We start from the raw sequence: 69,424 nt of genomic DNA on the forward strand, positions 1-69,424 counted from the left end.
TGTTTGTTTGACGTGATTAAAAGAATGGATAACATTAAGAAATTCTAGATTACTTGATCTGGAGGGATTTGATAGAATGTTTGGATGGCATTCATATTTGTGGTATGACAAAAGTAAAGTACATAAAGATTTTCTTAACCACTATATAAGAAGGAGTTTAATGAGAGTTTGGGTACAATATAAAAATGGTTGGAACCTAAAACTCCTTTTATGGGTATCTCCGATTGAAGCTTTAGCACGTAAAGAGGTAAATATGCAATCGCAATGGGGTACTTATAGGGATCTGTTATATTTTCAAGAAAAGGACTGTAAGTTAAAAAGTTTAATTGAAGTACAAAATTTGGTTAGTGATTGGTTTCAGTACCATCAGCTAAATGAAGTTTATAAGAGGGATCTTAAAGTTGGATTTGAGGATCAGATGTCGAGATTTGAGAAGGAGCTGTGTGAAAATGATGAAAAATTAGTTTCTAAAATGTATAAGCTCTGGCTTTTGGAGGAGACAAGAGACGAAGTGGTTAAAACGACTATGGTAAAATGGGCTGAAGATGTGGGGTGCCATATAGAAATGGCATCCTGGGGAAAATGATGGAAAACTGATTTAAAGTTCACTGCATGTTATGTTCTAAAAGAAAATTATTATAAAATGTCTATAGCCCACTTTTCAACTATTCTCATCATGGGTAACAATTCACGACGATCTGGTATCGGGAAAGTTACATCAGTCGCAATAAAACATTTACATAACAAAACACAATAAATCAGTGCAGAATAGCATTTTAGCCCTAAAAGGCCTGCCTAGTCTTACCATTTTATTTAGCATATCTGTATACTGCCCGTAACTCAGGCTCTGGGCAGTTTAAAACAGCACAGATTAAATCAAAGTTAAAACATTAAATCAATGATAGTCTGGATTTTATCCAGTGATTAAGGCTAGTTTTATTGCTGTCGGCGATTCCTTTTTCTAGTCCAGAACTAGGAATTCACATCAAAGCCTCAATGCTGGTGTGGTCAGATGATTCTAACGCTCACGGAAAAATAGCTATCCTGGGATGATTGTGGTGTGACCTGAGAACTACAACCCTATGCATATTTTGCCAGGGACGTCAACTCATTCGGATTAATGAGACCTACTAGCAGGTACAGATGCAGAGTGTTGGGCTGGAAGGTGATGTGATCATGGATAGTTCTCATTGGCACCTTTCAAATAGCTTTTCCTGGAGTGCCCTCTTCAGGATTGCATGGATCTTCATCTTCGCCAATAGTCTCCTGGATCCAGGCAAGAAACTTGCAGACGTTAGTATAGATGCCAGGTTGTCCTGGCTGGGCACAAGGGAAGCCCCCCAGTGATACAATGCCCTGGAGTGTGTCATTACAGATCAGGGGGCCCCCAGAGTCGCCCTATAGGGAGAACAGAACACCTGATGAATGACCTAGATATTGTTTGTATGGGGTTGTCCAAGCCCACTTCTATAGATAAATTCATGGAGGACAGGTCTATCCATGGTTACTAGTTTGAGGGCCATAAACCCCTCCAGCTTCAGAGGCAAGATGCCTCTGAATACCACTGCCAGATGTTTATACACTGCTTTTCAACTAATGTTTACAGAGAGAAATAATAAACTAGCTGACCCCGCACAGAGCATCTATGCAGTAGTGCACAGAGCCTGTGGCATCCCCCTCTCCGCCCCACCTCTCTCTCGCTCGCCCTCTCTGCCCCACCACCTCTCTCTCTCGCCCTCTCCGCCCCACCACCTCTCTCTCTCTCGCCCTCTCCGCCCCACCACCTCTTTCTCTCTCGCCCTCTCCGCCCCACCACCTCTCTCTCTCTCGCCCTCTCGCCCACGCACACACACACATTGCTATGCATCTCCACATCCCCATGCATGCCAGCTAAGAGAATTAAGTATATACAAGATAAGATGGCTCCCTGTCCGCAGTCTAAAAAGAAACACAAGATAGACCCTAGCAACAGCCACTGGAGGGATGCTGTGCTGGGGATGGATAGGGCCAGTTGCTCTCCCCCTGCTCGATAAAGGGAATTGCCACGTTAACATGGTGCTTCTTGGCCCAGTTAGCAGGGGAGTAGCAGCAGGAGAGAGGGCATGCCCTCAGCTCTCGCCTGTGGGCTTCCCAGAGGCATCGGGTGGGCCACTGTGCGAAACAAGATGCTGGACTAGATGGGCCTTGGGCCTGATCCAGCAGGGCTATTCTGTTCTTAAGACTGCTGCCTGAGGTGAAGGGCAATATGGTGCATGCCTTTCTATGTGGGGAGGTGCTCAGCGTTCCCAAGCCATGCTGCCGAAGCCATGACACATCAGCATAAGCCAAGGAGTGGTGGCACAGACACTCCAAGCTCAAATATGCTGGCGTGAAGAAGAGGTGCAGCCCAGCAAGGCAAGGAAGGCAAATGAATAGCATGTCACCACAAAACAAGGAATGGTGGAGGACAGGGGTGTGGTGCCTAGGGTGGCCGGGTCCTTGGAGGCTGGCTTCTACCGAGTCAGACCCTTGGGCCATCTAGCTCAGTATGGTCTACACAAACTGGCAGCAGCTTCTCCGAGGTTACAGGCAAGAATCTCTGTCAGCCTTATTGGGAGATGCCAGGGAAGGAACTTGGAACCTTCTGCATGCATGCATGCATGCAAGCAAGTGCTCTTCCCAGAGCGGCCCCACATGCAGTCTCCCATCCAAATGCAAACCAGGGTGGACCCTGCTTAGCAAAGAGGACCATTCATTCTTGCTCCCACAAGGCAAACTCTCCTCCCCTTGGCATTTGCTAACCTCTGAGCTCCCCCCACGCCAGAGGGGACTGGTCATGAAAGGTAAACCTCCTTACCCGGCAGGAGTCTTTGCCTCCTCCCTCAACTCCCGCACAAACCATCCTCTCGGACACTTCCCACCATGGGTAAGGAGCCTGACAGTCTTCATTGGAAACTATCTGGACGTCCACACAATGAGGCACTTTGGGATAAGTCTCTGGAAATGCAAAAAGAAGAAGAAATAGCCAAGCAGGTCCCGGAGATGCTTGAGAGGAATTGGCTTTGCTTGGGATGGGGACACATAAATTGCTTCTCACCCAAACCTCCCCACACCCACGCATTTTTGTTTAGTTTTAAAAAGAAGCACGCTATGTGCAATGCCAGTTGCAGGTTTTGGCGGGGCAGGGAGGCTTAAGCAAGAGATGCCGGGTGAGCCCTTTTGGCCCTCCTGTAGAGAGGAAAGCCGTACAAAATGTTGTTAGAGTGGGACTTCCGACTACAAACAGACAAACATCTGCCACACAATACACCAGATATAACTGTAGTCGAGAAGAAAGAAAGACAAGTCAAAATAATTGACATAGCAATACCAGGGGATAGCGGAATAGAAGAAAAAGAAATAGAAAAAATCACCAAATACAAAGATCTACAAATTGAAATTGAAAGGCTGTGGCAGAAAAAGACCCAAATAATCCCAGTGGTAATTGGCGCCCTGGGTGCAATTCCAAAAGACCTTGAAGAGCACCTCAACACCTAAGGGGTCACAGAAATCACCATCAGCCAACTACAAAAAGCAGCTTTACTGGGAACAGCCTATATTCTGCGACGATATCTATAACAACAGCAACAACATTGACAATAAAATTCTGGCATCCCAGGTCCTTGGGAAGGACTCGATGTCTGGATAAAAGAAACCAGTCAATAACACCTGTCTGACTGTGTAAAATAATATTAATAATAATACAAAATGAGAATTGGCTCACCCTGTGAGGATAGGTTTACAGGATAGGCTGGAAGGAACAACTTGATATTATTAAGCGACGGTGCATAGTCGAACTGGACAGAGATCAAGGGTCTTGCTGGACAATAGATTGTGGGTTGTTCGCAATCTATTGTCTATTATTTAAGACTATTATTCAGACATATTATATATAAAGACACTTATAAGCCTATTATTAAGACTATTATATTCTATATTAAGACTATTGTATTATATATTAATATTAATACTGCCAACTCGTTTGGTGGCTACACAGAGACGGGCCTTCTCGGTCGCTGCCCCGAGATTGTGGAATGCGCTCCCTGCTGAGATACAATCCTCCCCATCTCTGGCAATTTTCAGAAAACATTTGAAAACCCATCTTTTCACCCAAGCTTTCTCAGCTTCCTAAATTTCTAGGAATTTCTCCTTGGAATGAAAAATCTGGCCAGCAGGTGGTGCTGTGAAAATCACACGATGTCCCTGCATGGTGGGTGTACAGAGGGTAAGATCACAGCAGTGTGTATAAGGGGAGCAGGAGAGGCTCATCGCTAGGGAGTAAGGTCACGCTTCAAAAGATCTGAACACCCCATAATTTATTGCTCTCTGGAAACATCCCAAGAAAGCAAGCTGAAAAGTTCTCAGTAAGAGAGTCCTTGTGTTTAAAATATTTTCAATCAAGTGTTTATTGTTAGCATACAAGAGTCCCTCCTTGGAAAACATGTTGTAATGGACGGCGATACAAATGGCGGTTTCGATGGTTTGTAGTAAAGATTGGCCATTCGTATTGCTGTCTATTACAATGTGTTTTCCAAGCAGGGACTGTTCATATTCCTCTTAAAACGAATTCTCTGCTCCCTCCTCCTACCTCATTGTGGCCAATGGGGTCGCAGAGGAGGCAGGGGACTCGCCCCCTTATTCACATGACCAGCCGATGACCTGACATGGCTCAACAGCATGGCTGGGCGCAAGACCACCGGAGGTCGCTGTCCTCCGGTGGGGGTGGGGGATTGGGTCCGGGCAGCATGGCTGTGGTGGCCAGGGGTGGTCCACTGGGAGGAAGAAGCATGAGGGGGAGGAGAAAGGAAGTCCAGCCCCAGAGCATTTATTCTTTCCCCACTGCAGGCAGAAAGCGTGAGCATGCCCCAGCTGCAGGGCACCAGTGCCCAGCGTGGAAAGGGTGGTGGCAGGGCGAACCCTGAGCCTTGTGGGCCCCCTGACCCTCTGCGCTGGGGGACAAATGTCCCCCCTTATCCAACGGATGCTATGTCCATGGGGGAGTCACTGATCTGCAGCTACCCTGTTCTCTTGTGGCACTAGACATGGTGGGGTCCCTAAACTGGATTCCGGTAGATGTCTCGCTTTCCGGAGCGCTAGGGCAGTCTGTAGCTCTTACCTTCTGGCGTGGTCGTGGTGCCCCATCCCATCACTCGGCAAACTGTCCCCACAGAAGCACAGCTGGTAGGCAGGGCAAGGGGGGCCACGTAGTCGGTGCAGACAACAGGGCTGTTCAGTTGCATCAGCATGATGTCCTCAGAATACGTTGAACAGTCAGTGGTGTTGAAGGTGTATTCCGAGCTCCCCTCTACGATTTTGACACATTTGACGTTCTCACTGACCCTGGTCTGTTCATGCCCTGTCGGCACTTCCGTATTGTGCACTCCAAGCCTCACCTGGAATCTTTTTTGACTGCACACAAAACAACAACAACAACACAGCAAAGACTGTTAGAGTCTCTCCAAGCAAGGACTGGATTGTCAGGCTGACCCACACCATTGCTTGGGACACTCTTTGACATGGTCACTGGCCAGTAGGTGCTGAAAATGGTGTCAGTCTTCCTCTGAAGCTGCTCAACTTTGGTGGTCCTGCAGATGTTGGCCTATACCTCCCATAATCCCTGGCCATTGGCCACCGTGGCTGGGGGATTATGGGAGCTGTCATCCAAAAACAGCGGGAGGGCCAATGTCGCGTAGCTCTGCTCTAAAGGTAAGGAATGAGGTGGCCGGGAGATAATGATCGTATCTGTTCCTGTTGAAACAGCAAGCAGTACATTGGACTAGATATTAACTATTCATTCATTTATTTATCACATTTTATCCCGCCCTATCCAGAGGCTCCAGGTGGTGCAAACAACTAGTGAATCAACACACGACAGCCAGCAGATTAGCACCACCTGGAGCTTTCTCACACAGGGGCCAGGGGCAGAGCCACCATTGAGCGAACGGGTTCAAAGAACCCGGGCTGCCGCCCCTCAGGGGCCACGCCTCCTGCCCCAGACATGCCTCCCATGTCTGACATCAGACGCGGGGCGTGGCTAACCGGTACCTGCATCTGACATCAGAGCCTGATGCAGGGGGAGGGGCTAGGGGGTTGCAGCAGGCCTCCGCTGGCCTCCCTCCGCACCTGACAGTAGCTTTACCTCAAATCTCCTCCGGAAGGGAAGGTGTGTGTTCCAACTATATAGCCAGATTCCCGCCGAGGTCAGTACAGTGTCTTTGGAAGCACCCCATACACAGATCGGGTTTTTCCTGCTGGATTTCGCCTCATCCCGGTTTATCTATGAGTTTTTAAAATGCTGTTTTTCAGCGAAGTTTCCGCTGCAAGGCGCTGACATCAGTCTTGACATTTACATAAGCCATGCCTATGGGATGCCAAAACAAAACTGCCTAGAGCCTAGCCATCGACCCTGAGGCAAAGAGTTGAACATCCAGTTTTCAGGCTTTTTGCTCTTGGGAAGGTTTGATCCACAAACCAATTGAGCAAGAAGACTTGGACAAAGGCAGATCACAGAGGGTGCTTTAATTACTAAACCCTTGGGGGAAAGGGAGGTGCTGTGTCTCACGTCTTCTAGGAAGCCATTGGCCACAAGGAAAACACAGAAACGAGCTGTGTGTGAACCTACACAAAAGAAACTCGCCGTGGTGGGGGTGGGTGGGGGCTGCTTTCCTAATGCTGTGAGTTTCATTCAAAGTGGATGGTTTCCCTTGTCCTGTATGGCAAAGCTCCTAATATTTTCCCACTCATATTTCCCCGAGCACATCTGGATGCCCGGATCAGCTCCTTAAAAAGCGGATTCCAAACATTTGCCACTCAGGCTTTTTGTAGTGCTCCAATGAATGTGTTCATACATCCAAAATTGCTCATTCACATCACTCTGCTCGGGGAAGAAGATCCTGTGAGCAGGACCTTACATACGACAGCCAGTGTGGTGTGGTGGTTCAAGTGTTGGACTAGGACCAGGAAGAGCTCTAAGTTCAAATCCCCATTCAGCTACAAAATCCATTGGGTGACTCTGGGCCAGTTGCTTCTCTCTCTGCCTAACCTACCTCACAGGGTTGGTGTGAAGATAAACAACCGTATACGCCACTCAGAGCACCTTGAAGGAAGTGCAGAAGAGAAATGTAGTAAACAAACCTCCACGGGACACACACACCCTGCTGCCTCCAACAATTTCCGCGAAGAGGGTAAGGGGGGGAAATATTTTAAAAAATAAATCCATGCACACCCCAACTGTTCATGGCTTCCCCCTCCGGGGAGCCGGCCATTTTGGAGGCTGCCACACCTGTGCAATTGGCCACTGCATGACCCAGGGCAGCATAAAGGGAGGCCGGCGGGGGAAGGGGCTGAAGAGCCAGCCAAATGGCCGATGGCATCATAAAAGGAGGCCAGAGGGGAGAGGGGGAACCTCTGCTGCTGCCTCCAACAACTCCCCTGAAGGGTGTGTGTATATATATATATACACACACACATATAATCCGCGAAAGGACCGCACAGAGGATGGTTCGATTCGACCCCGAATGGTCGAACCGAACAGGTTCGACGTCGAACACATTCGCACATCCCTACTCCAGGGACTTCCAGCGTGCCATGCATGCGCAGGTCACCCATCGCCTTAGCGCTTTATAGATATTGATTCCTCTTGTGACCTATCACAGATTTCTCCTTGGAAGCACTGAGTGGATAACTGATTATCATGTAGCCTTGCCACCTAGAAAGAGCGGTGATCCACAGGCTGCACTAGATTGCACATGTGAAAGGTCGGAAATGGGATTCAAAACAGACTCCCCCCACACTTTTCCTCACCTGGGCACCACTTTGCAGTGAGCAGCAGTGATCACCCAGTTCCGGTTGAGCAATGTCCCAGAGCAGTAGGGCCCTAGGCGGTCATAGAGTTGCCCCAGCCAGGGGTGTTCTGTCTCAAGGCATTCCTCGCCTCCGATGATGCGGGCATGGTGTGCGGATGCTGCAATACAAGCCAAGGGAACCAGGAGAGGGAAGGATGCCAAAGGCCATTGTTAGACTATTGGAATACTTGCCATTCTTTTCCTCAGACGAGCAGTTTCGTGGGCTACGTGTTTTGACTTGATGTTTTACTGCTGTGTTGTGAGCCACCCAGAGAACAATTTGTTATGGGACAGTTAACAAACCGAGTTTATCATCCTCATCAAATGCACACCTTTATGGACAAAAACAGGGATGACGTAACCCACATGGCTGCTTCAGATGCATAACGATTCCGCTGCCCAGGTGAATTCACAGATAGAACTGAAGGAGTAGAAAATGAAGCGTGCATAGAAATGCTCCTTCCTCATGATCTTTTCACCATGAAATCAGTGCACATGCACATGTCCAGTGATTTTACATGATTTCACTGGACATGTCCAGTGATTTTACAGGATTTCACTGGACATGTCTAGCGATTCTTTTTCCTGGAATTCCCATAAAGAATCGAAGGAGAAGAGAATGGAGGCATAGAAAAAAACACCATCCCATGTTTATGATCTTGTCACCATAAAAGCATGGCCCTTACCCAGAGGCGGCAGCAGTAGCAACAGAAAGATACCCAGCCCTTTGGTGAGTTCCATGGCAGCAGCAGATCTGCCTGGTTGTGTGTGCAAGCTGATGTTATAAGTGGTGGTCAAAACAAGGGCAAAAGAACTCATCTGGGCTCAGTGCCTGGACTCTCCTGTTTGGTTTCTGCCCCAAGGTCAGCGCACAGGTGTCCAGAAGGGGCCAGGTCTCACGAGTCCACCTGGCTCAACCGGGCAGCCACAACAATAGAGAACAGGGCTGAACATTTCAACCTCAAGATATGACTAATGACTACCACCTTCAGACGTAACGCAGAACTGTGGGTCCAATGGCCCTGCGGTTACACACACACACACACACACACACACACACACACACACACCATTTCCCCGTCTGCATTCAGACAAAAGGAAGAATTCGAATCCCCGCTGGTATCTATCCCGGACAATGGGAAACACCTATATTGGGCAGCAGCGATATAGGAAGATGCTGAAAGGCATCATCTCAAACTGCACGGAAGGAGGCAATGGTAAACCCCTCCTGTATTCCACCAAAGACAACCATCTGTGGGTGCTTGTGGGTGCTGTGGGTGCCAGGAGTCGGCAACACACTTTACCTTTACCTTCTCAGCAGGCTCACTGACACACGTGCCACCTTCAACGCTTGCAAGGGCCAGTTGGTGAATGGGGCCCAGGGCCATGGGGCAAGGCAGCATTTGGCCCCTTGCCTGAAGCAATGCAATACCTGGGACCAATCCTGAACTATTGAAAACAAGCAGTGACTCCAAATGCTCTCAAGGGGCATGGCATGCTCGCAGATGAGCCTTTAACAGATCCAAGATTAGGCCTCGAACAATTGATGTGAATCTCAATGCCCCCCAAGGCGGATGTCTCTCTGATCTCCCTCCACCACCGAAATCAGAACTGGTCCCCACACCCCAGCAATCTGGACCCTGGGGCGTTTCTCGACATTCTTAAAGGGCAGCCATCGTGGAAAATATTAGTCACATCTTGAGATTACAAGATAGGCATCTCCCTGTTTCCCCTTCTAGACGGCACTGATAAAACTCTTGCTAACATTAACGTCTTGCTCACTTCTCACTCCCCTGGCTGTCTGGTTGAAGGAGGACTGGTTTGATGGTGAGAACCTGGCTTCTCTTGGACACCTGTCTTCTGGCTCTTGCGTGGAAACCAGACAAAGAAGGTCCCGAGTGCAGAGCGACCTTTTTAAAAATCGTGTTTTCCTAATCGCTAAGCTTGTTCACCACTTAGAAGTATGGATTCACCAGCGGGCAGACCAGCTGCTATGCATCTCAGACTGCTGAAGATCTTGCTACTGCTGTCTTTTGGTAAGAACAGCCATGGAATAGTGATGTGATTGTGAAGGGGTCTGTGAACTGGGGAAGGAAAGGACTATAAGCATCCCTTTCCCCAAACCCCTACCTCCAGTTCCTTTTGTGGGTTCATGTGCCATTGAATTGTTGACCGCGTAGCAGCGCCATTCCTAACGAATATGCTCTCTGTTGAAATAAGAGCATCTCCTTCTCTGTTTGATTTTAGGAGGACCCTCAAGATGCACCTGTTTTCTTGGGCTTTTAATTGAAATTCATTTTAAACTGTTTAATATGTTACAGTCACTGGAGGTCCTGTGCTGGGGGCGGAAAGAGCCGGTTACTCTCCCCCTGCTCAGTAAAGAGAATCCCCACGTTAAAAGGTGCCTCTTTGCCCAGTTAGCAGGGGTCAAACAATGGCAATTGTTTTTACTCTATTTTGTTGAATTTAAACTATTTTTATTCAATTTTATATTGTGTGTTAAATTACTCTATGCTTTCCTGGAATCTATCATCAGTAGAGAGATTGCGCTGATCCCCAATCTAGGAGCACACCGCTCCTTCAAGGTAGGCTGACCCCAGTTGAAGACTGATCTAAAGTCACTGACCAGGCTTAGACACACTTCAACAGCCTAGAGTTGTCTGACTAGGGATCTGCAGGCACTCTACAGCCAGAGTCCACACACAACCCGGCTCTAGACAACAAGACATTATTCTGAAAACAACTGAATAATGACCTAACTAGGCAGATGGGGAAGAGTTTTGCAAGTAACCCTCCAGGACCTGTAAAATCAGACTGAAGCCACTTCTAAGTATATGAAATTTATTAAGAAACTAGGATTGCACACAGAATAAGGAATTTGGGGGGGGGGGGATAGGTTGAAACTGGAAGTAAAGGAAGACAAACAGGGATTCAAAAGAAAATACAAAAAAGCGTTTTACGTTAGCCTATCAGTAGGTAGGCAAGGAGAGGAGAGCTAGTCTTGTGGTAGCAAGCATGACTTGTCTCCATTGCTAAGCAGGGTCTGCCTTGGTTGCATATGAATGGGAGACTAGAAGTGTGAGCACTGGAAGAGATTCCCCTCAGGGGATGGAGCTGCTCTGGGAAGAGCAGAAGGTTCCAAGTTCCCTCCCTGGCAGCATCTCCAAGAGAGGGCTGAGAGAGATTCCTGCCTGCAACCTTGGAGAAGCCACTGCCAGTCTGTGAAGACAATCCTGAGCTAGATAGACCAATGGCCTGACTCAGTATATGGCAGTTTCCTATGTTCCAGGTCAGTAGGCATTACTCTCTCCAGCTTTTCCTCTGGAACACACATTTGCAGATGGAAAAGGGTGAACGCGGGCCAGGCCTCTGCCCTCTAGCTTGAAAGCCATTTCAGAGGGGGTGAGCCCTGCCTGTAGTACACACCTGTCTGTGGTTCTTCAAAGAGTAGCTCAAGGAGCCTTGGAGAAGCTGCTGCCAGTCTGGGAAGACAAAACTGAGCTAGATAGTATTGATAGTATTGTCTACATGGACTGGCAGCGGCTTCTTCAAGATTGCAGGTAGGAATCTCTCTCCGCCATCCTATCTGGAGATGCTAGTAGGGAGGGAGCTTGAAGCCTTCTGCTCTTCCCAGAGTGGCTCCATCCCCTAAGGGGAAGAACTTACAGTGCTCACACTTCAGGGCAGACCCTGCTTAGCTACGGGGACAAGTCATGCTTGCTACAAGACCAGCTCTCCCCTCCTCTTGGAGGCAGAATCTTTCTGTGTTTGCCTACACAGACTGGCAGTGGCTTCTCCAAGGTTGCAGGCAGGAATCTCTCTCAGCCAGATCTCAGAGATGCTGCCAGAGAGGGAACTTGGGACCTAGAAGCTCTTCCCAGAGCAGCTCCATCCGCTGAAGGGAATCTCTTCCAGTGCTCACACTTCCAGACTCCCATTCATATGCAACCAAGGCAGACCCTGCTTAATTAAGGGGACAAGTCATTCTTGCGACCACCAGACCAGCTCTCCTCTCTCGGTTTGTCTTGCAGCGTCTGCACACCGTAACCGGATCATTGGAGGGGAGGAATGCAGTTCGGACATGCATCCTTGGCTTGCACTGATGTTTGACAGAGCTGGGCCCTATTGCTCTGCAATTGTACTCAACCAGGATTGGGTGATCACAGCCGCTCACTGCTACAAAAGGTGAGTGGGGAGGGAGGGAGAGAGGGGAAAGGGCCAGCAGTCCTACTCTATGGACTTTGATGATCAAGGAGTTTCTCTGCAGACCCGAACACATACCAATCATATAGAATTGATGCAGCTAGAACACAATTTGCTTAATATAGGTGGGAGGATAAAGGTCCCAGGAATAAATGGCCAGACCATCAAAATAATATGCTATGCTACTTAAGGGGACTTGAATGGGAGACTACATGTCTGCACCCTGTAAGATATTCCCCTTCGGGGAAGAGCATCTCTGTGCTTGCAGGTCGAAGGTTCCTGGTTCCCTCCCTGGCACCACCTCCAAGATAGGGCTGAGAGAGACTCCTGCCTGCAACCTTGGATGGAGAAGCTGCTGCCAGTCTGTGTAGACAATACTGAGCTAGATGGACCAAGGGTCTGACTCAGTATATGGCAGCTTCCTATGTCCCCACATTCCTGAGCCTATGAACAGCGATTTTTCTGACCTTTAAAAAGGAAAGAACAGGGGTACAGATGCCCGATTACACACGTCAGCTGTTCTTGCTGCTACTGTTCTGTCTTTTTACAATAGCGATAGGCTTTTTGAATAGTACTAAACATGTGCACAAAGGCACACTTTTGTGGAAGTAGTGATGCAATTCTAGTTTGCTCAGTCATGAGTTAAAATGTATAACCCAGTCTAAAGCCTATTGATTGCAAGAGAGGACACAATCTGTCTCTAGGGGGAGACTGATCGTCTCAACTATCAACTCAACTCCGTCCAGGGCTTTTCTCTCCTTTAACTTTGCAACTCTCAACTTTTCCTGCTTTTAGAACATGGGAGGAAACATCACGTGTTTCCTGTTCAGCGCCTACAGGCCAGTATCCATGCCAAATATCCATCTCAAGCAACAGTGCAGTTAGCATGACGATCCAGTCCTTGCTGAAAGTGAGCCTCTATGTTTTTGCTACCTTTCTTGTAGTGAGAAGATTGAGACAAGGTTTGGAGTACATGATATAGGGGTGTCCACAGGCCATGAGCAGATCAGAGACAACGAGAATTGCTGTTTCCACACTAGAGGCCAACCAGCTTTACCTGCCGACATCATGCTAATCCAACTGAACAGCTCCATTGACTTCAACGAGTATGTGGGCCCCCTTGCCCTGCCTACCAGCTGTGCTTCTGTGGGGACAAAGTGCGAAGTAATGGGCTGGGGTTCCAACACTGCCCCACAAGGTAAGAGCCACAGGCCCAGATCGCACTAGTTTTCAGTGGGGCGAGAGATCGACGAGACGTAGGAATGCCGCAGGATTCTAGGATTCTTGCACGCCGTAATATTCTTGCATGCTTCAAGCAATGTTCTTTCTAACAGGGATTCCCAGATGTTGTTGACTCCAACTCCCAGAATCCCCAGCTGCAATGGCTTTTGCTTGGGGATTATGGGAGTGGGAGTCAACAACATCTGGAAATCCCTGTTAAGAGAGAACACTGGCTGCAAGATTCTTGCATGCCGCAAGATTCTAGGATTCCCCACTTATTTATTTATTTTTATTGATTTATTCGATTCCTATACCGCCCTTCCAAAAAATGGCTCAGGGCAGTTTACACAGAGAAATTATAGATACATAAGATGGTTCCCTGTCCCCAAAGGGCTCACAGTCTAAAAAGAAACATCAGATAGACACCAGCAACAGTCACTGGAGGTAGTGTGCTGGGGGTGGATAGGGCCAGTTACTCTCCTCCTCCTAAATAAAGAGAATCAGCCCGTTAAAAGGTGCCTCGTTGCCAAGTTAGAAAGGGTAATCACTTAGCAATGATCATGAGAACTAGCCCCATAGGGGCCCTCAAAACCTGGGAATTCCTACTGCCCGGAGTCAGATTGTTCAAGCACAGCATTCTCCAACAGCGATCCTGAATGTCCAGCCCCCCAGATGGGGCTGCAGCTCCTATAATCATGGCTGGGGATGATGGAAGTTGTAGTCCCAATGACATCTGGGGTCCCGAGTTTGAGAACTTTGGCCTCAAAGACTCCCTAAATAACCTCAGCTTCCTTTCATTTTCAGAGACTTATCCTGATGTTCCTTACTGTGCATGTGTTAAAATAACCTCGGATGAGAAATGTCAGGCTGCTTATCCAGGGAGCGTGAATGAGAACATGGTGTGTGCCGGGGACGAGGAAGAAAGCAAAGGCGCCTGCAAGGTGAGGAGGAGTGTTGGTCTGGTGGTAGGCAAGCATGAACTGCTCACTTTGCTAAGCAGGGTCTGACTTGGTTCACATTTGGATGGGTGACTACATGTGGTCACTGTCACATATTCTCCATTTCCAAGTAAGGCTGGGAAAGCTTGAAACCTTGGAGAGCTGTTTCCGGTCAGTGTAGACCAGGGTTGCTCAATTTTGGCCCTCCTGTAGATGTTGGCCTACAACTCCCACAACCCCTCGCTATTGGCCAATGTGGCTGGGGATTCTGGGAGCTGTGGTCCAAAAACAGCTGGGGGGCGGGCCTAAATTGAGCAGGCCTGGTGTAGATCAGGGATTTTCAACGTTGCGTCCCCAGATGTTTTTTGACTTCAACTCCCATAATCCCTATCCCCAGTGGCCTCTGGTTGGGGATTCTGGGAACTGAAGTCCAATAACATCTGGGGACCCAACGTTGAGAATCCTTGGTGTAGACGATATTGAGCTGGATGGACCAAGGGACTGACTCAATATTAGGCAACTCCCTAGGTTCCTGTCACCATGAAAAATAACCAGGAGGACATGCGAGATGTTCAGCTGTGATTCCTCCCTCAAGCTCATAAATTCCAGCTGAGCTACAGTGGCACCATGTCCTCTAGCTAGAAGGTGCAGGCTGAGCAATATCATGGGAACCTAGGAAACTGTCTTATACTGAGTCTTAAGAACGTAAGAACAGCCCTGCTGGATCAGGCCCAAGGCCTATCTAGCCCAGCACCCTGTTTCACAAAGTGGCCCACCAGATGCCTCTGAGGAGCCCACAGGAAAGAGGTGAAGGCATGTCCTCTCTCCTGCGGTTGCTCCCCTGCAACTGGTATTGAGAGGCATCCTGCCTCTGAGGCTGGAGGTGGGCTGTAGGCACCAGGCTAGTAGGCATTGATAGACTTGTTCTCCATAACTTTGTATAGGAGGGTAGTCCCTATGCCACTGGTACATACCCACCCACCCAGGGAAAATGGCACAAGAAGCAGCAGCAAGATGGAGGACATGGGCCAGCTGGGGGCGGGGTGGCGGCGGTGGGCTACACATCGGAGACTCTCTTGTTCCTGCTTAGTTCATTCATAAGAAATTAAGAACAGCCCTGCTGGATCAGGACCAAGGCCTATCTAGCCCAGCACCCTGTTTCACACAGTGGCCCACCAGATGCCTCTGAGGAGCCCATAGGCAAGAGGTGAGGGCACACCCTCTCTCCTGCTGTTGCTCCCCTGCAACTGGGATTGAGAGGCATCTAGCCTCTGAGGCTGGAGGTGGCCCACAGCCACCAGACTAGTAGCCACTGATAGACCTGTCCTCCATGAATTTGTCTAAGCCCCTTTTTAAGCCATCCAAGCTGAAGCCCATCACCACATGCCATGGCAAAGAATTCCATAGATTAATTATGTGCTTCATGAAAACTTACTTCCTCTTGTCAGCCCTAAATTCCCCGACTTTCAATTTCATGGGGTGACCCCTGGTTCTAGTGCTGGGAGAGAGAGGGAGTACAATTTCTCTCTGTCCACCCTCTCCACTCCATGCACAATTTTATACACTTTGATCAAGTCTCCTCTTAGTCGCCTCTTTTCCAAACAAAAGAGCTCCAGATGCTGTAGCCTTGCCTCATAAGGAAGGTGCTCCAGGCCCCTGATCACTTTGGTTGCCCTCTTCTGCACCTTTTCCAGTTTGACAATATCCTTCTTAAGATATGGTGACCATATCAGACCATTGGTCCATCCCGCTCCGTATTGTCTTACAGGCCTTCTCAACTTAGGCCCCCCAGCTGTTTAAGAACTACAGTTCCCATAATCCCCAGCCACAGTGGCCAATAGCCGGGGATTATGGGGATTGTAGGCCAATATCTGCAGGAGGGCCAAAGCTGAGCAGCCCTGGCACCGACTGGCAGCAGCTCTCCAAGGTTGCAGGCAGGCGTCTCTCCTACCTGGCGATGCTGCCAGGGATTGAAGCTGGGACCTTCTGTCTGTAAAACAGATACTCTGCTCCTGAGCTACGGCCTGATCTGCTATCTTGCAGCAAACCATGCTCATATGTAGGAACATATGAAGCTGCCATATACTGAGTCAGACCATTGGTCTATGTAGCTCAGGAATGTCTTCACAGACTGGCAGCGGCTTCTCCAAGGTTGCAGGCAGGAATCTCTCTGTGTCCTGTCTTGGAGATGCTGCCAGGGAGGGAACTTGGAACCTTCTGCTCTTCCCAGAGCGACTCCATCCCCTAAGTGGAATATCTTCCAGTGCTCACACTTCTAGTCTCCCATTCATATGCAACCAGGGTGGACCCTGCTTAGCTAAGGGGACAAGTCATGCTCGCTACCACAAGACCAGCTCACCACCCTTGAAGCTGCGGTCCTCCAGCTAGCTGGGATCACAACTCCCATCATCCCCAGCCACAATGGCCAGCAGCAAGAGATGATGGTTGTGGTATGCCGACATCGGCAGCAGGGCTGCAGTTTGAGATCCCAGCTCCAGTTAACTCATAATGTGTTCTATTCTCTCAACAGGGTGACTCTGGGGGACCCCTTATCTGTAATGGAAAACTCCAGGGCATTGTATCTTTTGGTAATGACCCTTGTACGGATCCGTCACACCCTGGTGTCTACACCAACATCTGCAAATTTCTCGACTGGATCGAGACTGTTCTTGCAGGAGATCAAGATGAGTGCTTTCCCTGTCAGGAACCCTGACAGAAACCTCTTGAGTTGTGTTGCACGGAAATCGCCCCCCTGCAAATGCCTCTTTTCAGCTCTGTCCTTTCACCAATAGTATTGATGTGAATTCGGTTCGTCCCTGGGTCTGCCTTTTAGTCAATCAAACAGACTCAGTGGGAATCATTTAGAGGCTTTTATTGCTACTGCAGTTTTACCAATAGGTAATCACTGAGCTTACGCTCTCAAACGGATTACAGTTGGTTATAGGTGCATCTTACATTTATACAAACAATCTGAATGATGCTGACACCCTAGACACAGTATACGTGACAATAAAATGGTGGTCTAAGTATCTAGTACGCATGCAAATGATTCATTGTTCATCTGGTGATTACTCCTTATTTGGTTAAATCCTGATTTCTTAATTGTCAGCAAAGAACAGTGAGAACCTTGTGAGAACCAAGCTTCATAGATAGAATTTAGTGGAGAGAGATAATGATGTTGATCATGAGAGGCAGTGATGTCCCTGAGCTGGGCTGGGGTTACTTTAAGTTAGAATGAGGTTTTCTGGGCAAACATGGAGTTTCTTTGGTTTTCTAAACACATCAATTCCCCCCTGAAAAACTGGATCATCCTGAACCTTTGGGTTATATCGGTTTGTAAAGGTACAGCTGTATGTATGGGTCTTACATTATGGCGAGGTTTAAAGGTTCTCATAAACATTTGGATTAAAGCTGGAATGCATTATAAGCAGCAACATGTGATTATCAATATAAAGAAAATACATGCTATAACTAGAATTCTCTTCTTTGTCCATAAATCAATAGGCTCTCCATATTAGTTAAATGAAAGTTCTAACTGTTTGGAAATATTAATAATAGCTCTTTCTAACACATAAACTCCTGATCTTGGAAATATAGTTCTGTGTTTTGTGTGGCTAAAGGATTTGGGACATATGTGGTTTTGGGATGACTTAAGCATTTGTGATGCATTAAGCATAGATTTTACAGAAATAGTAGGTGCTGATTGGGCTGTACATATGGCAATAAAACTAGATACATTGCATACAACATCCTAGAGCTACAAACATAATTAGTATAATTCTATAAATCAACACACATATCCTTAAGCACACATATCTGGCATGATTTGATATAGATAAAAAGTTTTACACATAACAGCAAGGTGTACATATAAAGATCATACAAGTTATAGCAAGCAACATTGTCTTAACCCATCTTTATCCCAAATAAAGTATCAATAACAGTCTTGTATTGTGGAACCAGGTGCTTCTGGTGATTAATGAATTATCAGCTTGTGGAAAATGTTAGCAATGACAAGTCATGTACAATCACATTGATTAAATACAGGTTTCTATAAAATTAGCAGGTAAAGCTTGGGCTAGCTTAATGTCTTAGAGCACAAAAGGACCTTGTGAGAACCAAGCTTCATAGATAGAATTTAGTGGAGAGAGATAATGATGTTGATCATGAGAGGCAGTGATGTCCCTGAGCTGGCCTGGGGTTACTTTAAGTTAGAATGAGGTTTTCTGGGCAAACATGGAGTTTCATTGGTTTTCTAAACACATCAATATGAATTTTCCTTTGGAAGTAAGTCTCACTGAATTGTATGGGATGAAGTCCCTAGTAAATGTGCATGATGAGACTGCAGTCCTAAAGTCACATAACCAGAGGTCAAGAAATGTAGGCTCATTTCACCAGCCGGAGAAAATATTTTACCCATCAGATGGTTCCTCGATCTCTGTTGGTACGTTACTCGTCAGAATCCCCACTCCACTCGTCAGGCATCACTTTTCACTCGCCACCGGCAAGTAGGCTAGTGGATTTCCTGAGCCCTACACATAGCGGCAATCCCAGGATAGTGCATATTCCCCCTACCCCTGCTGAATACTAGCACCTTGAATCAACTGATGACGCAGTGATTGTGGCTCTGATGTGCATGTGTAACTCTGAAAGATAGCAACTGACAAAAAGAAATAAACAAACACAGCTGCCAGCATTGATAACTGAGTCAGTCTTGTCATTGAAGGATCCGTCTCGATTTCTGAAGTGATGGAATCAATAGGGCAATAGAGCCCCACTTACACTGCCGGTCAGTGTAAACAATACTGAGCTGGGAACATATACTGAGCAACATAGGAACATATACTGAGTCAGGCCATCTGGCTCAATATTGTCTTCACAGACTGGCAGCAGCTTCTCTAAGGCTGCAGGCAGGAGTCTCTCTCCACCCTATCTTGGAGATGCTGCCAGGGAGGGAACTCAGACGCTCTTCCCAGAACAGCCCCATCCCCTAAGGGGAATATCTTGCTGTGCTCACATGTAGTCCCCCATTCAAATGCAAACCAGGGCAGAACAAGCTTAGCAAAGGGGATAATCCATGCTTGCTACCTACCAAGCCAGAGGCTGCCAGTTCGAATCCCCACTGGTATGTCTCCCAGAATATGGGAAACATCTATATCAGGCAGCAGCAATATAGGAAGATGCTGAAAGGCATCATCTCATATTGTGCGGGCGGAGGCAATGGTAAACCCTTTCTGGAGTCTACCAAAGACAACCTCAGGGCTCTGTGGTCGCCAGGAGTTGACATCGACTCAACGACACATTTTACCTTTACCACAAGACCAGCTCTCCTCCCCTAGCTGGACCAATGGTCTGACTCAGTATAAGGCAGCTTCTTGGGGGAAAGGGCCACGGTAAAGCATCTGATTTGTGTACAGAAGATCTCAGTTTCAGTCTCTGGCATCTCAAGCTAGGGCTTGGAAAAGTCTCCTGAGTCCTGCCTGAATCTGTGGAATTGCTGCCAGCCAGGGTAGACAATACTGAGCTAGATGGAAAAACAGCCTGACTCAGTAGACAGCAGCTTCCTATGTTCCTATCAAGGCAAGTGCGAGTCATTCCTGAAGGACCATGTTATGTCAATGATCACTAAACACTGGACAGATGTTAACCAGCAAGGTCTAGTATCATCACCCACCACCATAAACGTGGATGTGCATAAACCCTCCCTGGAGTCCTTCTGCCCTTAGGTGCCTTCAGAACTTTCCAACAAGATCATACACTAGTGTTTAATTCCTAAAATGAGAGGTGCTAGGACGCAGACACCCAGCAGTCATTTCCCCCACTTTTCTGGATACCCTAACTACTACTACTACTACTACTACTACTACTACTACTACTATTAAAAATATTTATACCCCGCTCCTCCAGTGCACTACTGCTCGGGGTGGCTCACAACAATAAGGCACAGATACAATAAAAGGAATAAAATTAACTAATTTTTTTTGTCAGATAAAAAACCACAATTATTAGGTTCAAATTAAAACTTGAAATTATAAAACGGGAAAGAACTCTTAAATTTAAGTGTTTGGTCCTTGCTGTGGTGAATCAGTGGTGAAGCAAAAGGCACTCTGGACATGCTCAAAGGCCTGGTTTTTATTACTCCTTCAGGATTTTACGTCTGAGCCCTGGCTGGCAGTGAAAGCATTTTGGCTTAAGCCCTGCTGAGTCTTTCAAAACAAACCCAGTTAGGCATCTCCCACTGATTCCCCTTCCACGGTAACTCAAAAGTGAACCCCACTGAGTTCATGGGACTCATAATGTTGATGATTCTAAGCAGCAATGCGTGTGCAGAATTACAATCTACAAGGACCAGCAGCCGATCCGACTTTTACTCAGAAGTAATACGAATTTGACAAATATTTATATACCGCTTTTCAACAAAAGTTCCCAAAGCGGTTGACATCGATATAAATACATAAATCAAATGGTTCCCTGTCCCTAAAGGGCTCCCAGTCTAAAAAAGAAATACAAGATAGACACCAGCAACAGCCACTGGAGGGATGCTGTGCTGGAGACGGATAGGGCCAGTTGCTCTCCCCCTGCTCAGTAAAGAGAATCACCACTTTAAAAAGGTGCCTCTTTGCTCAGTTAGCAGGGGACATGGATAGAAGACTCAGGACATCTCTATGTGACTTACGCCCGAGTCCCAAATTAGTGGGAGCCCAACCCTATGGATTTTTACTTGGAAGGATTGCAGGCTAAACTTACAGTACTGATAAGAGACCAAAATTTAGAATGCTTTAAAGAAGATTGGAAAACATTCTTATTATATTTAAAGAACTATTTTCCTAATATTGATTTTACAACAGGGTTTGAAATCTAGTAATATTAGCAGGTTGGGTAGATCAAAATCGTGTTTGTAAGGTTTAGATCTACAGTGAGGGAAATAAGTATTTGATCCCCAGCTGATTTTGTCCATTTGCCCTCTGACACAGAAATGACCAGGCTATAATTGGAATGGTAGGTTTATTGTAGCTGTGAGAGACAGAATAACAACAAACAAACCCTCAAAAGCCCAGGGCCCAAAAGTAAGCGATGGATTTGCATTGTAGTGAGGGAAATAAGTATTCGATCCCCTATCAACCAGCAAGATTTCAGGCTCCCAGGTGTCTTTTCACCATATGCAGGTAACGAGCTGAGATGAGGAACACCCTCTGTAAGGGAGTGCTCCTAATCCCAGCTTGTTACAGTACCTGTATAAAAGACACCTGTCCATAGAAGCAAGCAACCACTCAGCTTCCAAACTCACCACCATGCTCAAGACCAAAGAGCTGTCGAAGGATGTCAGGGACAAGGTTGTAGACCTGCACAAGGCTGCACTGGGCTACAAGACTATCGCCAAGCAGCTTGGTGAGAAGGTGACTACAGTTGGCACGATAACTCACAAATGGAAGAAACACAAAACAACTGTCAATCTCCCTGGGGGGGTGGGGGCTGCTTTCCTAATGCTGTGAGTTTCATTCAAAGTGGATGGTTTCCCTTGTCCTGTATGGGAAAGCTCCTAATATTTTCCCACTCATATTTTCCCAAGCAGATCTGGATGCCCAGATCAGCTCCTTAAAAAGCGGATTCCAAACCGTTGCCACTCAGGCTTTTTGTAGTGCTCCAATGAATGTGTTCATACATCCAAAATAGCTCATTCACATCAGTCTGCTCGGGGAAGAAGATCCTGTGAGCAGGACCTTACACACGACAGCCAATGTGGTGTGGTGGTTCAAGTGTTGGACTAGGACCAGGAAGAGCTCTAAGTACAAATCCCCATTCAGCTACAAAATCCATTGGGTGACTCTGGGCCAGTTGCTTCTCTCTCCGCCTAACCTATCTCACAGGGTTGGTGTGAAGATAAACAACCGTATACACCACTCGGAGCGCCTTGAAGGAAGAGCAGAATAGAAATGTAGTAAACAAACCTCCACGGGACACACACACCCTGCTGTCTCCAACAACTTCCACGTTCGCACTTCCCTACTCCGGGCACTTCCAGCATGCCATGCATGCGCAGGTCACCCATCGCCTTAGCGCTTTATAGATATTGATTCCTCTTGTGACCTGTCACAGATTTGTCCTTGGAAGCACTGAGTGGATAACTGATTATCATGTAGCCTTGCCACGTGGAAAGAGCCAGTTCCGGTTGAGCAATGTCCCGGAGCAGTAGGGCCCTAGGCGGTCATAGAGTTGCCCTAGCCAGGGGTGTTCTGTCTCAAGGCATTCCTCGCCTCCAATGATGCGGGCATGGTGTGCGGACGCTGCAATACAAGCCAAGGAAACCAGGAGAGGGAAGGATGCCAAAGGCCATTGTTAGACTATTGGAATACTTGCCATTCTTTTCCTGAGACGAGCAGTTTCACAGGCTATGTGTTTTGACTTGATGTTTTATTGCTGTGTTTGTGAGCCGCCCAGAGAACAATTTGTTGTGGGACAGTTAACAAACCGAGTTTATCATCCTCATCAAATTCACACCTTTATGGACAAAAACAGGGATGGCGTAACCCACATGGCTGCTTCAGATGCATAACGATTCCGCTGCCCAGGTGAATTCACAGATAGAATTGAAGGAGTAGAAAATGAAGTGTGCATAGAAACGCTCCTTCCTCATGATCTTTTCACTATGAAATCAGTGCACGTGCACATGTCCAGTGATTTTACAGGATTTCGCTGGACATGTCCAGTGATTTTACAGGATTTCACAGGACATGTCTAGTGATTCTTTTCACTGGAATTCCCATAAAGAATTGAAGGAGAAGAGAATGGAGGCATAGAAAACCCCCATCCCATGATTATGATCTTGTCACCATAAAAGCATAGCTCTTACCCAGAGGTAAGACAGAAAGATAGCCAGCCCTTTGGTGAGTTCCATGGCAGCAGCAGATCTGCCTGGTGGTGTGTGCAAGCTGATGTTATAAGTGGTGGTCACAACAAGGGCAAAAGAACTCATCTGGGCTCAGTGCCTGGACTCTTCTGTTTGGTTTCCGCCCCAAGGTCAGCGCACAGGTGTCCAGAAGGGGCCGGGTCTCAGAGTCCACCTGGCTCAACCGGGCAGCCACAACAATAGAGAACAGGGCTGAACATTTCAACCTCAAGATATGACTAATGACTACCACCTTCAGACGTAACGCAGAACTGTGGGTCCAATGGCCCTGCGGTTCCACACACAGAAACATAAAAACCCCATTCTCCTCTCTGCATTCGGACAATAGAAAGAATTCGAATCCCCACTGGTATGTATCCCAGACTGTGGCAGCAGCGATATAGGAAGATGCTGAAAGGCATCATCTCAAACTGCACAGAAGGAGCCAATGGTAAACCCCTCCTGTATTCCACCAAAGACAACCATCTGGTGCTGTTGGTGCCAGGAGTCGATACCGAATCGGCAGCACACTTTACCTTTACCTTCTCAGCAGGCTCACTGACACACGTGCCCCCTTCAACGCTTGCAAGGGCCAGTTGGTGAATGGGGCCCTGGGCCATGGGGAAAGGCAGCATTTGGCCCCTTGCCTGAAGCAATGCAATACCTGGGACCAGTCCTGAACTATTGAAAACAAGCAGTGACTCCAAATGCTCTCAAGGGGCATGGCATGCTCACAGATTAGCCTTTACCAGATCCAAGATTAGGCCTCGGGACACTTGATGTGAATCTCAATCCCCCCAAGGCCGATATCTCTCTGATCTCCCTCCACCACCGAAATCAGAACTGGTCCCCACGCCCCAGCAATCTGGACCCTGGGGCGGTTCTCGACATTCTTAAAGGGCAGCCATTGTGGAGAAAATTAGTCACATCTGGAGATTACGAGATAGGCATCTCCCTGTTTCCCCTTCTAGACGGCACTGATAAAACTCTTGCTAACATTAACGTCTTGCTCACTTCTCACTCCTCTGGCTGTCTGGTTGAAGGAGGACTGGTTTGATGGTGAGCCTGGCTTCTCTTGGACACCTGTCTTCTGGCTCTTGCGTGGAAACCAGACAAAGAAGGTCCCGAGTGCAGAGCGACCTTTTTTAAAATCGTGTTTTCCTAATCGCTAAGCTTGTTCACCACTTAGAAGCGTGGATTCACCAGCGGGCAGACCAGCTGCTATGCATCTCAGATTGCTGAAGATCTTGCTACTGCTGTCTTTTGGTAAGAACAGCCATGGAATAGTGATGTGATTGTGAACTGGGGAAGGAAAGGACTATATGCATCCCTTTCCCCAAACCCCTACCTCCAGTTCCTGTTGTGGGTTCATGTGCCATTGAATTGTTGACCGCGTAGCAGCGGCATTCCTAACGAATATGCTCTCTGTTGAAATAAGAGCATCTCCTTCTCTGTTTGATTTTAGGAGGACCCTCAAGATGCACCTGTTTTCTTGGGCTTTTAATTGAAATTAATTTTAAACTGTTTAATTTTTTTTAATTATTTTATGAACAACAAACAACAACAAAAATATATATACTGCTTTTCAAAAAAAAGTCTCCAAAGTGGTTCACATAGAGAATCAATCAATCAATCAATCAATCAAATGGCTCCCTGTCCCCAAAGGGCTCAAAACCTAAAAATAAAGTAAGGGCGGGGAAGTATCTAAGATAGACACCAGCAACAGTCACTGGAGGTCCTGTGCTGGGGGTGGATAGAGCCGGTTACTCTCCCCCTGCTCAATAAAGAGAATCCCCACGTTAAAAGGTGCCTCTTTGCCCAGTTAGCAGGGGTCAAACAATGGCAATTGTTTTTACTCTATTTTGTTGAATTTAAACTATTTTTCTTCTATTTTATATTGTGTGTTAAATTACTCTGTGCTTTCCTGGAATCTATCATCAGTAGAGAGATTGCGCTGATCCCAAATCTAGGAGCACACCGCTCCTTCAAGGTAGGCTGACCCCAGTTGAAGACTGATCTAAAGGCACTGACCAGGCTTAGACACACTTCAACAGCCTAGAGTTGTCTGATTAGGGATTTGCAGGCAATGTACAGCCAGAGTCCACACAAAACCCGGCTCTAGACAACAAGACATTATTCTGAAAACAACTGAATAATGACCTAAATAGGCACATGGGGAAGAGTTTTGCAAGTAACCCCCCAGAACCTGTTAAATCAGACTGAAGCCACTTCTAAGTATATGAAATGTATTAAGAATCAAGGATTTCACACAGAATGAGGAATTGGCGGGGGATAGGTTGAAACTGGAAGTAAAGGAAGACAAACAGGAATTCAAAAGAAAATACAAAAAAGCATTTACTACCTGACTAGCACTGAGTTTTACGTTAGCCTATCAGTAGGCAGGCAAGGAGAGGAGAGCTGGTCTTGTGGTAGCAAGCATGACTTGTCCCCTTAGCCAAGCAGGGTCTGCCCTGGTTGTGTATGAATGGGAGACTTGATGTGTGAGCACTGGAAGAGATTCCCCTCAGGGGATGGAGCCGTTCTGGGAAGAGCAGAAGCTCCCAAGTTCCCTCCCTGGCTTCTCCAAGATAGGGCTGAGAGAGATTCCTCCCTGCAAGCTTGGAGAAGCCACTGCCAGTCTGTGAAGACAATCCTGAGCTAGATAGACCAATGGTCTGACTCAGTATATGCCAGTTTCCTGTGCTCCAGGTCAGTAGGCATTACTCTCTCCAGCTTTTCCTCTGGAACACACATTTGCAGATGGAAAAGGGTGAACGCGGGCCAGGCCTCTGCCCTCTAGCTTGAAAGCCATTTCATTGGGGGTGAGCCCTGCCTGTAGTACACACCTGTCTGTGGTTCTTCAAAGAGTAGCTCAAAGAGCCTTGGAGAAGCCGCTGCCAGTCTGGGAAGACAAAACTGAGCTAGATAGTATTGATAGTATTGTCTACATGGACTGGCAGCGGCTTCTTCAAGATTGCAGGTAGGAATCTCTCTCAGCCCCACTATCTGGAGATCCTAGTAGGGAGGGAGCTTGAAGCCTTCTGCTGCTATTATTATTATTATTATTATTATTATTATTATTATTATTATTATTATTATTATTATTATTACATTTATATCCCGCTCTTCCTCCAAGGAGGAAGTACTACATACTTGAGTTTCTCTTTCACAACAACCCTGTGAAGTAGGTTAGGCTGAGAGAGAAGTGACTGGCCCAGAGTCAGCCAGCAAGTATCATGGCTGAATGGGGATTTGAACTTGGGTCTCCCAGGTCCTAGTCCAGCACTCTAACCCCTTCTGGGCAGACCCTGCTTAGCTATGGGGACAAGTCATGCTGGCTACAAGACCAGCTCTTCCCTCCTCTTGCGGGCAGAATCTTTCTGTGTTTGCCTACACAGGCTGGCAGTGGCTTCTCCAAGGTTGCAGGCAGGAATCTCTCTCAGCCCGATCTCGGAGATGCTGCCAGGGAGGGAACTTGGGACCTAGAAGCTCTTCCCAGAGCAGCTCCATCCGCTGAAGGGAATCTCTTCCAGTGCTCACACTTCCAGACTCCCATTCATATGCAACCAGGGTGGACCCTGCTTAGCAATGGGGACAAGTCATGCATGCGAACACCAGACCAGCTCTCCTCTCTCGGTTCGTCTTGCAGCGTCTGCACACCGCAACCGGATCATTGGAGGGGAGGAATGCAGTGTGGACGAGCATCCTTGGATGGCACTGATGTTGGACATAATTGGGCCCTATTGCTCTGCAGTGTTGCTCAACCAGGATTGGGTGATCACCGCCGCTCACTGCTACAAAAGGTGAGTGGGGAGGGAGGGAGGAGAAAGGGCCAGCAGTCCTGCTCTATGGCCTTTGATGATCAAGGAGTTTCTCTGCAGACCCGAACACATACAAATCATATAGAATTGATGCAGCTAGAACACAATTTGCTTAATATGGGTGGGTGGATAAAGGTCCCAGGAATAAATGGCCAGACCTCAAAATAATATGCTATGCTACTTAAGGGGACTTGAATGGGAGACTACATGTCTGCACCCTGTAAGATATTCCCCTTCGGGGAAGAGCATCTCTGTGCTTGCAGGTCGAAGGTTCCTGGTTCCCTCCCTGGCACCACCTCCAAGATAGGGCTGAGAGAGACTCCTGCCTGCAACCTTGGATGGAGAAGCCGCTGCCAGTCTGTGTAGACAATACTGAGCTAGATGGACCAAGGGTCTGACTCAGTATATGGCAGCTTCCTATGTCCCCACATTCCTGAGCCTATGAACAGCGATTTTTCTGACCTTTAAAAAGGAAAGAACAGGGGTACAGATGCCCGATTACACACGTCAGCTGTTCTTGCTGCTACTGTTCTGTCTTTTTACAATCGCGAAAGGCTTTTTGAATAGTACTAAACATGTGCACAAAGGCACACTTTTGTGGAAGTAGTGATGCAATTCTAGTTTGCTCAGTCATGAGTTAAAATGTATAACCCAGTCTAATGCCTACTGGTTGCAAGAGAGGACACAATCTTTCCCTAGGGGGAGACTGATTGTCTCAGCTATCAACTCAACTCCGTCCAGGGCTTTTCTCTCCTTTAACTTTGCAACTCTCAACTTTTCCTGCTTTTAAAACATGGGAGGAAACATCACGTGTTTCCTGTTCAGCACCTACAGGCCAGTATCCATGCCAAATATCCATCTCAAGCAACAGTGCAGTCAGCATGACGATCCAGTCCTTGCTGAAAGTGAGCCTCTATGTTTTTGCTACCTTTCTTGTAGTGAGATGGAGATAAGGCTTGGAGAACATGATATAAGGGTGTCCACAGGGCGCGAGCAGATCAGGAAGTACAAGAATGGCTGCTTCCACACTAGAAGCCAAACAGCTTTACCTGCCGACATCATGCTAATCCAACTGAACAGCTCCGTTGAATTCAACGAGTATGTGGGCCCCCTTGCCCTGCCTACCAGCTGTGCTTCTGTGGGGACAAAGTGCGAAGTAATGGGATGGGGCACCAAGACCACGACGGAAGGTAAGAGCCACAGGCACAGATTGCACTAGTTCTCCATGGGGCCAGAGATCAACGAGACGTAGGAATGCCGCAAGATTCTAGGATTCTTGCATGCCGCAAAATCCTTGTATGCTGCAAGCAGTGTTCCTCTAACAGGGATTCCCAGATGTTGTTGACTCCAACTCCCAGAATCCGCAGCTACAATGGCTTTTGCTTGGGGATAATGGGAGTGGGAGTCAACAACATCTGGAAATCCCTGTTAAGAGAGAACACTGGCTGCAAGATTCTTGCATGCCGCAAGATTCTAGGATTCCCCACTTATTTATTTATTTTTATTGATTTATTCGATTCCTATACCGCCCTTCCAAAAAATGGCTCAGGGCAGTTTACACAGAGAAATTATAGATACATAAGATGGTTCCCTGTCCCCAAAGGGCTCACAGTCTAAAAAGAAACATCAGATAGACACCAGCAACAGTCACTGGAGGTAGTGTGCTGGGGGGGGACAGGGCCAGTTACTCTCCTCTTCCTAAATAAAGAGACTCAGCCCGTTAAAAAGTTAGCAGGGGTAATCACTTAGCGATGATCAGGAGAACTAGCCCCATGAGGGCCCTCAAAATCTGGGAATTCCTACTGCCCGCAGTCAGATTGTTCAAGCACAACGTTCTCCAACAGCGATCCTGAATGTCCAGCCCCCCAGATGGGGCTGCAGCTCCTATAATCATGGCTGGGGATGATGGAAGTTGTAGTCCCAATGACATCTGGAGTCCCGAGTTTGAGAACTTTGGCCTCAAAGACTCCCCAAATAACCTCAGCTTCCTTTCATTTTCAGTTACTTATTCTGATGTTCCTTACTGTGCTTCTGTTAAAATAACCTCGGATGAGGAATGTCAGGCTGCTTATCCAGGGAGCGTGAATGAGAACATGGTGTGTGCCGGGGACGAGGAAGAAAGCAAAGGCGCCTGCAAGGTGAGGAGGAGTGTTGGTCTGGTGGTAGGCAAGCATGAACTGCTCACTTTGCTAAGCAGGGTCTGACTTGGTTCACATTTGGATGGGTGACTACATGTGGTCACTGTCACATATTCTCCATTTAAAAGTAAGGCTGGGAAAGCTTGAAACCTTGGAGAGCTGTTGCCGGTCAGTGAAGACCAGGGTTGCTCAATTTTGGCCCTCCTGTAGATGTTGGCCTACAACTCCCACAACCCCTCGCTATTGGCCAATGTGGCTGTGGATTCTGGGAGCTGTGGTCCAAAAACAGCTGGGGGGCGGGCCTAAATTGAGCAGGCCTGGTGTAGATCAGGGATTCTCAATGTTGGGTCGCCAGACGTTTTTTGACTTCAACTCCCATAATCCCCAGCCCCAGTGGCCTCTGATTGGGGATGCTGGGAACTGAAGTCCAATGACATCTGGGGACCCAACGTTGAGAATCCTTGGTGTAGACGATATTGAGCTGGATGGACCAAGGGTCTGACTCAATATAAGGCAACTCCCTAGGTTCCTGTCACCATGAAAAATAACCAGGACATGCGAGATGTTCAGCTGTGATTCCTCCCTCAAGCTCATAAATTCCAGCTGAGCTACAGTGGCACCATGTCCTCTAGCTAGAAGGTGCAGGCTGAGCAATATCATGGGAACCTAGGAAACTGTCTTATACTGAGTCTTAAGAACGTAAGAACAGCCCTGCTGGATCAGGCCCAAGGCCTATCTAGCCCAGCACCCTGTTTCACAAAGTGGCCCACCAGATGCCTCTGAGGAGCCCACAGGCAAGAGGTGAAGGCATGCCCTCTCTCCTGCGGTTGCTCCCCTGCAACTGGGATTGAAAGGCATCTAGCCTCTGAGGCTGGAGGTGGCCCATAGCCACCAGACTAGTAGATACACTGATAGACCTGTCCTCCATGAATTTGTCTAAGCCCATTTTTAAGCCATCCAAGCTGAAGCCCATAACCACATGCCATGGCAAAGAATTCCATAGATTAATTATGCGCTGCATGAATAAGTACTTCCTCTTGTCAGTCCTAAATTCCCTGACTTTCAGTTTCATGGGGTGACCCCTGGTTCTAGTGTTGTAAGAGAGGGAGAACAATTTCTCTCTGTCCACCCTCTCCACTCCATGCACAATTTTATACACTTTGATCAAGTCTCCTCTTAGTCGCCTCTTTTCCAGACAAAAGAGCTCCAGATGCTGTAGCCTTGCCTCATAAGGAAGGTGCTCCAGGCCCCTGATCACCTTGGTTGCCCTCTTCTGCACCTTTTCCAGTTCGACAATATCCTTCTTAAGATATGGTGACCATATCAGACCATTGGTCCATCCCGCTCCGTATTGTCTTACAGGCCTTCTCAACTTAGGCCCCCCAGCTGTTTATGAACTACAGTTCCCATAATCCCCAGCCACAGTGGCCAATAGCCAGGGATTATGGGGATTGTAGGCCAATATCTGCAGGAGGGCCGAAGCTGAGCAGCCCTGGCACCGACTGGCAGCAGCTCTCCAAGGTTGCAGGCAGGAGTCTCTCCTACCTGGCGATGCTGCCAGGGATTGAAGCTGGGACCTTCTGTCTGTAAAACAGATACTCTGCTCCTGAGCTACGGCCTGATCTGCTATCTTGCAGCAAACCATGCTCATATGTAGGAACATAGGAAGCTGCCATATACTGAGTCAGACCATTGGTCTATCTAGCTCAGGATTGTCTTCACAGACTGGCAGTGGCTTCTCCAAGGTTGCAGGCAGGAATCTCTCTGTGCCCTATCTTGGAGATACTGTCAGGGAGGGAACTCGGAACCTTCTGCTCTTCCCAAGGCGGCTCCATCCCCTGAGGGGGATATCTTCCAGTGCTCACACTTCTAGTCTCCCATTCATATGCAACCAGGGCGGACCCTGCTTAGCTAAGGGGACAAGTCCTGCTTGCTACCACAAGACCAGCCCTCCTCTGTAGTTGCCCAACCAAATGCAAACCAGGACTCTGCATAACAAAGGGGAGAATTCGCGCTCGCTACGACAAGATCAGCTCACCACCCATTAAGCTGCGGTCCTCCACCTAGCTGGGATCACAACTCCCATCATCCCCAGCCACAATGGCCAGCAGCCAGAGATGATGGTTGTGGTATGCCGACATCGGCAGCAGGGCTGCAGTTTGAGATCCCAGCTCCAGATAACTCATCATGTGTTCTATTCTCTCAACAGGGTGACTCTGGGGGACCCCTTATCTGTAATGGAAAACTCCAGGGCATTGTATCTTTTGGGAAAAAACCTTGTACGAATCCGTCATACCCTGCTGTCTACACCAACATCTGCAAATATCTCAACTGGATCGAGGCTGTTCTTGCAGGAGATCAATCTCAGTGCTTTCCCTGACAGAAACCTTTTGAGGGATTTTTTGCACGTAAATCGCCCCCCTGCAAATGCCTCTTTTCAGCTCTGCCCTTTCACCAATAGTATGAATTTTCATTTGGAAGTCAGTCTCACTGAATTGTATGGGATGAAGTCCCTGGTAAATGTGCATGATGAGACTGCAGTCACATAACCAGGGGTCAAGAAACGTAGGCTCATTTCACCAGCCGGAGAAAATATTTTACCCATCAGATGGTTCCTCGATCTCTGTTGGTACGTTACTCGTCAGAATCCCCCCTCCACTCGTCAGGCATCACTTTTCACTCACCACCGGCAAGTAGGCTAGTGGATTTCCTGAGCCCTACACATAGCGGCAATCCCAGGATAGTGCATATTCCCCCTACCCCTGCTGAATACTAGCACCTTGAATCAACTGATGACCCAGTGATTGTGGCTCTGATGTGCATGTGTAACTCTGAAAGATAGCAACTGACAAAAAGAAATAAACAAACACAGCTGCCAGCATTGATAACTGAGTCAGTCTTGTCACTGAAGGATCCGTCTCGATTTCTGAAGTGATGGAATCAATAGGGCAATAGAGCCCCACTTACACTGCCGGTCAGTGTAAACAATACTGAGCTAGGAACATATACTGAGCAACATAGGAACATATACTGAGTCAGGCCATCTGGCTCAGTATTGTCTTCACAGACTGGCAGCAGCTTCTCTAAGGCTGCAGGCAGGAGTCTCTCTCCACCCTATCTTGGAGATGCTGCCAGGGAGGGAACTCAGACGCTCTTCCCAGAACAGCCCCACCCCCTAAGGGGAATATATTGCTGTGCTCACATGTAGTCCCCCATTCAAATGCAAACCAGGGCAGAACAAGCTTAGCAAAAGGGATAATCCATGCTTGCTACCTACCAAGCCAGAGGCTGCCAGTTCGAATCCCCACTGGTATGTCTCCCAGAATATGGGAAACACCTAACTGTATATCAGGCAGCAGCAACATAGGAAGATGCTGAAAGGCATCATCTCATATTGTGCGGGCGGCGGCAATGGTAAACCCTTTCTGGAGTCTACCAAGGACAACTTCAGGGCTCTGTGGTCGCCAGGAGTTGACATCGACTCAACGACACATTTTACCTTTACCACAAGACCAGCTCTCCTCCCCTAGCTGGACCAATGGTCTGACTCAGTATAAGGCAGCTTCCTGGGGAAAAGGGCCACGGTAAAGCATCTGATTTGTGTACAGAAGATCTCAGTTTCAGTCTCTGGCATCTCAAGCTAGGGCTTGGAAAAGTCTCCTGAGTTCTGCCTGAATCCATGGAGTTGCTGCCAGCCAGGGTAGACAATACTGAGCTAGATGGGAAAACAGCCTGACTCAGTAGACAGCAGCTTCCTATGTTCCTATCAAGGCAAGTGCGAGTCATTCCTGAAGGACCATGTTATGTCAATGATCACTAAACACTGGACAGATGTTAACCAGCAAGGTCTAGTATCATCACCCACCACCATAAACGTGGATGTACATAAACCCTCCCTGGAGTCCTTCTGCCCTTAGGTAAGCCTTCAAAACTTTCCAACAAGATCATACACCAGTGTTTAATTCCTAAAATGAGAGGTGCTAGGACGCAGACACCCAGCAGTCATTTCCCCTCCTTTTCTGGATACCCTAACTACTACTACTACTACTACTACTAGTACTATTATTATTATTATTATTATTATTATTAAAAATATTTATACCCCGCTCCTCCAATGCACTACTGCTCGGGGTGGCTCACAACAATAAGGCACAGACACAATAAAAGGAATAAAATTAACTAAATTTAAAAATAAAAATAAAAATTAACTAAACACCAAAAAAACTGGCATTAATGTATAAAAATGTTTCAAACAAATGTTGGAAATGTGGACACTCTGAAGGAACCTTTTTTCATATGTGGTGGACTTGTAGGAAGGCTAAGGCCTTTTGGGACATGAGATATAATGAGTTAAAGAAAATATTCAAAATGGCATTTCCTAAGAAGCCAGAATCCTTCCTGCTGGGAATAACACAAGGAGTGTTTTCTACAACGGATGTAACATTCTTTATGTACGCGACCACGGCGGCCAGAATAATATATGCACAGAAATGGAAGAGCAACGAACTGCCTTCAAAAGAAGATTGGCTGATAAAAATTTTGGAATATGCAGAGATGGCAAAACTTACAGTACTGATAAGAGACCAAAATTTAGAATGCTTTAAAGAAGATTGGAAACCATTCTTATTATATTTAAAGAACTATTTTTCTAATATTGATTTTACCACAGGGTTTGAAATCTAGTAATATTAGCAGGTTGGGTAGATCAAAATTGTGTTTGTAAGGTTTAGATCTATGTTTTGAATTATTATTATAGCAAGGGTTAATTCTATAGTTGGTGATTCACGAGGAGGTGTGAGCGGGAAGTCCATATTTGTTTAATGTGTTGTGAATGTAAAGCTATTGTTAAAATTAATAAAAATTTAATTTTTTAAAAAAGGAAACCAATCACTACAAATATTAATGAAAGTATGGGGCAGAGGGCTGGAGTCTGAAGGAAAGGAGAGGGGTCAGAGGGGGTGATGTCTGTTCAAGTGGTCAGTTGCATTGAGCTGCTGCTGCTGCTCCTCCTCCTCATCATCATCTTCATCATCATCATCAGGGTTTTCATTTAGGGCACGACTGGGACCCTCTTCCAGATGCTGGGCTACAACTCCCTAAAACTCCCATAATCCCTGACTATTGGCTACTATTGGCTGGGGATGATGGGAGTTGTAGTCTGGCAAAAGGGCCAAAGTTGGGCAGCCCTGGTTTAAGGGCTGCTTTGAGGGATGGGATGGGAAGGAAAAAGAATCATGTTTACACCCCCCCCCCCCCCGCCGGTTTATATTAGAGGCTTCAGATACAAGCTGAGTGTTTTTTCTCCTTGTGGAAACTAAGTTTTTAAATCTCTCCAGTGTTCTGACATGATGTAGCTTCCGCTTTTGACTTGTATCCGAGGGCTGGCTTTGAAGCCCTGCTTTATATTTGCGTAAACTTCTGGTGCGTGTATCCGTGGATGAGCCCATGGAATAAAGGGTCTTTGCCCAACAAGAACCTAGCATTCTGTGTCTTCTCTGTGGTGTTGTTGTTGTGTTACATTTATATCCCGCTCTTCCTCCAAGGCGCCCAGAGCACTGTGAGGGTAAACATAACCATGTACAACAACCCTGTGAGGTAGGGTCCTAGGTAGTCACTGTGCCAAGTTTGGTCCTGACAGCTCAAATGTATAGGAGACGGACCGACAAACATTCAACTTTAGGTATATAGAGCAGGCTTCCCCAACCTGCAGCCCTCCAGATGTTGCTGAACTACAATTCCCATCACCCCCAGCTGCAATTTATTGTGACTGGGATGATGGGAATTGTAGTTCAGCAACATCTGGAGGGCCACAGCTTGGGGAAGCCTGATATGGATAATATGTCTATAGCCCACTTTTCAGCTATTCTCATCATGGGTAACAATTCACGACGATCTCGTATCAGGAAAGTTACATCACTTGCAATAAAACATTTACATAACAAAACACAATAAATCAGCTGCAGAATAGCATTTTAGTCCTAAAAGGCCTGCCTAGTCTTACCATTTTATTTAGCATATCTGTATACTGCCTGTAACTCAGGCTCTGGGCAGTTTAAAACAGCACAGATTAAATCAAAGTTAAAACATTAAATCAATGATAGTCTGGATTTTATCCAGTGATTAAGGCGAGTTTTATTGCTGCCGGCGATTCCTTTTTCTAGTCCAGAACTAGGAATTCACATCAAAGCCTCAATGCTGGTGTGGTCAGAAGATTCTAGCGCTCATGGAAAAATAGCTATCCTGGGATGATTGTTGTGTGACCTGAGAACTACAACCCTATGCATATTTTGCCAGGGACGTCAACTCATACGGATTAATGAGACCTACTAGCAGGTAAGATGCAGAGTGTTGGGCTGGAAGGTGATGTGATCATGGATAGTTCCCATTGGCACCTTTCAAATAGCTTTTCCTGGAGTGCGCTCTTCAGGATGGCATGGATCTACATCTTCGACTTGCAGACGTTGGTATAGATGCCAGGTTGTCCTGGCTGGGCACAAGGGAAGCCCCCCAGTGATACAATGCCCTGGAGTGTGTCATTACAGATCAGGGGGCCCCCAGATTCGCCCTATAAGGAGAACAGAACACCTGATGAATGACCTAGATATTGTTCATATGGGGTGGTCCAAGCCCACCTCTATGGATAAATTCATGGAGGACAGGTCTATCCATGGTTATTAGAGGAGAGCTGGTCTTGTGGTCGCAAGCATGACTTGTCCACATAGCTAAGCAGGGTCTGCCCTGATTGCATCTGAATGGGAGACTGGATGTGTGAGCACTGCAAGAGATTCCCTTCAGCGGATGGAGCCGCTCTCGGAAGAGCATCTAGGTTCCACATACCCTCCCTGGCAGCATCTCCAAGATAGGGCTGAGAGAGATTCCTGCCTGCAACCTTGGAGAAGCCACTGCCAGTCTGCAGATAATAATGAGCTAGATGGACCTATGGTCTGACTCAGTATATGGCGATGTCTTACGATGTCTTTGGAAGCACAACATACAGAGATCAGGTTTTTCCTGCTGGATTTCACCTCATCCCGGTTTATCTCCGAGTTTTTAAAATGCTGTTTTTCAGCGAAGTTTCCTGGGGAATCCACTGCAAGGCGCTGACATCCGTCTTGACATTTACATAAGCCACGCCTATGGGATGCAAAAACAAAACTGCCTAGAGCAGGGATTCTCAATCTTGGGTCCTCAGGTGTTATTGGACTTCAACTCCCATAATCCCCGGTCTCAGTGGCCTTTGGTTGGGGATTATGGGAGTTGAAGTCCAATAACATCTGGGGACCCAACTTTGAGAATCACAGGCCTAGAGCCTAGCCATCGACCCTGAGGCAAAGAGTTGAACATCCAGTTTTCAGGCTTTTTGCTCTTGGGAAGGTTTGATCCACAAACCAATTGAGCAAGAAGACTTGGACAAAGGCAGATCACAGAAGGTGCTTTAATTACTAGACCCTTGGGGGAAAGGGAGGTGCTGTGTCTCACGTCTTCTAGGAAGCCATTGGCCACAAGGAAAACACGGAAGCGAGCTGTGTGTGAACCTACACAAAAGAAAACTCGCCGTGGCGGGGGTGGGTGGGGGCTGCTTTCCTAATGCTGTGAGTTTCATTCAAAGTGGATGGTTTCCCTTGTCCTGTATGGCAAAGCTCCTAATATTTTCCCACTCATATTTCCCCGAGCACATCTGGATGCCTGGATCAGCTCCTTAAAAAGCGGATTCCAAACATTTGCCACTCAGGCTTTTTGTAGTGCTCCAACGAATGTGTTCATACATCCAAAATTGCTCATTCACATCACTCTGCTCGGGGAAGAAGATCCTGTGAGCAGGACCTTACATACGACAGCCAATGTGGTGTAGTGTTTCGAGTGTTGGACTAGGACCAGGAAGAGCTCTAAGTTCAAATCCCCATTCAGCTACAAAATCCATTGGGTGACTCTGGGCCAGTTGCTTCTCTCTCCGCCTAACCTACCTCACAGGGTTGGTGTGAAGATAAACAACCGTATACGCCACTCGGAGCGCCTTGAAGGAAGAGCAGAATAGAAATGTAGTAAACAAACCTCCATGGAACACACACACCCTGCTGTCTCCAACAACTTCCACGTTCGCACTTCCCTATTCCGGGAACTTCCAGCATGCCATGCATGCGCAGGTCACCCATCACCTTAGCGCTTTATAGATATTGATTCCTCTTGTGACCTATCACAGATTTCTCCTTGGAAGCACTGAGTGGATAACTGATGATCATGTAGCCTTGCCACCTGGAAAGAGCAGTGCTCCACAGGCTGAACCAGATTGCTCATGTGAAAAGTCGGAAATGGGATTCAAAACAGACTCCCCCCACACTTTTCCTCACCTGGGCACCACTTTGCAGTGAGCAGCGGTGATCACCCAGTTGCGGTTGAGCAATGTCCCGGAGCAGTAGGGCCCTAGGTGGTCATAGAGTTGCCCCAGCCAGGGGTGTTCCGTCTCAAGGCATTCCTCGCCTCCGATGATGCGGTCATGGTGTGCGGACGCTGCAATACAAGCCAAGGGAACCAGGAGAGGGAAGGATGCCAAAGGCCATTGTTAGACTATTGGAATACTTGCCATTCTTTTCCTCAGACGAGCAGTTTCACGGGCTACGTGTTTTGACTTGATGTTTTACTGCTGTGTTGTGAGCCACCCAGAGAACAATTTGTTATGGGACAGTTAAAAAACCGAGTTTATCATCCTCATCAAATTCACACCTTTATGGACAAAAACAGGGATGGCGTAACCCACATGGCTGCTTCAGATGCATAACGATTCCGCTGCCCAGGTGAATTCACAGATAGAATTGAAGGAGTAGAAAATGAAGTGTGCATAGAAACGCTCCTTCCTCATGATCTTTTCACCATGAAATCAGTGCTCATGCACATGTCCAGTGATTTTACAGGATTTCGCTGGACATGTCCAGTGATTTTACAGGATTTCGCTGGACATGTCTAGTGATTCTTTTCACTGGAATTCCCATAAAAAATCGAAGGAGAAGAGACTGGAGGCATAGAAACCCCCCATCCCGTCTCAAGGTTTTCCTCGCCTCATAAGAACATAAGAACAGCCCTGCTGGATCAGGCCCAAGGCCCATCTAGTCCAGCATCCTGTTTCACACAGTGGCCCACCAGATGCCGCTGGAAGCCACAGACAGGAGTTGAGGGCGTGCCCTCTCTCCTGCCATTACTCCCCTGCAACTGGTACTCAGAGTCACCCTGCCCTCGATGCTGGAGGTGGCCCACAGCCCTCCGACTAGTAGCCATTGATAGACCTCTCCTCCATGAAGTCATCCAAACCCCTCTTCAAGCCATCCAGGTTGTTGGCTGTCACCACATCCTGTGGCAGAGAGTTCCACAAGTGGATCACACGTTGTGTGAAAAAGTACCTCCGTTTGTTGGTCCTAGACCTCCTGGCAATCAATTTCATGGAGTGACCCCTGGTTCTAGTGTTGTGTGAGAGGGAAAATAATCTCTCTCTCTCCACTTTCTCTACACCATGCATGATTTTATAGACCTCTATCATGTCTCCCCACAGTTGTCTTTTTTCTAAACTAAAAAGCCCCAGGTTTTGTAATCTTGCCTCATAAGAAAGGTGCTCTAGGCCCCTGATCATCTTGGTTGCCCTCTTCTGTACCTTCTCCAGTTCAACAATGTCCTTTTTAAGATGTGGTGACCAGAATTGTACACAGTACTCCAAGTGTGGCCGCACCATAGTTTTGTATAAGGGCATTATAATGTTAGCTGTTTTATTTTCAATCCCCTTTCTAATGATCCCTAGCGTGGAATTTGCCTTTTTCACAGCTGCCGCACATTGAGTCGACACTTTCAACAAGCTGTCCACCACAACCCCAAGATCCCTCTCCTGGTCCATCACCGACAGCTCGGATCCCATCAGCATATACTTGAAGTTGGGGTTTTTCATCCCAATGTGCATCACTTTACACTTGCTAACATTGAACTGCATTTGCCATTTTGCCGCCCACTCCCCCAGTTTGGAGAGATCCTTTTGGAGCTGCTCACAATCCGATTTCACTACCTGGAAGAGTTTGGTATCATCTGCAAATTTGGCCACATCGCTGCTTACCCCTGCTTCTAGATCATTTATGAATAAATTAAAAAGCACCGGTCCCAGTACAGATCCCTAGGGGACCCCACTTCTTACTTCCCTCCATTGTGAAAACTCTCCATTTATACCTACCCTCTGTTTCCTGTCTTTCAACCAGTTAGCAATCCACACATGTACTTGTCCCTTTATCCCACAACAGCTAAGTTTCCTCAGGAGTCTTTGATGAGGAACTTTGTCAAAAGCTTTTTGGAAGTCCAGGTAGACTATGTCAACTGGATCGCCTTGATCCACACACTCGTTGAAACTCTCAAAGAAGTCCAAAAGGTTGGTGAGGCAAGATTTACCTTTGCGGAAGCCATGCTGGATCACTCCCAGCAGGGCCTGTTCTTCTAGGTGCTTTACAATTTTATTCTTGAGGATGCTTTCCATCAATTTGCCTGGAACGGACGTTAGGCTAACCGGCCTGTAATTTCCTGGATCACCCCTGGATCCCTTTTTGAAAATCTGTGTTACATTTGCTACTCTCCAGTCCTCTGGTACAGGGCCCGATTTCAGGGATAAGTTAAATATTTTGGCAAGGAGGTCGGCAATTTCACATTTGAGTTCTTTGAGGACTCTTGGATGGATGCCATCCGGCCCTGGTGATTTGTTAGCTTTCAGTTTTTCCAGACAGTTTAGAACATCATCCCTTGTCACTTCTATCTGATTCTAGCCTCCATCCCTAAAAAGCCTGATTCAGGAGCAGGTATATGCTCGGTATCCTCTGCCGTGAAGACGGACGCAAAGAACTCATCATTGAGCTTCTCTGCAACCTCCATATCCTCCATAATAATCCCTTTCACTCCCTCATTGTCTAATGGTCCAACTGCCTCCCTGGCAGGTTTCCTGCTTCTGATGTACTTAAAGAAGTTTTTGTTATTCCCCTTGATACTTTTGGCTAAATGTTCCTCAAACTCTCTTTTTGCCTCCCTTATTGTCACCTTGCATTTCTTTTTCCAGAGTTTGTGTTCCTTTCTGTTCTCATCATTTGGACAGGCCTTCCAATTTCAGAAGGAAGTCTTCTTCCCTTTTATGGCTTCCTTGATGGTGCCCATTAGCCATGCTGGCATCCTCCTGGACTTAGTGGTACCTTTCCTCCTTTTGGGTATATAATCTAACTGGGCTTCTAGTGTTGTGGTTTTGAGTAAACTCCATGCACTCAGGAGCGAAGTGACTCTCCTGATTTCCCCCCTCAGCTTTCATTTCATCATACTCCTCATTTTGGAGAAGTTTCCTCTTCTAAAATTCAAAATATCTGTGTTAGACATCCTTGGTGATTCTCTTCCTGCATGTATGCTGAAATTGATGGCACTGTGGTCACTGTTCCCTAAAGGGTCGATAACACTGACATCACGCACCTCCGATGATGCGGTCACGGTGTGCAGACGCTGCAATACAAGCCAAGAAAACCAGGAGAGGGAAGGATGCCAAAGGCCATTGTTAGACTATTGGAATACTTGCCATTCTTTTCCTCAGACGAGCAGTTTCACGGGCTATGTGTTTTGACTTGATGTTTTACTGCTGTGTTGTGAGCCACCCAGAGAACAATTTGTTATGGGACAGTTAACAAACCAAATTTATCATCCTCATCAAATTCACACCTTTATGGACAAAAACAGGGATGGCGTAACCCACATGGCTGCTTCAGATGCATAACGATTCCGCTGCCCAGGTGAATTCACAGATAGAATTGAAGGAGTAGAAAATGAAGTGTGCATAGAAACGCTCCTTCCTCATGATCTTTTCACCATGAAATCAGTGCTCATGCACATGTCCAGTGATTTTACAGGATTTCGCTGGACATGTCCAGTGATTTTACAGGATTTCGCTGGACATGTCCAGTGATTTTACAGGATTTCGCTGGACATGTCTAGTGATTCTTTTCACTGGAATTCGCATAAAGAATTGAAGGAGAAGAGAATGGAGGCATAGAAACCCCCCATCCCATTTTTATGATCTTGTCACCATAACAGCATGGCTCTTACCCAGAGGTAAGACAGAAAGATTGCCAGCCCTTTTGTGAGTTCCATGGCAGCAGCAGATCTGCCTGGTGGTGTGTGCAAGCTGATGTTATAAGTGGTGGTCACAACAAGGGCAAAAGAACTCATCTGGGCTCAGTGCCTGGACTCTTCTGTTTGGTTTCCGCCCCAAGGTCAGCGCACAGGTGTCCAGAAGGGGCCGGGTCTCACGAGTCCACCTGGCTCAACCGGGCAGCCACAACAATAGAGAACAGGGCTGAACATTTCAACCTCAAGATATGACTAATGACTACCACCTTCAGACGTAACGCAGAACTGTGGGTCCAATGGCCCTGCGGTTACACACACACACACACACACCCCATTCTCCCGTCTGCATTCGGACAAAAGGAAGAATTCGAATCCCCGCTGGTATGTATCCCAGACTATGGGAAACACCTATATTGGGCCGCAGCGATATAGGAAGATGCTGAAAGGCATCATCTCAAACTGCACGGGAGGAGCCAATGGTAAATCCCTCCTGTATTCCACCAAAGACAACCATCTGGTGCTGTTGGTGCCAGGAGTCGATACTGACTCAGCAGCACACTTTACCTTTACCTTCTCAGCAAATTCACTGACACACGTGCCACCTTCAACGCTTGCAAGGGCCAGTTGGTGAATGGGGCCCAGGGCCATGGGGCAAGGCAGCATTCGGCAGCTTGCCTGAAGCAATGCAATACCTGGGACCAGTCCTGAACTATTGAAAACAAGCAGTGACTCCAAATGCTCTCAAGGGGCATGGCATGCTCACAGATTAGGCTTTAACAGATCCAAGATTAGGCCTCGGGACACTTGATGTGAATCTCAATCCCCCCAAGGCCGATATCTCTCTGATCTCCCTCCACCACCGAAATCCCCACGCCCCAGCAATCTGGACCCTGGGACGTTTCTCGACATTCTTAAAGGGCAGCCATCGTGGAAAAAATTAGTCACATCTGGAGATTACAAGATAGGCATCTCCCTGTTTCCCCTTCTAGACGGCACTGATAAAACTCTTGCTAACATTAACGTCTTGCTCACTTCTCACTCCTCTGGCTGTCTGGTTGAAGGAGGACTGGTTTGATGGTGAGCCTGGCTTCTCTTGGACACCTGTCTTCTGGCTCTTGCGTGGAAAGCAGACAAAGAAGGTCCCGAGTGCAGAGCGACCTTTTTAAAAATCGTGTTTTCCTAATCGCTAAGCTGGTTCACCACTTAGAAGTGTGGATTCACCAGCGGGCAGACCAGCTGCTATGCATCTCAGATTGCTGAAGATCTTGCTACTGCTGTCTTTTGGTAAGAACAGCCATGGAATAGTGATGTGATTGTGAACTGGGGAAGGAAAGGACTATATGCATCCCTTTCCCCAAACCCCTACCTCCAGTTCCTGTTGTGGGTTCATGTGCCATTGAATTGTTGACCGCGTAGCAGCGGCATTCCTAACGAATATGCTCTCTGTTGAAATAAGAGCATCTCCTTCTCTGTTTGATTTTAGGAGGACCCTCAAGATGCACCTGTTTTCTTGGGCTTTTAATTGAAATTATTTTTAAACTGTTTAATATGTTACAGTCACTGGAGGTCCTGTGCTGGGGGTGGATAGAGCCGGTTACTCTCCCCCTGCTCAATAAAGAGAATCCCCACGTTAAAAGGTGCCTCTTTGCCCAGTTAGCAGGGGTCAAACAATGGCAATTGTTTTTACTCTATTTTGTTGAATTTAAACTATTTTTATTCTACTTTATATTGTGTGTTAATTTCCTCTATGCTTTCCTGGAATCTATCATCAGTAGAGAGATTGCGCTGATCCCAAATCTAGGAGCACACCGCTCCTTCAAGGTAGGCTGACCCCAGTTGAAGACTGATCTAAAGGCACTGACCAGGCTTAGACACACTTCAACAGCCTAGAGTTGTCTGACTAGGGATTTGCAGGCACTCTACAGCCAGAGTCCACACAAAACCCGGCTCTAGACAACAAGACATTATTCTGAAAACAACTGAATAATGACCTAACCAGGCACATGGGGAAGAGTTTTGCAAGTAACCCCCCAGAACCTGTTAAATCAGACTGAAGCCACTTCTAAGTATATGAAATGTATTAAGAAACAAGGATTGCGCACAGAATAAGGAATTGGCGGGGGGAGGGGGATAGGTTGAAACTGGAAGTAAAGGAAGACAAACAGGAATTCAAAAGAAAATACAAAAAAGCATTTACTAACTGACTAGCACTGAGTTTTATGTAAGCCTATCTGTAGGCAGGCAAGGAGAGGAGAGCTGGTCTTGTGGTAGCAAGCATGACTTGTCCCCATTGCTAAGCCGGGTCTGCCTTGGTTGCATATTAATGGAGACTAGAAGTGTGAGCACTGGAAGAGATTCCCCTTAGGGGATGGAGCCGCTCTGGGAAGAGCAGAAGGTTTCAAGCTCCCTCCCTGGCAGCATCTCCAAGAGAGGGCTGAGAAAGATTCCTGCCCGCAACCTCGGAGAAGCCGCTGCCAGTCTGTGAAGACAATTCTGAGCTAGATAGACCAATGGCCTGACTCAGTATATGGCAGTTTCCTGTGTTCCAGGTCAGTAGGCATTACTCTCTCCAGCCTCTCCTCTGGAACACACATTTGCAGATGGAAAAGGGTGAATGCGGGCCAGGCCTCTGCCCTCTAGCTTGAAAGCCATTTCATTGGGGGTGAGCCCTGCCTGTAGTACACACCTGTCTGTGGTTCTTCAAGGAGTAGCTCAAAGAGCCTTGGAGAAGCTGCTGCCAGTCTGGGAAGACAAAACTGAGCTAGATAGTATTGATAGTATTGTCTACACAGACTGGCAGTGGCTTCTCCAAGGTTGCAGGCAGGAATCTCTCTCAGCCCGATCTCGGAGATGCTGCCAGGGAGGGAACTTGGAACCTAGATGCTCTTCCCAGAGTGGCTCCATCCCCTAAGGGGAAGAACTTACAGTGCTCACACTTCCAGACTCCCATTCATATGCAACCAGGGTGGACCCTGCTTAGCAATGGGGACAAGTCATGCTAGCTACCACCAGACCAGCTCTCCTCTCTCGGTTTGTCTTGCAGCGTCTGCACACCGCAACCGGATCATTGGAGGGGAGGAATGCAGTGAGGACGAGCATCCTTGGCTGGCACTGCTGTCTGACAGAGTTGGGCCCTATTGCTCTGCAGTTGTGCTCAACCAGGACTGGGTGATCACAGCCGCTCACTGCTACACAAGGTGAGTGGGGAGGGAGGGGCGAAGGGAGGGGAAAGGGCCAGCAGTCCTGCTCTATGGCCTTTGATGATCAAGGAGTTTCTCTGCAGACCCGAACACATACAAATCATATAGAATTGATGCAGCTAGAACACAATTTGCTTAATATAGGTGAGAGGATAAAGGTCCCAGGAATAAATGGCCAGACCATCAAAATAATATGCTATGCTACTTAAGGGGACTTGAATGGGAGACTACATGTCTGCACCCTGTAAGATATTCCCCTTCGGGGAAGAGCATCTCTGTGCTTGCAGGTCGAAGGTTCCTGGTTCCCTCCCTAGCAGCACCTCCAAGATAGGGCTGAGAGAGACTCCTGCCTGCAACCTTGGATGGAGAAGCTGCTGCCAGTCTGTGTAGACAATACTGAGCTAGATGGACCAAGGGTCTGACTCAGTATATGGCAGCTTCCTATGTCCCCACATTCCTGAGCCTATGAACAGCGATTTTTCTGACCTTTAAAAAGGAAAGAACAGGGGTACAGATGCCCGATTACACACGTCAGCTGTTCTTGCTGCTACTGTTCTGTCTTTTTACAATCGCGATAGGCTTTTTGAATAGTACTAAACATGTGCACAAAGGCACACTTTTGTGGAAGTAGTGATGCAATTCTAGTTTGCTCAGTCATGAGTTAAAATGTATAACCCAGTCTAATGCCTACTGGTTGCAAGAGAGGACACAATCTGTCCCTAGGGGGAGACTGATCGTCTCAACTATCAACTCAACTCCGTCCAGGGCTTTTCTCTCCTTTAACTTTGCAACTTTCAACTTTTCCTGCTTTTAAAACATGGGAGGAAACATCACGTGTTTCCTGTTCAGCACCTACAGGCCAGTATCCATGCCAAATATCCATCTCAAGCAACAGTGCAGTCAGCATGACGATCCAGTCCTTGCTGAAAGTGAGCCTCTATGTTTTTGCTACCTTTCTTGTAGTGAGATCGAGATAAGGCTTGGAGTACATGATAAATGGGTATCCACAGGGCGTGAGCAGATCAGGAACAGCAAGAATGGCTGCTTCAACACTAGAAGCCAGTGCTTTCCCAGAGCTTTATCAGCTTTACCAGTGCTAATCCAACTGAACAGCTCCATTGACTTCAATGAGTATGTGGCCCCCATTGACCTGCCTACTGACTGTGCTTCTGTGGGGACAGAGTGCGAAGTAATGGGCTGGGGCACCACGAGCACGCTGGAAGGTAAGAGCCACAGGCCCAGATCGCACTAGTTCTGAGTGGGGCGAGAGATCGACGAGACGTAGGAATGCCGCAAGATTCTAGGATTCTTGCATGCCGCAAAATCCTTGTATGCTGCAAGCAGTGTTCCTCTAACAGGGATTCCCAGATGTTGTTGACGCCAACTCCCAGAATCCCCAGCTGCAATGGCTTTTGCTTGGGGATAATGGGAGTGGGAGTCAACAACATCTGGAAATCCGTTAAGAGGGAACACCGGCTGCAAGATTCTTGCACGCCGCAAGATTCTAGGATTCCCCACTTATTTATTTATTTTTATTGATTTATTCGATTCCTATACCGCCTTTCCAAAAAATGGCTCAGGGCAGTTTACACAGAGAAATTATAGATACATAAGATGGTTCCCTGTCCCCAAAGGGCTCACAGTCTAAAAAGAAACATCAGATAGACACCAGCAACAGTCACTGGAGGTAGTGTGCTGGGGGGGGACAGGGCCAGTTACTCTCCTCTTCCTAAATAAAGAGAATCAGCCCGTTAAAAGGTGCCTCGTTGCCAAGTTAGCAGGGGTAATCACTTAGCGATGATCAGGAGAACTAGCCCCATGAGGGCCCTCAAAATCTGGGAATTCCTACTGCCCGCAGTCAGATTGTTCAAGCACAACGTTCTCCAACAGCGATCCTGAATGTCCAGCCCCCCAGATGGGGCTGCAGCTCCTATAATCATGGCTGGGGATAATGGAAGTTGTAGTCCCAATGACATCTGGAGTCCCGAGTTTGAGAACTTTGGCCTCAAAGACTCCCCAAATAACCTCAGCTTCCTTTCATTTCCAGAGAATTTTCCTGATGTTCCTTACTGTGCTTCTGTTAAAATAACCTCGGACGAGGAATGTCAGGCTGCTTATCCAGGGTGCGTGAATGAGAACATGGTGTGTGCCGGGGACGAGGAAGAAAGCAAAGGCGCCTGCAAGGTGAGGAGGAGTGTTGGTCTGGTGGTAGGCAAGCATGAACTGCTCACTTTGCTAAGCAGGGTCTGACTTGGTTCAATTTGGATGGGTGACTACATGTGGTCACTGTCACATATTCTCCATTTCCAAGTAAGGCTGGGAAAGCTTGAAACCTTGGAGAGCTGTTGCCGGTCAGTGAAGACCAGGGTTGCTCAATTTTGGCCCTCCTGTAGATGTTGGCCTACAACTCCCACAATCCCTGGCTATTGGCCAATGTGGCTGGGGATTCTGGGAGCTGTGGTCCAAAAACAGCTGGGGGGTGGGCCTAAATTGAGCAGGCCTGGTGTAGATGATATTGTGCTGGATGGACCAAGGGTCTGACTCAATATAAGGCAACTCCCTAGGTTCCTGTCACCATGAAAAATAACCAGGACATGTGAGATGTTCAGCTGTGATTCCTCCCTCAAGCTCATAAATTCCAGCTGAGCCTCAGTGGCACCATGTCCTCTAGCTAGAAGGTGCAGGCTGAACAATATAGTGGGAACCTAGGAAACTGTCTTATACTGAGTCATAAGAACATAAGAATAGTTCAGCTGGATCAGGCCCAAGGCACATCTAATCCAGCATCCTGCTTCACACAGTGGCCCACAAAATGCCTCTGAGGAGCCCACAGGCAAGAGGTGAATGCATGCCCTCTCTCCTGCGGTTGCTCCCCTGCAACTGGGATTGAGAGGCATCATTCCTCTGAGGCTGGAGGTGGCCCACAGCCACCAGACTAATAGCCACTGATAGACCTGTCCTCCATGAATTTGTCTAAGCCCCTTTTTAAGCCATCCAAGCTGAAGCCCATCACCACATGCCATGGCAAAGAATTCCATAGATTAATTGTGCGCTGCATGAAAAAGTACTTCCTCTTGTCAGCTCTAAATTCCCCAACCTTGAGTTTCATGGGGTGACCCCTGGTTCCATTGTTGTAAGAGAGGGAGAACAATTTCTCTCTGTCCACCCTCTCCACTCCATACACAATTTTATACACTTTGATCAAGTCTCCTCTTAGTCGCCTCTTTTCCAAACAAAAGAGCTCCAGATGCTGTAGCCTTGCCTCATAAGGAAGGTGCTCCAGGCCCCTGATCACCTTGGTTGCCCTCTTCTGCACCTTGTCCAGTTCGACAATATCCTTCTTAAGATACGGTGACCATATCAGACCACTGGTCCATCCCGCTCAGTATTGTCTTACAGGCCTGCTCAACTTAGGCCCCCCAGCTGTTTATGAACTACAGTTCCCATAATCCCCAGCCACAGTGGCCAATAGCCAGGGATTATGGGGATTGTAGGCCAATATCTGCAGGAGGGCCAAAGCTGAGCAGCCCTGGCACCGACTGGCAGCAGCTCTCCAAGGTTGCAGGCAGGAGTCTCTCCTACATGGCGATGCTGCCAGGGATTGAAGCTGGGACCTTCTCTCTGTAAAACAGATACTCTGCTCCTGAGCTACGGCCTGATCTGCTATCTTGCAGCAAACCATGCTCATATGTAGGAACATAGGAAGCTGCCATATACTGAGTCAGACCATTGGTCTATCTAGCTCAGGATTGTCTTCACAGACTGGCAGTGGCTTCTCCAAGGTTGCAGGCAGGAATCTCTCTGTGCCCTATCTTGGAGATACTGTCAGGGAGGGAACTCGGAACCTTCTGCTCTTCCCAAGGCGGCTCCATCCCCTGAGGGGGATATCTTCCAGTGCTCACACTTCTAGTCTCCCATTCATATGCAACCAGGGCGGACCCTGCTTAGCTAAGGGGACAAGTCCTGCTTGCTACCACAAGACCAGCTCTCCTCTGTAGTTGCCCAACCAAATGCAAACCAGGACTCTGCACAACAAAGGGGAGAATTCGCGCTCGCTACCACAAGATCAGCTCACCAACCATGAAGCTGCGGTCCTCCAGCTAGCTGGGATCACAACTCCCATCATCCCCAGCCACACGGCCCAGCAGCCAGAGATGATGGTTGTGGTAGGCTGACATCGGCAGCAGGGCTGCAGTTTGAGATCCCAGCTCCAGATAACTCATCATGTGTTCTGTTCTCTCAACAGGGTGACTCTGGGGGACCCCTTATCTGTAATGGAATCCTCCAGGGCACTGTAGCTTTTGGGCCTAAACATTGTACGAATCCGTCATACCCTGCTGTCTACACCAACATCTGCAAATATCTCAACTGGATCGAGGCTGTTCTTGCAGGAGATCAATCTCAGTGCTTTCCCGGTGTATAAACCCTGACAGAAACCTCGAGTTACTCGTCAGAATTCCCCCCTCCACTCGTCAGGCATCACTTTTCACTCGCCACCGGCAAGTAGGCTAGTGGATTTCCTGAGCCCTACACATAGCGGCAATCCCAGGATAGTGCATATTCCCCCTACTCCTGCTGAATACTAGCACCTTGAATCAACTGATGACCCAGTGATTGTGGCTCTGATGTGCATGTGTAACTCTGAAAGATAGCAACTGACAAAAAGAAATAAACAAACACAGCTGCCAGCATTGATAACTGAGTCAGTCTTGTCACTGAAGGATCCGTCTCGATTTCTGAAGTTATGGAATCAATAGGGCAATAGAGCCCCACTTACACTGCCGGTCAGTGTAAACAATACTGAGCTAGGAACATATACTGAACAACGTAGGAACATATACTGAGTCAGGCCATCTGGCTCAGTATTGTCTTCACAGACTGGCAGCAGCTTCTCTAAGGCTGCAGGCAGGAGTCTCTCTCCACCCTATCTTGGAGATGCTGCCAGGGAGGGAACTCAGACGCTCTTCCCAGAACAGCCCCATCCCCTAAGGGGAATATCTTGCTGTGCTCACATGTAGTCCCCCATTCAAATACAAACCAGGGCAGAACAAGCTTAGCAAAGGGGATAATCCATGCTTGCTACCTACCAAGCCAGAGGCTGCCAGTTCGAATCCCCACTGGTATGTCTCCCAGAATATGGGAAACATCTATATCAGGCAGCAGCAATATAGGAAGATGCTGAAAGGCATCACCTCATATTGTGCGGGCGGAGGCAATGGTAAACCCTTTCTGGAGTCTACCAAAGACAACCTCAGGGCTCTGTGGTCGCCAGGAGTTGACATCGACTCAACGGCACATTTTACCTTTACTACAAGACCAGCTCTCCTCCCCTAGCTGGACCAATGGTCTGACTCAGTATAAGGCAGCTTCCTGGGGAAAAGGGCCACGGAAAAGCATCTGATTTGTGTACAGAAGATCTCAGTTTCAGTCTCTGGCATCTCAAGCTAGGGCTTGGAAAAGTCTCCTGAGTCCTGCCTGAATCCGTGGAGTTGCTGCCAGCCAGGGTAGACAATACTGAGCTAGATGGGAAAACAGCCTGACTCAGTAGACAGCAGCTTCCTATGTTCCTATCAAGGCAAGTGCGAGTCATTCCTGAAGGACCATGTTTTGTCAATGATCACTAAACACTGGACAGATGTTAACCAGCAAGGTCTAGTATCATCACCCACCACCATAAACGTGGATGTGCATAAACCCTCCCTGGAGTCCTTCTGCCCTTAGGTGCCTTCAGAACTTTCCAACAAGATCATACACCAGTGTTTAATTCCTAAAATGAGAAGTGCTAGGACGCAGACACCCAGCAGTCATTTCCCCCCCTTTTCTGGATACCCTAACTACTACTACTACTACTACTACTATTATTAAAAATATTTATACCCCGCTCCTCCAGTGCACTACTGCTCGGGGTGGCTCACAACAATAAGGCACAGATACAATAAAATAAATAAAATTAACTAATTTTTTTTGTCAGATAAAAAACCACAATTATTAGGTTCAAATTAAAACTGGAAATTATAAAAAGGGAAAGAACTCTTAAATTTAAGTGTTTGGTCCTTGCTGTGGTGAATCAGTGGTGAAGCAAAAGGCACTCTGGACATGCTCAAAGGCCTGGTTTTTATTACTACTTCAGGATTTTACGTCTGAGCCCTGGCTGGCAGTGAAAGCATTTTGGCTTAAGCCCTGCTGACAGGGGCATAACTATAATAGGGCAAGTGGAGACAGTTGTCTGGGGGCCCACTGCCTGGGGGGGGTGCAGAGGCAAGTTACATGACTGACTCCCGCAGCTGTGCACCCGACCGGGCTTCTTCCGAAATTGATGTGAGTGTTAAGACCTGGAGCTACCAGAAGAGCATGTCTTTCTCTAGTACCATTAAATGACTTGCATTGTCCACAATTTACTTCATGAGCTGAGCTTCAGTGGTGGTGGTGGTGGGGCATTTTAAAATCTTGTCTCTGGGCCCACTACAATCTGCTACACCCCTGCCGGCTGAGTCTTTCAAAACAAACCCAGTTAGGCATCTCCCACTGATTCCCCTTCCACGGTAACTCAAAAGTGAAGCCCACTGAGTTCATGGGACTCATAATGTTGATGATTCTAAGCAGCAATGCGTGTGCAGAATTACAATCTACAAGGACCAGCAGCCGATCCTACTTTTACTCAGAAGTAATACGAATTTGACAAATATTTATATACCGCTTTTCAACAAAAGTTCCCAAAGCGGTTGACATCGATATAAATACATAAATCAAATGGTTCCCTGTCCCTAAAGGGCTCCCAGTCTAAAAAAGAAATACAAGATAGACACCAGCAACAGCCACTGGAGGGATGCTGTGCTGGGGACGGATAGGGCCAGTTGCTCTCCCCCTGCTCAGTAAAGAGAATCACCACTTTTAAAAGGTGCCTCTTTGCTCAATTAGCAGGGGACATGGATAGAAGGCCCAGGACATCTCTATGTGACTTACGCCCGAGTCCCAAATTAGTGGGAGCCCAACCCTATGGATTTTTACTTGGAAGGATTGCAGCAGAGCAGCCTGATCCTTTGCGTTGGTTACTCAGAAAGACAAGCCAACTGTTTTCAATGGGGCTTGCCCCCAGGGAAACCAGCATAGGATTGCAGCCACGAAACCCAATCCATTGCATGCTGAGTTAGATGTACGTCCCACTTTGTTCAATCAGGTGCTTGCTGCCACGAAAAGGAGCATAAGACTGCAGCTGTGCAGCCCTATTAGGGTTGCCAACTGTCCCTCATTTCATGGCACGTCCCTTCTTTCAGGGATGGAATGTTGGTCCCAATAGGTATAACTTGGATATGTTCTAAATAATAACAATACTGGCATTATTCAACAACATATAATTCAATTACATATACATCAATGATACTCAAGCTCTTGATTAGCACTGCATACACCTCCTGGCCCCTGCCAGCCAGCTGCCACCCCCCCCCCCAACTTGTGTCCCTCATTCTGGCAATGAAATGTTGGCAACCCTAAGCCCTATGCACGGTAACGCAGAAGTACACCTGGTCAAAAATACTTACTCACTATAATCCAGGGGTGCACCACTCGAATGGTCCGGTGGGCTGGAAGCAACCGTGACCTGGTGTGTAGGGCCTGTCAAGTTTCAGCCCATTTGTTATTGCATGGAAATCAATCATTACAAATATCAATGAAAGTATGGGGCAGAGCCCGGCTGGAGTCTGAAGGAAAGGAGAGGGGTCAGAAGGGGTGATGTCAGTGGGCTCTGACATCTGTTCAAGTGGTCAGTTGCATTGAGCTGCTGCTGCTGCTGCTGATCATCATCATCATCATCATCTGGACAGGCCGAGATCTTTATGGCTCCTGCTGTTGCTACGGGATATTCCTACCTGTGGGCCAGCAAAAAAGGTCCTGGGATGGATCTGACCCCCAGACCTTGTGTTGTGTGCAGGCCTGCTATAATCGCTTTTTCAAACAGCGACTTTACTTTGGGAAGGTGAGTATGCCATTCACATATGGGCCAGATTTACCCTGAAGTCCGTGCAATATTTCAGAGAGCACATCATGGCACATACAATTCGGGTTTCCCCCTCCCCGTATTGGAACCTAGCCCGACTTTTGTCCGGGATTTCAAAAAATTAAATCCTCTTTTTGCATCGGAGTGTCCGTTACGTCCAGAACTCGTAGAAAAGCCTCGTGGTAAGCCAGTTCCTCTGGGGGGCAACTTGTGATCGGGCCTTCTCAGCAACCGCCCTGGGTCGTGGTGGGACATGCTCGGCTTGAGGGGTTTGTCGTCATCTCTGGAAGCCTTCTAAAGAGCTATAAAGACCCACCTCCTCAGCTTGGCTTTTAATCATATTTAAGGGGCTGCAATGGTTTCTAAATGAGTTTTATGTTAAATGAATGGTTTTATTTTATATTAGTAGGTGGGATGCTTTTATTTATTTATTTTAATTGCGAGCCACCCTGGGCCGCTTTTTGCAGGGCAGCCTGTAAATCAAATAAATCCATTAATAAAAACAATAATGTGCGCCCAGGATCGCCACCCCGCACTTGGCGTGAATCCTCCCAAACTGCTTCCCAAAAAACCTCATAAGCGCTCGCACGAAAAGACGCTCCGTTCTATTGCCCCGCCCGCAAGGGGAGGGGGCGTGGCAGGGCACTGAGCGGACAGTCCTGCCAGTCATTCCTCTGTGCCCGCCCCTTCCGGTTCCGCGCTATCCCCTGGTTCTCTCTGGTTCCGTTTTATCCGCGGTGACGGCGGCTCTCTGGTTGAAAGTCACTTTGAGGAAAGAAGAAGCTCGGGTGTCTTCGTTGCCGGTGAGGTGGGGGGTGAGCCGCGTCTGGGAGGGGAGGCCGCCCCCTCGCCCTTCTCAAAGCATGGCTGCTGGGTCTCTTCGAGCCGGGTCCTCCCTTCCCTTCCTCTGGCGCTGAGCCCGTCCTCGGCCCCCGAAGTGGCTTGGCCAGCCGGGGCCCAGGCTTCTGGCGCTAAGGAAGTCCTGGGTTCAAATACTGCGTCTGGGGAGAGTCATGAGGGGAGCGACTGTCCTTAGGAGCCGAGGAAGCTGCCATATACTGAGTCAGACCCTTGGTCCATCAGCTCAGTCTTGTCGACCCAGGCTGGCAGCGGCTTCTCCCAGGCTGCAGGCAGGAGTCTCTCTCAGCCCTATCTTGGAGATGCTGCCAGGAAAGGAACTTGGAATCTTCTGCATACAAGCATGCAGAGGCTCTTCCAAGAGCGGCTCCATCCCCTAAGGGGAGTATCTTCCAGTGCTCACATGTGTTCTCCCATTCAAATGCAACCAGGGCAGACCCTGCTTAGCAAAGGGCACAATTTATGCTTGCGCCTACAAGACCAGCTCTCCTTCTCCATCTTCAGCATAAGTTACACACAAGTAGGAAGCTGTCTTTTGCTGAGTCAGACCACTGACCTATCTAGCTCAGAGTTGGCTGAGGAGAGCCGTCAGCAGCTCTCAGACTGGGGTCTTTCTACCAGCCCTACCTGGAGGTACCATGGATTGAACTGGGTACCCTGCACATGGAAAGCAGATGCTCTACTACTAAGAACATAAGAACAGCCCTGTTGGATCAGGCCCATGGCCCATCTAGTCCAGCATCCTGTTTCACTCAGTGGCCCACCAGATGCCGCTGGAAGCCACAGGCAGGAGTTGAGGGCATGCCCTCTCTACTGCTGTTAATCCCCTGCAACTGGTACTCAGATGCATCCTGCCTTTGAGGCCAGAGGTGGCCCACAGCCCTCCAACTAGTAGCCGTTGATAGACCTCTCCTCCATGAAGTGATCCAAACCCCTCTTAAAGCCATCCAGGTTGTTGGCTGTCACCACATCTTGTGGCAGAGAATTCCACAAGTTGATCATACATTGTGTGAAAAACTACTTCCGTTTGTTGGTCCTAAATTTCCCGGCAGTCAATTTCATGGGATGACCCCTGGTTCTAGTGTTATGTGAGAGGGAGAAGAATTTCTCTCTATTTTCTCCACACCATGCATGCTTTTATAGATCTCTATCATGTCTCCCCGCAGTCGTCTTTTTTCTAAAATAAAAAGCCCCAGGTGTTGTAGCCTTGCCTCATAAGAAAGGTGCTCTAGGCCCCTGATCATCTTGGTTGCCCTCTTCTGCATCTTTCCCAGTTCTACTGATCTGTGGATGGTTCTGATGAGTATAGGAAGCTGCCTCCTGCTGAGTCAGGCTATTGGTCCATCTAGCTTAGGATAGTCTACACTGACTGGCAGCAGCTCTGCGGGGGCTTCAAGTAGAGGTCTTTCCCAGTCCTACCTGGAGATACTGCCAAGGATTGAACCTGGAACTCTGTGCCTCAGTGTTCCCTCTGTCAGGGATTCCCAAATGTTGTTGACTGTACAACAGGTCTGAGTTAGCTTAGAGAACACCTTCTTCTGCACGATCCCCATTAAAGTCATCTGAGGAGGTCTGTCTCCAGTTACCACTAGCAGGTCTGGTGGTGACTCAGAGGCGGGTCTTCTCTGTAGCTGCTCCTGGACTGTGGAATGCATTCCCAGCAGGAATCTGTAATCTGAATTCTTTATTGGCCTTCAGGAGAGCCCTTAAAACCTATCTGTTTGGCCTGGCCTTCCAGGGTTTTTAAATTGTAAATGTTTGGTCTGGTTTTCCAGGGTTTTTAAAAACTGTTTTAAGTGTTTTAGTTGTTTGTTTTAATAGTTTCTGATTTTAACTGTTAATATATTATTATTAATATTTATAATAATAATAATAATAATTTATTATAGTTGTGTTTATTTTAATGTAAACCACTCTGAGCTACTTTTGGAAGGGCGATATAGAAATTAAATAAATACATATGTACATACATACATACATACATACATCTCCCATAATCTCTAAGCAAAAGCCACTGCAGCTGGGGATTCTGGGAGTTGTAGTCAACAACATATGGGAATTCCTGTTAGAGAGAATACTGCTATACCTCCAAGTCTGTAACATGAGAAAAATTATCGCTAAGGGCTTGCAAGCAATGCTCCAGTGCCTGAGGGTGGACCATGCTGCTGTCCACTTCTTGGGAAGAAGCTTGGGGATATAAATGCCACAGGGAAATGCAATCCCTTAGCAAGGGGTGCAGTTTCGGAGGGTTAATGCTCTGACAGTCTTGGGCATCTTCACAGTAATGTTTTTCATGTATGCTTTCAGAGAAGAGAAAATGGCAGAAAGTATCAAGACTAAGCTGGAAAACTATAAAACGGCCCCATTTGACAGCCGGTTTCCCAACCAAAACCAAACCCGCAACTGCTGGCAGAATTACCTTGGTGAGTGTTGGTATTAATGTGAGAACTAATGTGTCGAATTGAATCTTTGCGTTAGGGATGAGAAATGGGACTGTTCATCGTTAACATCGTATTATAAGTAGGCCTTGCAAGCAGTGTTCCCTGTGATGGGGATTCTCAGATGTTGTTGACTACAACTCCCATAACCCCCAGCCAAAGGCCACTGCAGCCAGAGACGATATTTGAAACCTCTATCTCTTTGCAGATTTCCATCGCTGTGAGAAAGCCATGGCAACCAAGGGTGAAGATCCTTATGTCTGCCAGTGGTACAAGAGGGTATACAAGTCCCTTTGCCCTGTTTCTTGGGTAGGTACATAACACTCTGTTGGGTGAAAGAAGTGTGTGTCATGGGCAGGCGGTTAAGGGTGAAGGAAGGCCTGATCAGAGAGATGGGAGGTTGCTTAGCAGACTCTAGAATTCTACATAGTTTCCCCATCTTCTGGCTTTGATGGGAGGGGAGATAATCCGGACCCCTGTAACAGGGGTTCCCAGATGTGGACTACAACTCCTATTATCCCCAGCCAAAGGCCATTGTAACTAAGGATGACGGGGAGTTGTAATCAACAAAGCTTGGGGATCTCTGTTATAGGAGAAACTGTCCTGGACCCAGAATTGTGTTGTGTGAAGCCCAATTCAGTCCTTTCTCTGCCTTCAGAAATGCTTCCCATGGGCCAGACGGCTTATGTGTGCACCATGAAAACTCACCTTTGTTCAAAATGATGAAAAGAATGACATACGTAAACTTGCTAAATCTTCCTAGGATATTGCCTTATCATAGTTTGGGTGGTTTTGATGTGAATTCAGTTTTGACAAAGCAGCAGAGTGTTGATAACTGAGGAGCAATAAAAGAACGCAACTGGAACCTATGAGGTTTGATCAGATAACCAGGTAGGGAGCAGAATCCGGGAAACCTTCTGCAGGCACACTCTACATGGCTTCTTCTCTCTCTGCGAGGACTAGAACTCTCATTTTACCTTTTTTTAAAAAAGTGAAAGTCACATAATTCTCTGTGCAAAAGATTCTAGCTGCTTTGCATCAAAATGATCCGTGCAGGTAGGACTGATCAGACGTCTGTTGGTCTTTTCCAGGTTACCGCCTGGGATGAACGTATAGAAGAGGGGACCTTTCCTGGTAAGATCTGATAATCTCACGTCTGCCGACTGCGCTTCTTCTCAGGACACTGTTGTGCTGCTGAGTTGCCTCTGCGTGGTGACTCTGAAGGATCATCTGAAGTATCTCATCTCTCCAGTTCTTATCCACTTGAGCGTCCAGCATCATTCAACAGTGCAGAGTCTTGGATGTTGCCATTTCTAATTAAAGGGATGAAACCTGAGGCTACGTCTGTTGTGTTCCACTCAGTTAATAATGAGTGGTTGTGAATCTCGGGGCCTTTTTGTCTATGGCAATGCATTTCCAATGGCTAGGGTGCATTTTAAGTGTGCACAACTCCCCTTTCCACTGCACCTCTCCTGCACCTGACATGAGACACTGCCCTCCACTTCTGTCAGCCTCACCTGCTGCTACCTCTGCATGAAGAGTTTTCTAACGGTTGGGTTGGAAGGAGAGGTGGCTGCACCACGGTGAGCCATCTCTTGCAGCTGGCCAGTTCCCACTTACCGCTTATGATCCACAAATTCTGAAGGCTGCTTAGTTATCTTGAAGCACGGTGAGCAGATGTCAGAATCGGAGAACACATTTCCTCATATTTTTGCAGGGGTGGGAGGATGGGAAATAGGATCTATCCTTGGAATTCGTATTCTGGTGTAAATGGTGTTGATGTGCAAATTGCAGCTTGTACACAGTGCAAGAGCAAGATCTGAGAAAGGTCAGAAATGGCCCAAAGAAGCTTTAGAGCATGTATGGTGTCACATACTTAAACCTTTAATCCTATAGTTTTATATTCACTCACTCAGGAACAGGGCTGCTCAATTTTGGCCCTTGTGCAGATGTTGGCCTACAACTCCCATAATCCTTGGCTATTGGCCACTCTGGCTGGGAATTATGGGAGGAGTTGTCCAAAAACAGCTGGGGGACCCTAAGTTGAGCAGGCCTCACTTACTTTGGTGGCTCTTTTCTTCCAGGTAAACACACACAGGGTTCCCTGCATAAGTAGTATGAAGAAGCTAACAATATACTGTCTTCTGAAGGATCAAGCTTTTCCTCTGGTCATATTGCAAAACTTGTCAAGTGTTCTGTGCATGAGGAAAGCCAGTTGCTAGAGATGTATACTAAATGAGATTAACAATGGGCAGGTTCAGACATAATGCTTAAAGCCTGGTTTAGTGTTGCTAGCATGAGCCACAGGTTCGTGACCCCTTCCTCCTTTCCACACAAGGTGAGGAAACTTGCTGCTTCCATTCCTGGTTTGAAACTATGTTTTTGCTATAACACAAACCTAGTAAATGGTAGTTTTAATGGTTTGTGATCAAGCTAGGGTATTCTGGCTTGTTTACAAATTGATCTCCAGTTGGGAATTGACGGAGTGTGACTCTGTTGGTCCTTTGGGATCTCTTGGTGGCTTTCAATACTATCAGCCATAGTATTCTTCAGGAGCATCTGAGGAGGTTGGGGTGGGAGGCACTGCTTTGTGGTGGTTCTGTTCCTACCTCTTGGGCAGATTCCAGATGGTGTCCCTTGGAGACTGTTGTTCCTCAAAATCTGAACTGTTGTCTGGTGTCCTTCAGGGCTCCATATTGTCTCCGATGTTTAACATCTGCATGAAACTGCTGGGATTGATCATCAGGAGATTTGGTGCAGGGTGTTATCAGTATGTTGATGACACCCAAATCTATTTCTCCATGTCAACATTGTCGAGAGAAGGTATAATCTCCCTGAATGCCTGCCCATCATGATTTATTTAAAGCACAAAAGGAAGCAGTAAGTTTCCTCCTCTTGGGCTCAATCCTGAGGCTTGTGCTATTAATGTTTGAATATTGCTTGGGGTTGCATCTGAACACAGCCTGTGTCAAGTTATGCTTATTAAAATGAAATTAAACCACTGGTCTGAAAAATGAGCCACATTGGTCCTGTTGATCTTGTCCTTTTAGTATTAAAATTTCTAATTCAGCTCGGGCTTTAGGGCAGTGATTATGCGGGTCAAAATCTAAAAACCATTTACCCAACTAGTAAACACCCTTTTTCTTGTATTGGCATGTAGCGCAATTAAGTGTCCATAGCGGTAGGAAAAGGCTAGAGTCACCTACTATACCAGCCACTTTGGGGGTTATCATACTTTTGTATTGACTTTTGCTCTAAAACTGAGCTTCCTTCCAGATTCTCCATCCTAACTGACAATACAAACTAGCAGGGATCGTCACCACAGAGACGCTGAAGGATAGAGAGGCGACACTCCTCGTCCACAGAGGGGAACTACAAATGGCAGCAATCAGCGACTAAGCCAGACTCACCACAGAGGCTGAAGGGTAGAAGGGCTCAAACGAGTATGTAGCGGGAGGAGGGATGTGTGCCGGAAGTTCTCATCTCGTGACGCAACGGATTATGTGCCGGAAGTAGCTCTGGGACGCTCTGCGACTCTCCGAGGAGGGAACGGAGCTAAGCTATGGCGGCTCCCGCGATTCCTCCGCCGCCGCCGCCCGGCGGGCCCCCCGGGGTGCCGGGCGGGGGGCCTGGGAAAGGGCCGGCGGCTGTCGCGGGAGGCGCGAAGAGCGGGGAGGAGCGGCTGAAGGAGATGGAAGCCGAAATGGCACTGTGAGTGGGGGGGGGGGGGAGGCGGGGGGAGTCCTCGTCAGTGTTCCCTGTCAAAAGGGGCTCCTAGATATTGTGGACTACAACTCCCAGAACCCCCAGCTGCAACGGTTTTTACTTGGGGACTATGGGAGTTGGAGTCCACAACATCTGGGAACCCCTCTTAGAGGGAGCACTGGTCCTCGGTTGTGGGGGCGGGGAAGGGAGCCTCGGGTAGGCAGGGTGATGAGGCTGGGGTGGATCGAAGTGTTGCTGCTCTTCACGTGCTGCTCCTCAGCAACCTCAAGAAGCCACTGAAGTGGCTTCACAGCAGAGTGGATGGCGAGTTGGTTTCCTGGACTGAAGGGGGGCCCCTCCAAAGAGAGCCATCAGTGACCTTGGGAGGGCCGCACACCACTTTGGCCCTCCATCTGTCTTGGGACTCCCCGCTCCCATTTACCCCAGCCGTAGTGGCCACTCGTTCGGTATGATGCTGGAGGGGACATAGGCAGGTGCCTTATACCAAGTCAGGCCCTTGGTCCATCTAGTTCAGTACTGTCTGCACAGACTGGCAGCGGCTTCTCCAAGGATTCAGGCAGGAGTCTCTCCCAGTTTATCTTGGAGATGCTGCCAGGGAGAGAACATGGAACCTGCAAGTGTGCAGGTGCTCTTCCCAGAGCAGCCTCATGCCCTGACGGGAATATCGTACAGTGCTCACACACATAAGTCTCCCATTCCAATGCAAACTAGGGTTTACCCTGCTTCTCAAGGGGAACAATTCATGCTTGCTACCACAAGACCAGCTCTCTTCCCATGGGGCACCATGCTGTGTTGCTTCCCTCCTGCTAACTATAAGAGCCACCACTTTCAAAGGTGCCGGTGCCTGATGATGATGATGATATTATTATTATATTTATTTATTTATTATTTGTTATCTGTAGTTGCTCCTAGGCCTTCTCTGTAATTACTCCTGGGCTCTGGAATGCACTCCTTATAGCCGTTCGTGATTCAACATTTTTACCCACCTTTAAATGAGCCCTTAAGACACATCTTTTTAGCCTGGCTTTTAGTAATGTTCTAAATCATTTTATATTGCTGTTTTGATGGTGGTATTTTACTTTTATTGTATTTGGTGAACCGCCTAGACTAGAGCCTTGGGAGTCAGGCAGTATATAAATTAAATAAATATGAAATATTGTACATACTGCTTTTCAACAAAACATTCTCAATGGAGTTTATGCAGGAAAAGGAACAGGATGATTCCCTGTCCCAAAAGGCTTTCAAACTAAACAGCAGCACAAGGGAGACACCAGCAACATCCAGTGGTGTGCTGGAATAGGATAAAGCAGGGATTCTCAACCTTGAGTCCCCAGATGTTGTTGGACTTCAACTCCCATAATCCACAGCCACAGTAGCCTTTGGTTTGGGATTATGGGAGTTGAAGTCCAATAACTTCTGGGGACCCTCCAGTAACTTCTGGGGACCCAAGGTTGAGAATCTCTGGGATAAAGGATAGTTGCCCTCCCCTATAAATGGAAGAGAGCCACCACTTTCAAAGGTGTCTCTTTGCCCAGTTAGCAAGGGTTGAGAGGGTTCTGGGGAACTGGAAACCTAGGGAGAGGCTGTCTGGTCTACTGTCAGTTTTGCTCAGTTCTGACAGCTTGTAGCACCGAGCTAGAGGAGTGAGCTGAGGTGCCCCCCAGTTTAAATCCTGCTTTAGTAAAGTACTCAAAATATGGTCGTGAGTGAGCTACCATCTCCAATAGGGGGCTGCTAACATTGTTATTTCTTGCTCTAAAATGCAGAAGTCTTCAACCACCGTAATTCAAAGTTATAAAGGCTGATACAATGAAATCAGAGAGCCAAGCAATTAGAAGTGGTTGCTGTTGAAATGGGTGCTTATCAGTATATAAAGCAGAGTTTCTTAACCTTGGGGCTGCAAATGTTGTTGGACTACAACTCCCATCATCCCCAGATATGGCCTTTGTGGCTGAGGATGATGGGAGCTGTAGTCCAAAAACATCCCAAGGTTAAGAAACCCTGATATAAAGCATTTGAATTCTAAAGAGCACAGTATTGATGTGATGAATCATTTTTGCAGGTTTGAGCAGGAAGTGCTTGGTGCACCTGTCTCTTTGCCTCCTGTTGCCCCCGTGGTGGAAGCTGTCCCAGTGGCCCTCGCAGTGCCAGCTGCCGTGCCCCCTGTCCCTGTCATCCGACCCATCATTGCCACCAACACTTATCAACAGGTGAGGAGTTGATTTGAAGCCAACTCACCAACTGAAGACCAGCGGTCTAGCAATGGCATTGGCTGCACTGGCTGCCAATATGTTTCCAGGCAAAATACAAAATGCTGGTTATTACATTTAAAACCCTCAATGGCCTTGGCCTGGGTTACCTTAGAGAGTGCCACCTTCTGTATGATCCCCATTGGATGTTAGGGTCATCTGAGGAGGTGTTACCTCCGGTACGTCTGGTGGCAACACAGAACTGGGCCTTCTCTGTAGCTGCTCCTGGGCTTCTTTGCTTAGTTAGCAGGGGTGTGCAGAATGAGTTTTATATCTGTGTGCGGAATGAGTTTTGTTACGAGTGGCAGTATCAAGGCAGTGTCTGTGCATGTGCATTCAGAAGGGGGCCTTCTTGATTCAACCTGAGCAGGATCTAAAGTTAGCTGAGCGGACATCAAAAAACTTGTGGGCGCATGCACCTGTGCACACCTTAGAGGGAACACTGTTTTGCACATCTACTGAAGGCCCCCTAGCCTGCTGTTCTCTTTGCATGTGGCCACTCTAGAGGGACATAAAGCATCAAACAATTAGGCTTGGCTTAAAGGTGTGCCCTGGATCTGAAAAGGTTAAAGATGACTGTTCTAGATCTCTAGTGTTTGCTCCCACAGTTCTATTAATAGCCCAAGATGACATATTTTCTTTTCTGCCCCATGTGTTCATCCATGGCATGGCCACCAGAAATTAGGCTGGTAGTCACAAAGAAAGGCCCCAGTTTCCTAAAATTTGCTCTCTGGGGAGATCTGGCAAGCTCTTCTGCTCTTGGTGTTAGACTTCTCTTTTTAGCAAAACCTTTGGAGCAGGAATGTTTCTCGCTGTTGAATTACTGTGATGAAACACAGTATTTAATGTTTGCCTTAGTGTTCCAACATTCATTTTGTTGTTTCATTGTATTCTTTTTTCTGTTATAAGCTGCTGTGTGGGTCTGAAGTAAAGGTGTGGTAAACATGGAGGTCATTCACACAATCGAAAACTGTGTTCCAGCCACGTTTGGGAGCTGTGGGTGCTCCCAATTTTCGGTTGTGTGGAAGCAAGGTAGGAGAAGAACCTGGGGAGTGTTTCCTTCTACCTGGCTTCCACACAGCAAGAAAATTGGGAGCACCCACAGCTCCCAAACTAGGGTAGAACACAGTTTTTGATTGTGTGAATGACCTCATTGTGTTGCTGAATGAATATTGCTCCAGTTCTCACAAGTCACAGTTTGTGGTTTTTGTTTCCACATTTGTATTATGATAGATATCAATGAATACTGCTCTTCTTGCAAAGTGTTCTTCTCTCCGTTTTCAGCTTTACAATCCAAGCTTTAGCAGGGATGAGAAGGATGAATATATGAAGGCTAAACTTCTGTGCTTGCCCATCTGCCCCACTGTGCCAGTGTCTATGGATGCTGAAGTCTCTCCTCCCCCCACCCCTTGCCTTCCAGGTCCAGCAGAGTCTGGAAGCCCGAGCAGCGGCAGCAGCGACTGTGGTGGCCCCTATCGTGGCTCCTCCAGTGCCCTTTGTGGGCCCAGGTATGGATGCTTTTGTGACCCTGAGCTGTGTCCTTTCGCTCCCAGAGCACTTTGCTAAGCAATATGTCATGCCCACACCTTCTTTAGTCTGTTTCAGAGGCAGGGGCAGCTAGAGAGTCTTCTAGCTTCAAAAAGAAGAGGACAAGGTAGACATGTTTGTTCCCGTCCAACTTCGACCCGCCCTGTGAGGTCCTCTCAGGTGGGCCCAGGGGAGATACGTGGGGCCCGGGCTCTCTGTTGCAGCCCCCTCATGGAACACCTTGCTTCCTGAGATTCGTAATGCCCCCTCCCTTCTGTCCTTTAAGAAGCTTCTGAAAATGTATCTATTCTGCCAGGGTGTGTGTTTGTGTGTTTGCTGTCTGCTGGTCTGCCTTGTCTTCTACGTTTGAAATGTTTTGTTCTTCCTTGATTGTAATTTATTGCATGCTGTTCCTAGAGAATTGACTGAAGAGCAGCTAAGGAGTATTAGAAATATTGCTGAGGGTTGTTCATCTGAGGAATGCATTGCTTTTCCAGATTATTGTGGGGACGGGCTCCGTATGGCAGCGTGCCATTTTTTCTCTTGTTGAAATTTACCTTAAAAACATACATACATCCACTTGGCATGGAGCCGAGCTGAAGGGGGTTTCAGTGTAATTTTCTGTGTTGCATCTTCTCTTCCAGCTGTCCCCCCACAACGACCTCCCATCCTCCGACCCACCTTTGTGCCTCACGTCCTGCAGAGATCTGGTAAGCTCTCTTTGTTTTACTTGTCTGCCACAAGGGTCCAGTGTAACCGCCTTGATCTGACTCCACCATAAAGAGAGAGGATTCTCTGGATATAGGTCTTCCATAGAGATGGGGCCTGGGCTCAGGCACAGAGCAGACGTTTTGCATGGCCAAGGTTCAATCTGTGGCATCTCCAATAAAAAGGGATCTCGGATCGCAGGGCTGAGAACATCCTGAAGACCATGAAGAGTGAGTGTTAGGCGAGATCAAGCCTGCTCAACTTAACCTGCACCCCCCCAACTGTTTTTAGACTACAATTCCCACAATCCCCAGCCACAGTGGCCAGTAGCCAGGGATTATGGGAGTTGCAGGCCAACGTCTGCAGGAGGGTCGAAGCTGAGCAGCCCTGGGCTAGATAAACCAGAATTGGCAAGGTAGAGAGATTCTTCCCCATTTCCTTCTTAAATTCTAGGCAAGTATGAGTCCCAGCCTTTAAGTGCATCCATCAGTGGAAACTGTGGAGGAGAGCTGATCTTATGGTAGCTCGCGTGAATTTTCCCGGTTGCCAAGCAACATCTGTTCTGGTTTGCATTTGGATGGATGACTACATGTGACCTCTGTCTGCTGTAAGATATTCTGGTTGTGAGGCTATAGCTCAGTGGCAGAGCATCTACTTTGCATGCAGAAGGTGCCAAGTTCCCTCCCTGGCAGCATCTCCAAGATAGGGCCGAGAGAGACTCCTGCCTGCAACCTTGGAGCAGCCGCTGTCAGTCTGTGAAGACAATCCTGAGCTAGATGGACCAATGATCTGACTCAGTAGAAGGCAGAGTCAGACCATCAACAGAACCCTAAATCAACTTTTATTTTCTGAATAGAAGCCTCTTTGATTAAATGTCTAACCTGTCCAGCCCAAGAGCAATCATCAAAACAACACAATATTTCCCAGTACTATCATTGCTAGAGGTGCCGGATAATGCAGCCTCCTGCTGAAACATCTGTCTCTTTCCAGGTGGCCCCCGACCCCTGCCGATGCGCCCTCCTCATCACCAGCCCATGGGGCCCCCCATGTCAGGTCCCCAGGGCCCGCCCATGCTGATGGGACCACCCATGCAGAGAGCCCCTGGGCCGCCCCTGGGGGGCATAGGGCCCATGAGGCCCGGTCCTGGTCCTCCGGTGAGTGCCCTTTTGGGGAGGGCAGGGTGGTGTTTGCTGGGCAGCGTGGTCCCCGTAGGACTGGCCTTGTGGCTGCTGCCAGGTTGAGGGAGGTGCGCTAGGCTGGAGACATGGAGAGCTGACCAGTCCAGACAGGAGGTGGGCCTGGCCAAGCCCATTGTGATTCTCTCTCTGCTGCTCGGCTAGGTTGGCCCAGGGCTCCCCGTCGGCCCTCTGGCTCCACTGGTACCCGTTCCTCGGCCTGTGGTGGCGCCTCCAAAGGTGAATCCCACCGTCATCCAGGCAGCTCCGACTGTGTATTCCTCTCCGCCTGTGAAGAAGCAAGAGGTGAGTGTGCTGAAACCTTAGCGAGGGGTGTTCCAGCTGTTGAAGCTGCACCAGTGTCCGGTGGGTGACTCTTTTCCATAAGAATGGCCCTGCTGGATCAGGCCCAAGCCTATTTGGCCAGCATCCCGTTCCCCACAGTGGCCCACCAGAGGAAATCTTGGAGAAGCTGCTGCCAGTCTGTGAAGACAATACTGAGCTAGATGGACCAATGGTCTGACTCAGTATATGGCAGCTTCCTATGTTCCTATGCCTCTGAGAAGCCCACAGGCAAGACGTGAGGACATGCCCTCTCTGCTGCTTTTACTCCCCAGCAACTGATATTGAGAGGCATCTTGCTTCTGGGCCTGAAGATGGCCCACGGCCACCAGACTAGCAGCTATTGTTAGACCTGCTCTCCGTGAATTTGTCTAAACCCCTTTTAAAGCCATCCAAGCTGGTGGCCATCGCCACATCTTGTTCAACCCCAGGACATGGAAGAAGGTAGAATCTCTGCCCCGAAATCCCTGAAGTGGGGCATTCCTTAGGTCAACGCCGAAGAGTTGCCTCTGCCAAGTGCCACACCTGGGTGCTGCAATATCTTCCTCTCTCCTGCAGGAGGAGCACCGAGAGCCCCCGCCGCCTGTGGTGGAAGAGAAGGAGCCCGCTGGGCTGGAGGAGCCGGTGATTGGCCCCAGCATGCCGGAGGTGGAACCTGCCCCGGTAGTGGACGTGCGAGGGCTTCCTCCGCTCCGTGGGCACGAGCTGGCGCCAGCGAGAGGGAAGCGCTCCCGGGGAGGGGATTCTGGATTTGTTCCCGTGGAGGTAATGAGAGAAGGACAGAAGACCCGCTTCTCTCCTAAGCCCTTCCTGAGGGTAGGGAGGGGGCTGGTGGCAGCCACAAATAGTGGCCGTCTAGTGAGCGAAGCCTAAATTTGTAGATCCTTGACTTTAATGCTCAGTTCAGTTTAGTTCATTGCGATCTTTGATCAAATACACAATCCAGATCAAATAAATCTACCCTGAAGGTAGATATCAATATAAATACATACATGCATATACATATGTAGAAACATAGAAGATTGAGATGATAAAATATAGGATAAAACAAAATTAAAAATTAAAAGGAGGGACGATTAAAACTGATGGTTGCTGACACACCATGAGTGAATTTTAATTGCAACCTTAACAGAATTTGGCTACTGAGTGCGAGGTATGTGTGTTTATCAGAAAGAAATAAGTTTATATAAAATTCACCTGAATTGTTGGGGTGTCTAAAAATGAGAGGAGCAATGTATTTGGAACACAGCTCATAATAGAAAGAACAATACAGAAGCACATGGCTTTAATGATTAACCCTTGACTTTAATGACTTAGACACCTTTTAAAGTGGTGATTCTCTTATATTTAGCAGCGGTGGTTGGGGTGGGCAACCTCTCTGCTAAAGGAGAAGAGAGCTGGTCTGGTGGTAGCAAGCATGACTCGTCCCCTTAGCTAAGCAGGGTCTGCCCTGGTTGCATAAGAATGGGAGACTAGAAGTGTGAGCACTGTAAGATATTCCCTTCAGGGGACAGAGCCTCTCTGGGAAGAGCATCTGGGTTCCAAGTTCCTTCCCTGGCAGCATCTCCAAGATAGGGCTGAGAGAGACTCCTGCCTGCAACCTTGGATGGAGAAGCTGCTGCCAGTCTGTGAAGACAATACTGAGCTAGACAGACTAATGGTCTGACTCAGTATATGGCAGCTTCCTATATTCCTAACTGGCCTTATCCATCCCCGGCAAAGCATCCCTCCAGTGACTGTTGCTGGTATCTGCCTTGTGTTTCTTTTTAGACTGTGAGCCCTTTAGGGACAGGGGACCATCTTATTTATGTATTATCTTTCTATGTAAACTGCTTTGAGAACTTTGGCTGGAGGGATAAATGTTTGTAATTTGTAGTCCGTAAGGCAAGTGTGAGCAGGAGAGAGTCTGGGTTTACCGTTGTTACTTATAGAGCTCACCTGGCAAAGGCAGGACATAACCTCTTGGCGTGATGTGCCCACTACGCTCTGCCCCCCAGACTGTAGTGGAGAGCACACCTGAGGACAAGAAGAAAACGAAGCAGGAGAAGCTGAAGCGCTGCATCCGCACTGCCGCTGGCACCTGCTGGGAAGACGCCAGCCTGCTCGAATGGGACCCTGGTGAGCCTGCGGAGCGGAGGGGTCGAGGTTGGGCCGGGTATCGGTAAGGACCTCCATTGCAGGAGAAAGCTGAGGCTATTCCTTTAGCCCTGGGGTTGGTCCACGTGAATACATGGGTGGACCCGTAGCTCAGTGGAAGGGCATCTGCAGGCTTGTATGCAAAAGGCCCCAGGATCAATCCCTGACATCTCCAGAAAGGGTGTTTTTTTTTAAATCCAAGATGACCAGTTCCTTCTCCTCCTCCATATCTTGTCCTTCTCTCCCCTTGTTCTTCCCAGATGACTTTAGGATCTTCTGTGGGGATCTGGGCAACGAGGTGAACGATGACATCCTTGCCCGCGCCTTCAGCCGCTATCCCTCCTTCCTGAAGGCCAAAGTCATCCGGGACAAGCGCACTGGCAAGACCAAAGGCTATGGCTTTGTCAGCTTCAAGGACCCCAACGACTATGTCCGTGCCATGCGGGAGATGAATGGTGAGGCCCAGTTCATGTTGGGGACCCAGGTGGTATTATCGGGGACCTAGGATTCTAAGGGTTGGGGTTATTTGTTCTCCTTGGGAGGCAGGCCTCGGGTCCCCCATTCCATGCCCAGTGGATGTTCCATGTCCTGTTCAAGCATTCTCTGACTGCTCTAGATTTTCCATAGGTGCATAGGGTGTGTGTGTGTGTGTTTAAAACACACAACAGTTTACATGTGTCCCCTGGGCACTTTCCCCCCACTAACTTGTTTTTCTTTTTATTTCAACTGTAATCACAGCATAAACGACAGCAAAATATAACCAAGGGTAAGCTGTCTCAAGCACAGAGACTGTCGAAACATATTCTCAGGGATACTTCACGGGTATTCCATTTTAGAGAACTGCTGTTTGGTGTCTGTGGTTGCCCAGTTTCCACGTTATTGTTGTCCATGAGACGGTGTGACCTGGGGTAGTTTGCACAGGCAAAAATACAGGCCCCAGCCTTGGTGGTTAACAGTGATCGGCTTACCTTCAGTTGCAAGGTCTATGGCTCCTCTCAAGAGGAGATTGTCCCATTAGCTAAGCAGGGCCTGGCCTGGTTGCATTTGAATGGGAGACTACGTGCATGAGCACTGTAAGATGTTCCCCTCAGGGGATGGAGCTGCTCTGGGAAGAGATCAAGGTTCCAGGTTCCCTCCCTGGCTTCTCCAAGATCCTGCCTGCAACCTTGGAGAAGCCGCTGCCAATCTGTGCAGACAATACTGAACTAGATAGACCAATGGTCTGACTCAGAATACGGCAGCTTCCTATGTTCCTAAGTACCTTCACGCTGCCCCCGCCATTGAGTCCAGCTAGTGAGGGAAAATGGGCTCTCTCCAGCCTCGGATTGAGCTGACTCGAATGGCACCACCTTACCGAATCGCTCCCCTTTCTCCTTGTGGCAGGGAAGTACGTTGGCAGCCGGCCCATCAAGCTGCGCAAAAGCATGTGGAAGGACCGCAACATCGACGTGGTGCGCAAGAAGCATAAGGAGAAGAAGAAGCTGGGGCTGAGGTAGCCAGGCAGAGGCGGCAGCATCTGCTATGGGCAGGCCCAGGGAAGCAAGGAAGGAGCCATCCTGCATCTCTACACAGGCCTGCCTCCTGGTGGGGGAGATGCGGAGCACAGGAACACTCTGCCAGCAGGAGCTCTCGGGCGCTCGACAGCTCCTCCCAGCAGCCGCCTCACCAGAGACATTCTGTCCACAGAGATAGTTGTGTGCAGGTGGATGGACCTGGACCCCTCTCCAAGCTCTCTACAGATGGCTTCGTGGACTCGTTGCTAAGGAGACCACAACCCACAGTCCCTGCTGCGGGGGGGGCGGGGGGGGGAGTCGGCGTGTACCAGTTTTCATCGGCGAAAGCATTCTAAGCCAATAAATTTCTGTTTGGATTGTCCCTCTTT

The 69,424-nt window shown here is 47.9% G+C and overlaps 6 protein-coding genes across 6 annotated transcripts; 5 read left to right on the plus strand and 1 right to left on the minus strand.

Moving 5' to 3' along the window:
- Positions 1-1,200: 1,200 nt before the first annotated feature.
- Positions 1,201-9,250, minus strand: LOC128332833 (gilatoxin-like). Its single transcript, XM_053267599.1, has 5 exons — positions 9,190-9,250; positions 7,822-7,981; positions 5,135-5,427; positions 2,837-2,976; positions 1,201-1,398 (listed from the first exon to the last, which is right to left on the minus strand). The coding sequence occupies exons 1-5, from the start codon at positions 9,248-9,250 to the stop codon at positions 1,201-1,203; spliced, it is 852 nt and encodes a 283-aa protein (XP_053123574.1).
- A 528-nt stretch (positions 9,251-9,778) lies between these two features.
- LOC128332937 (bradykinin-releasing enzyme KR-E-1-like) lies at positions 9,779-17,786 on the plus strand. Its single transcript, XM_053267765.1, has 5 exons — positions 9,779-9,898; positions 11,894-12,047; positions 13,010-13,263; positions 14,091-14,227; positions 16,755-17,786. Exons 1-5 carry the CDS (start codon positions 9,826-9,828, stop codon positions 16,935-16,937), a joined length of 801 nt encoding a protein of 266 aa, XP_053123740.1. The 5' UTR covers positions 9,779-9,825; the 3' UTR covers positions 16,938-17,786.
- A 6,548-nt stretch (positions 17,787-24,334) lies between these two features.
- On the plus strand, positions 24,335-31,450 carry LOC128332834 (snake venom serine protease-like). The gene is made up of 5 exons (XM_053267600.1): positions 24,335-24,377; positions 26,761-26,914; positions 27,872-28,122; positions 28,934-29,070; positions 31,280-31,450. Exons 1-5 carry the CDS (start codon positions 24,335-24,337, stop codon positions 31,448-31,450), a joined length of 756 nt encoding a protein of 251 aa, XP_053123575.1.
- A 9,995-nt stretch (positions 31,451-41,445) lies between these two features.
- LOC128332835 (gilatoxin-like) lies at positions 41,446-49,071 on the plus strand. Its single transcript, XM_053267601.1, has 5 exons — positions 41,446-41,464; positions 44,234-44,387; positions 45,354-45,613; positions 46,438-46,574; positions 48,637-49,071. Exons 1-5 carry the CDS (start codon positions 41,446-41,448, stop codon positions 48,811-48,813), a joined length of 747 nt encoding a protein of 248 aa, XP_053123576.1. The 3' UTR covers positions 48,814-49,071.
- Positions 49,072-53,032: 3,961 nt separating this feature from the next.
- Positions 53,033-57,015, plus strand: LOC128333230 (cytochrome c oxidase subunit 6B1). Its single transcript, XM_053268477.1, has 4 exons — positions 53,033-53,186; positions 55,549-55,664; positions 55,888-55,988; positions 56,771-57,015. Exons 2-4 carry the CDS (start codon positions 55,559-55,561, stop codon positions 56,822-56,824), a joined length of 261 nt encoding a protein of 86 aa, XP_053124452.1. The 5' UTR covers positions 53,033-53,186; positions 55,549-55,558; the 3' UTR covers positions 56,825-57,015.
- A 2,105-nt stretch (positions 57,016-59,120) lies between these two features.
- Positions 59,121-69,412, plus strand: RBM42 (RNA binding motif protein 42). The gene is made up of 10 exons (XM_053268476.1): positions 59,121-59,390; positions 61,468-61,615; positions 63,075-63,162; positions 63,826-63,891; positions 64,880-65,043; positions 65,230-65,370; positions 65,965-66,171; positions 67,404-67,524; positions 67,803-67,997; positions 68,926-69,412. Exons 1-10 carry the CDS (start codon positions 59,242-59,244, stop codon positions 69,036-69,038), a joined length of 1,392 nt encoding a protein of 463 aa, XP_053124451.1. The 5' UTR covers positions 59,121-59,241; the 3' UTR covers positions 69,039-69,412.
- Positions 69,413-69,424: the final 12 nt, after the last annotated feature.

Source organism: Hemicordylus capensis, chromosome 7, assembly GCF_027244095.1.
Source record: "Hemicordylus capensis ecotype Gifberg chromosome 7, rHemCap1.1.pri, whole genome shotgun sequence".
Lineage (NCBI taxonomy): Eukaryota > Metazoa > Chordata > Lepidosauria > Squamata > Cordylidae > Hemicordylus > Hemicordylus capensis.

Bases quoted from the DNA above. Each gene is read 5' to 3' on its own strand.
- LOC128332833 (XM_053267599.1), bottom strand. From the start codon at position 9,250: ATGGCCCTGGGCCCCATTCACCAACTGGCCCTTGCAAGCGTTGAAGGT. The intron at 7,982-9,189 runs GTGAGCCTGCTG...CTTGTATTGCAG, and splicing joins TGAAGGTGGCACGTGTGTCA to CATCCGCACACCATGCCCGC. The intron at 5,428-7,821 runs GTGAGGAAAAGT...TTTTGTGTGCAG, and splicing joins CACTGCAAAGTGGTGCCCAG to TCAAAAAAGATTCCAGGTGA.
- LOC128332937 (XM_053267765.1), top strand. From the start codon at position 9,826: ATGGATTCACCAGCGGGCAGACCAGCTGCTATGCATCTCAGACTGCTG. The intron at 12,048-13,009 runs GTGAGTGGGGAG...CCTTTCTTGTAG, and splicing joins GCCGCTCACTGCTACAAAAG to TGAGAAGATTGAGACAAGGT. The intron at 13,264-14,090 runs GTAAGAGCCACA...TTTCATTTTCAG, and splicing joins TTCCAACACTGCCCCACAAG to AGACTTATCCTGATGTTCCT.
- LOC128332834 (XM_053267600.1), top strand. From the start codon at position 24,335: ATGCATCTCAGATTGCTGAAGATCTTGCTACTGCTGTCTTTTG. The intron at 24,378-26,760 runs GTAAGAACAGCC...TTCGTCTTGCAG, and splicing joins CTTGCTACTGCTGTCTTTTG to CGTCTGCACACCGCAACCGG. The intron at 26,915-27,871 runs GTGAGTGGGGAG...CCTTTCTTGTAG, and splicing joins GCCGCTCACTGCTACAAAAG to TGAGATGGAGATAAGGCTTG.
- LOC128332835 (XM_053267601.1), top strand. The intron at 45,614-46,437 runs GTAAGAGCCACA...TTTCATTTCCAG, and splicing joins CACCACGAGCACGCTGGAAG to AGAATTTTCCTGATGTTCCT. The intron at 46,575-48,636 runs GTGAGGAGGAGT...TTCTCTCAACAG, and splicing joins AAAGCAAAGGCGCCTGCAAG to GGTGACTCTGGGGGACCCCT.
- LOC128333230 (XM_053268477.1), top strand. From the start codon at position 55,559: ATGGCAGAAAGTATCAAGACTAAGCTGGAAAACTATAAAACGGCCCCA. The intron at 55,665-55,887 runs GTGAGTGTTGGT...ATCTCTTTGCAG, and splicing joins CTGCTGGCAGAATTACCTTG to ATTTCCATCGCTGTGAGAAA. The intron at 55,989-56,770 runs GTAGGTACATAA...GGTCTTTTCCAG, and splicing joins CCCTTTGCCCTGTTTCTTGG to GTTACCGCCTGGGATGAACG.
- RBM42 (XM_053268476.1), top strand. From the start codon at position 59,242: ATGGCGGCTCCCGCGATTCCTCCGCCGCCGCCGCCCGGCGGGCCCCCC. The intron at 59,391-61,467 runs GTGAGTGGGGGG...TCATTTTTGCAG, and splicing joins ATGGAAGCCGAAATGGCACT to GTTTGAGCAGGAAGTGCTTG. The intron at 66,172-67,403 runs GTAATGAGAGAA...TCTGCCCCCCAG, and splicing joins CTGGATTTGTTCCCGTGGAG to ACTGTAGTGGAGAGCACACC.